Genomic DNA, 69,816 nt, shown 5'->3' on the forward strand with positions numbered 1-69,816 from the left:
TTCTTAGTCCTCCTTTATTAAAGTGTTTATATAAACGGTTTTTATTGTCTTTGACAGTAATAGACAGATTGAGCTCTACCAGCGCTTTGGCCCTTCTAACTTTGACCTGCACAGTCCCATAACATTCAGGACACAGCTCCAGACAAACTGACAGCATGCATGAGAAGGAAGCACAGAGTCCACCTCCTCTGTGGACAGCACAGAAGAGGTGGAACCTGGCAGCCTTCCATCCCCTGCCCTTCTGTGACTCTGTGCTGGAATTCCATTCAGCTGTTTACTCCCGTGTTATCCAAACCTTCCTGCAGCTCCTCATGCCGCTGTCTTGTCAGAGAAAGCACAATCACACGAAGGTTGAACTGTCTGCCTGCAGATGTTAACAGCTGACAGAATGCAGCATCCATGTGGGAGAACCTTGAGAAACCGCAGGATTTTGCCTACGGACACATCGTGGCATTTACATGGAGAAGAGCCCAGTCCTGCACCAGAAGAACAATAACCCCACACATCAGGGCAGACTGGGACCCTGCTGAGTGAGCAGTGCCCAGGAGGAGGAGGGCCTGGGCACCACGAGGGATGCCATACGAGCAGTGGTGCTGCTCACCAGGAACCAGGCCAGCTCCCTACAGAGCTGCCTTACGAGGAGCATGGCCACCAAGAAGATCTGAGTTATCACACTCAGCTCAGATCCTGTGAGATACCACACAGACAAGGGTCTAGAGCCAGCAAGAAAACAGGTACAGGTCTGGAAGTCCCTAGGACAGCCTGGTGTGGAGAGCAGCAAGGGCTGTGACAAGGCTGAGAGTCCCAACAGGACCCAGGGCTTTGTGTCCATGGCTCTGGCTGTTGTCTCTGCCACTGAGGCCTAGGAGGAGACAGCTTCTCGGTAAAGCACCAGGGCCTCATTGCCTCCTCGCCCCCACCCATGAACCAGGCAGGGCTCGTCCCATTCTCCTGCACTTGGCCATGCACATCCCCACCTCCTACTGCCCCAGAAAGAGCCCTGAGCAAGGTGTGACAGGAACAGGTCTCTCTTCCAGGGTTCCAGGGGTCAAGGCCTGACCCTTGTGTTTGATGAAATTCATCCAGCTTGCAAAAGTGACATCAGGGTCACCTTCACATTGCCTTTGTCTCCTTGTCCTCCCTGCCTCCAATGCTCTGCTCTAACGAGCTCCAAGGGAGGCTGTGTCAGTGCTGGCCCTCAGGGGGACACTGCAGGAAACTTGCCTCTGACTTGGACTTCTGGAGAGATGTCTTCAATTGTCTCTCAGTGCCTGAGGTTCGTGGGCTCCTCAGCAGAGCCCCCCGAGGGGGGATTCCAATGCCTTGGGCTGGGCGTCTGGTGCTGAGCTGGGCCGGGCTCCTGGGACAGAGAGAGCTCGTGGCAAGAGGGCCCTGGTGCAGAGAGACAGCTGTGCCCAGGAGCAGCTCCTGTGCACAGCGCAGCAGGGCTGGGGGCTCTGACCGCAGCTGGCACGGGGACAGGAGAGAAGGAGAGAGGGCTTGGAGGCTGTTGGCAGTGGGAGGATGCTGAGAGCTGCCTGCAGGAGAAATCTGCACAGCCCTTGACAAGGTACGTCTCTGGCTGCAGGGCCATGCAGCTGCACGTCCTGGAAGGGTCTCCTGCTGGGTCTTGTTCCTGGGAGGGCAGTGGGCAATGCAGTAGGCTTTGGGGGTCCTGCTGGATGGCACTGCGAGGTGAGGAAGTCTGGCAGAAGCCCCTCAAAGTGTCATAACCCAGCTGCCCCTGGACAGCCAAGATAGGAGTGGCCAAGACTCCTCCAGAAATTGCAGGGGATGCAGACTGGATATTGGGACACCCCAGCTTGTGGATATCTAGCTCTGTCTGTGGGGCATCCTCCTGGTCTGCAGGCTGCTCTCCAGCGGGATGCAGCTCTCTCGTGGCATCCTTGTGTTATGCAGGTGCCCCAAGGAGACGACACTTTTGTGTTAAGGCCATGTCCGTGCTGCTGGATGGCTGTCTGTGGGCAGATGGAGTGAGGCCTCTGCAGCCTTGGATAGGAGGGAAGAGCTGAGATCTTGCTCACAGCCCTCAGACAAGGTGAGGATTCTTCCCAGCTGCACCTGGACTGGGGCTTCTCTGCTCTGAGCTGTCTCCAGTTTCTTCTCAGGGAAACACCTGAGCGGGATGGTCCTTCAGCTCACAGAGGGGTGACACAGGGCAGCTGAGACTAGGAGTGTTCAGCAGTGGCATCTGCAGCTCTGTTCTGCATTGGGGTGCGTTGTTTGAAACAGCACTGCAAATTTCATTGACCTGATCAGTGGACTGAACTTGAGTTTCCCCCATGTTCCTGCTTCCCTCCTGCTGCACTGCAGGAAGGACTCCTCTGGAGCCCACAGCAGCCCCTGCTCCCAGTGCCACTCTCAGCCAGCACCAGCCGCAGCTCAAGCAGGAGAGCTGCAGAAAGGTTCTCCTGCAAAAAGAAAGGCTCAGGCTGGGGGATCCTCTAAGAGACAGAATAGGTTTTCATCAGAGAAATCTGATTGAACTTTCTTCTGCCTTTTCCTCTTTAACAGAAAAGGATGTGTAAAGACAGCAAATGCCGAACAGCAGCTCTGTGAGTGAGTTCCTCCTGCTGGCATTCGCAGACACGCGGGAGCTGCAGCTCCTGCACTTCGGGCTCTTCCTGGGCATCTACCTGGCTGCCCTCCTGGGCAACGGCCTCATCCTCACCGCCGTAGCCTGCGACCACCGCCTCCACACCCCCATGTACTTCTTCCTCCTCAACCTCGCCCTCCTCGACCTGGGCTGCATCTCCACCACTCTCCCCAAAGCCATGGCCAATGCCCTCTGGGACACCAGGGCCATCTCCTATCAAGGGTGTGTTTCACAGGTCTTCATTTTTGTCTTCTTCATTGGAGCAGAGTATTCCCTTCTCACCATCATGGCCTACGACCGCTACGTTGCCATCTGCAAGCCCCTGCACTACGGGAGCCTCGTGGGCAGCAGAGCTTGTGCCCAGATGGCAGCAGCTGCCTGGGGAAGTGGATTCCTCTATTCTGTCCTGCACACGGCCATTACCTTTTCCCTGCCCCTCTGCCAAGGCAATGCTGTGGACCAGTTCTTCTGTGAAATCCCCCAGATCCTCAAGCTCTCCTGCTCAGATGCCTACCTCAGGGAAGTTGGGGCACTTGTGTTTAGTGTTTCTTTAGGATTTGGTTGTTTTGTCTTCATTGTGGTGTCCTATGTGCAGATCTTCAGGGCAGTGCTGAAGATCCCCTCTGAGCAGGGCCGGCACAAAGCCTTTTCCACGTGCCTCCCTCACCTGGCCGTGGTCTCCCTCTTTCTCTGGACTGCTATGGTTGCCTACCTGAAGCCCCCCTCCATCTCTTCCCCATCCCCGGACCTGGTGCTAGCAGTTCTGTACTCGGTGGTGCCTCCAGCAGTGAACCCTCTCATCTACAGCATGAGGAACAAGGAGCTTAAGCAAGCACTGTGGAAATTAATGAGTAGATGTGTTTCAGAAGCAATACATTTCCATTCTACCTCTGCAGATGACTAGTAATGTCAAGGACTAGAAGAACAACGAATATTATATATATAATTATTTTTGTGTGTGTTTGTTTATTTATGAGTGTTTTCATTACAGAACTTTCTTTGTTTTAATACGTCTAAAGTTGCCCATTAAAATGATATGATTCATCTCATTCAATCTCAGAGATTCTGTATATGAGGAGCCAGGCCCTCTGTGAATTTAAATAAGGGAAAGGAGCCTGCACTGCCTTCCTTGTGTGACGTCCTTCCTGTGAGAGCTGCTCTGGCTCTGCAGGGGCAGTGCCATGTGCAGGGCTGCAGAGGAAAAGAGTCCCATCCCAGCAGCACGGCCAGGGAGCACCAGCGCTTGGGGCATGACAAGCTGCTCTCTTGCCACTGCCCCCCTCTGGTGCTGAGCCCTGCTGGTGGGGTCAGGCCCGGCTGCTCCTGTAGCTTGGTGCCAGTGCTGCTGTGGGGCTGTGCTGGGACTGCAGGCAGGGACAGGCAGTGGGCACGGCAGTGGCACAGCCGGCCTGCGCTGCAGCACTTCCCTCCTAAGGGGGGAGCTCCTCCAAGGTGGACTGACCACAGCTCAAGGGCTCAATCTGCTGTGAGCAGGCAGAGGAGAGATCTGCAGCCCCAGGGCACGCAGCAGCCCCAGCCAAGGAGTCTGGCGAGTGATTTGACTGCAAGGTCCCTCCTGCCCTAGCACCTCCCAGAACTGGCACGGCACTGGCTCCTGTGTGTCAGAGAGGCTGGGAGCCCAGAAGCAGTGCCACGGGCTTGAAGTGTCACAACCAGATCACTTCTACCTGGGCAGATTCTGGGCCAAAAAGGGGGTGTTATGTAGGTATGGTATTAGGAGCTCAGTGGTGCCTCAGAAGCTCCAAGTCCAGTAGGAAGCTAATGGCTGTTAAGTGGCCTGTGAGGTGACTTTTTTCTGAAGCAGCTGACAGGTCATCCTTGGACTCCTGGCTGGGATCTGTGCCTTTAGGCTCACATCTGCTGGTCTCCATGACAGGCCACCAGATGCATCTGCTCTGCACACAGTTTGTGAGATCCTCTCTTCCTAAGTATTGGGTAAGCCCCATAGAGGAAGGGGTCTTGGATTGGGGTTGTCATGTCAGAGGTTTCAGCTTTTGCCTGAACTCATCCTTCAGGGCTGCTTTTGTGGTGGTGCAGAGCTGCTGGGCACATTGTGCAGGGTGCTCCTACAGCCTTTGTGTCCTTCTCCGTGCTGGCTTGGGAGCTGCTTCTTTCTCAGGAGCAGAGTAGCCAACAGAGGTGAGACAGATACTCTGAGTTCATGAAAGCCATCAGAAAGCTGCCCCTGAGAAGATGACTGATAAGGGGAAGTCAGGAGAAGCCTGGCCAGGAGAGATGTGAGATCTGGGGGAGGGAAGAGGAGCTTGGCCAGCCGAAGCTAATGATTTTGGAGAGGTAAGAATGCTCAGGTAATGTCGATCCCACCATAACGCAGACTTAAAGCAGTCATATGAGGCCCTTGTCTAACCTGTAACATTACTACCTAAATCTAAATGCCACTCCACACCCTGACAGGAATCCACTGCTCTAATTTTTGACCACAATATCCCTTGAAGCCAAAATTAGTCATAACACCATTTCCATTACCTTTACTCTCTTGCTCACCCTGATCCCTGCCCTTAACACTAGCATTTAAATGCTCTAATAAAATCTAGTATCCTTGCAGACCTAAACAAAATGCTAAACCAAGGAGCTTGCACATACCCTAACCACAGACCTGACACCCCAAGCCCAACACCAAACCCTCCCACTCAATTGTTGCTTAAGCTCTCACCCAGAAATGTTCACCGCAGTCCCTAATGCCATACATGAACAACTAACATCCAAACCCTAGTTCCTGTGCATTAACCTCCTCAACTTCAAGCCCTCTCCTAGCCCTTAACTTTAGGTTATTGTTCCCTTGAAGCAAGGCAGGAAACATGAGGTTGCTGTGCAGTCCCATGGCATTCAGAGATGGATGTGAGGGGCCATGGATCCGATCAGCTTTTGGGCCACAAGGAGGAGATGGGTGGGAATGCTCTGACGACCTCAGCTGTGCCTCAGGCTCTCCTGCCCCAGCAGGAGGAATGTGACTGGGGCAGTGACGGGGAGGTCACTTCTGTCTCTGCAGCTGATAGGGCAGCAGCAGGAACGTGTCACGCAAAGGGACTGTGAGGTCCCTTGTGTCTGGAGGTGGCAGGTCAGCCTTGGCTTCTCCCTGGGATGTGCACTTTGGGGCTGACATCTGCCAGTGGCCCTGCTAGGCCAGCAGAAGGCCCCTGCTTGGCATGCTGCCTGTGGGATCCCCTCTGCCTCCATCCCCAGGAGGACCCAGACAGAAAGAAGGCCCGCACAGGGGTTGTCCTGTCCCTTCTGCTTGAGTCCAGGACTGGACAGCAGGAGGCACAAGGCTTGGCTGCTTCTAGCCAAGAAGGTGCAAGGCCAGCAGCAGGCCCAGGCCTTGGGAGATGCTGGTGAGTATCTATGATCAGACCCAAGCTTTGTGTTTCAAGGAACAGCTGGTGAGGGTTGACAAGACTTTGGTGAAATGATGGAAAGTTCTGCATGAGAGCAAGGTGGTGGACAGAGATGGGTGTCTGCAGACTTCAAGGAAATAGGGCAAAGTGTGGAACAGCATAGGAAAGCCTGCAGAGGAGAAGACAGAGGGTGCTGGCAAGAATGGAAGGCCCCAACAGCCCTGACGTTTTTGTCCCTTTGGCTAGAGCTTCTGAGGAGACGAGATAGAGTCATTGCAATGGGGCCTCACTGCTTCCTTGATACCCTGTGCAGGGGTGGGGAGGTGTGCTAATGAAGTTCTTCTCGTGGCATCACACTGCCCACCACATCATACAGACCCCAAGAAGAGCCCTGAGCCAGACGGGGGGGTGCAGGATCTCCCCTCCCAGGGGCTGGGGTCAGGCCTTGGCCCTTCTGCTTCACCAAAACCAACCAAGACTTCTCTCAGCACAGCGCTTTGCCTGTCTGGAATCATGGCCTCCAATGATCTGCCCTAACAAGTCCCTGGGGAGGCTTTGTTAGGAACAGCCCTCAGTGGGGCCCATTAATACTCCAAGTCACTTCAACTTTTCCTTCTGACTTTACTTTCTCAAGCAGTTGCATCATTCTCCTCTCAGTACCCAGGTTTCATTGACTCAGCACTAAAATACACCGTGGAACTCATTAAAACACATAATCTCCTAAGGAGCCATATCTCTCCCATAGTTTTCTTCATGTCTTCAAGACTTGTTCAGCTAATTGGAGAGCTTTCATGGTGTAGTTAAGGAGGAAGATTTCAAAGAGCATCTAGTAGAAATCTTTCCTCATTTTAAAGGCTGAATTTTGTTGCATTTCAGTTTGGAGCATCATTTTCCTATAGATATTGGACTAGGGTTTCTCCTTTGGAGACCTGCTTAGGTAGGAAGAGCACGTTTTTTCCTATTTAAAAACAAGCAACAGGAAATCATGCTGCAATTTAAAAAAAAAAAAATAACGTTCAAGTTCCTCATTTTGTTGCCTCCAGTGACGTTTACATTCCCGTAAGGATGACTGTACATGATCTATTTTACACTGAGTAATAGGAAATTTAAAATAATTGTGTTAATACTAATCCATTTCATACTAATTCAATGAGAAATTCTCATGATTCTCAGATGAGTTTCTTGCTAAGGAAACCATTAGACAGACTGCTGAGAGATGGGCGAGCTGGAACTCACTGAAACTCAAAGCAGCAACTGGGTGGATGAGAGCGGTCTGAATGATCAAAGAGTAAGGGGAGGGCAAAGCAGGAGACCCATTGGAAGTGCATAGGTCCAGACAGGCAGCTGGAAAGGGGACATTCAGCAGGGTCTGTGTAATCAAGTCAGGTTTTCTTCCTGGAAGATGAGGGAACACACCATGATAGACAAAGTGCTGTCAACACAAGTACAGGTGGAAACCAGTATTTCTTCTCCTGCGATAAATATAGACCATGGAAATTCACATGTCTTCATCACAGAAATTATACTTCATGTGAGACATTAAACAGAAGGGATTGAATCATTTGAGCTGATGAGTAGTTGCTTTATTAGTTAAGTACTAAAAAAATTACTGGGTATTGAGACAGGGCTTTGCTGTCTGACCATAAGCAACCAGGGAAAACCTCCTGTGGCCCCGTTGTGTTTGAGGCACTTCAATGGACCGGCAGATGTCAGAAAAGACCTGCAGGAGTCCGGAGCCCTTTGGGAAAATCAGGTGGAGCCAGGTGGAGTTCCCAGGGCAACTCTGCTGCCAGCAGTGGTCTTTGTCCCTGTAACTGCAGCCCAGCCCAGCACACGAAACCCTTTCAAAGGCAAACCCATCTACAGTGCATTCTTGGCACTGACCTAGATTTGAAATGGCCTTTGGAAACCCATGATACTTTCCCTTTTTCCTATGACACACTTATGACTATGACTTCCCTTATTCCTACTAGATACATGAACACTCGTTTAAATTCCTTGGTAATCTTTAGCAAACTCAGGCTGAAAAACTCAAGTATAGCACGCTTCAAATGGCTGAGGCAGAGCCCATCAGCTTGCCCCACTTTGGGGAATCATCCCCTTCCAACTAGGAATATGAAAGTGAAAAATGTGAAATGACCCGTCAGGTCAATGCGCAGAGTAAGGGAAAGTCACACATATTGTGCTGGAGTGTCAGAAGGCAAAAAGCATTGCACTGTGCCTCAGAGTAATCAAGGAGACCTAATCCAGTTCATCCGTGAGACAAAGCAGAGTGAAGGAAGTTGAGTTGTGTCCTAACATGAAGAAGGATGTACATCACTGGTGAAGGAACTCTCTTTTTGTGCCATCACCAATGCAAATTACACAAGAACTACATCAAATAAAGGTAACCTGTCCCACCCTGGCCCTGTCACACCACGGGGCAGCGGAGGGACCTTTTTCAGTTTCAGCCTCTTCTTCAGAGAGGCTTTGCCCTCTCCCTGCGCACCACGGGGCAGAGCCTGGCCCTGGACGCTGCGTGAGCGCCGTGCAGGTCGTGGCAGGCTGCGGTGAGGGGACGAATGCCCTGGGCCCCCTTCGTGCTCTGCCCAGGCCAGCAAGGGCCCCGAGCAGCCTCGTGTCCCCTGCCCCTGCAGCTCTGGGCTCCCTTCCCCAGCCCTGGCTCTGCAGCACCAAGCCCTGCTGGGAGCCCTCCCCTGCATGCTGCCACCGCTCCCTGACGCTGCTGGTGCCCTCTGCCGGGCACTGCCCAGCCCAGCCCAGCCCCTGCCCACCTCTCCCCACCTCCCGGACCTCTCCCCAGCCCAGCAGCCCAGGCTGGGCTGGCCCCAGGCCAGTGCCCACCGCAGGCTGCTGCAGGGCTCTGGGCACGGCCAGCACAGCCCCAGCCCCTCGCAAGGCACCGCAGCTGCTGGCACAAAGGCGGCTCTGGGCCTCCCCAGCAGCCCCCGGGCTGGGGCCAGCCATGGCTCAGGAGATGGAGGGCCGTGAAGCTGCAGGAGCCCTACTCTCCTGCCTGGGACATCCCCAGCACAGAGTGCCTGTGCCCCGCAGGGCCAGCCCCGCTCCCCAGGCCAGCACAAGAGGCCTGGCCCAGGCACAGAGCAGCTCCAGATTCCTCTCCAGGATGCCATTCGCCATCAGACCCAGCACCACGGGGACAATCCCAGGCCAGTCAAGGCCAGTTACTGTTTGCTGGGCCATAGGCAAGCAAGAAGGCAGCTCCCAGTGCAGCCCTTGGTCCTTCACTGATCACTCTGGGGTTCTGATCCATTGTGAGGCCCAGAAAAGCAAGAGGTCTGTTCAGGAAGCAGATCCTTGGGTGTATTCCTGAAACCAGGTTTGCAAGAGGCGTGCAGAGACATTGAAGACATGCCAATGTAGGGATAACAGGACTGTCACCAACATACATGAGATCTCAGGGCTTATCCAAATACTAGAAGCACAATGTGGAAGCCAGAAGAGAGCAGCAGTGAAAAGGCCTCGTCCTGCTGCTGGCCATGGCCATGGCTCCAGGGAAGCAGCAGCCCCGACCCGAAGGCAGCAGAGAGGCAGAGCCCAGCGGGCAGTGAGGGGCAGCCGCGAGGGCCAGCGGGGCTGCTCCTCCCTGTGGCAGCTGGGCTCTGGGCCCTGAGCCCCTCCTGCGTGCTGGGGCTGCTCCCCCAGCTCCAGAAAAGATGGGAAGGGATGGATGCTGAGACCAGTTAATTTCTTCTCGATTCTTTTTTGTCTTTATCTAAACTGGAAGCCCACTTCCATAAGTACATGAGATAGTTGGTTCAAAAATAAAATAGAATGATAAAAACATAGGATTTTAAATAGATCACAGGATATTAAATAGATCATTTCTGAATGAAAATCGCAAGGTTCATAAAATAGTATAAAAGTAAAGTAAGACTGTCCTAACACTTTTTCAGTAAAGAAAAAAAAAAAAAGAAAGAAAAATAAAGTGTTCTGTTAGGACCTTGTGCCCATTATTATTGATGAAGAAGCATGTATCCAAAGAGTTTCCTCAATGCATCCTTGAGCTCCTTGTTTCTCGTGCTGTAGATGAGGGGATTCATGGCAGCAGGAACCACAGAGTACAGAACTGCCACAACCAGGTCCAGGGATGGGGAGGAGATGGAGGGGGGCTTCAGGTAGGCAAACACGGCAGTGCTGACAAACAGGGAGATCACGGCCAGGTGAGGGAGGCACGTGGAAAAGGCTTTGTGCCGGCCCTGCTCAGAGGGGATCCTCAGCACAGCCCTGAAGATCTGCACATAGGACAGCACAATGAAAACAAAACAGCCAAATACTAAACAGACACTAACTACAATAAGCCCAGCCTCCCTGAGTAATGACTCTGAGCAGGAGAGCTTGAGGATCTGGGGGATTTCACAGAAGAACTGGTCCACAGCATTGCCTTGGCAGAGGGGCAGGGAAAATGTAGTGGCCGTGTGCAGGACAGCATGGAGAAAGCCACTGCCCCAGGCAGCTGCTGCCGTCTGGGCACAAGCTCTGCTGCCCACGAGGCTCCCGTAGTGCAGGGGCTTGCAGATGGCAATGTAGCTGTCGTAGGACATGACAGTAAGAGTAAAATATTCTGCTGATATAAAGAAGAGAAAGAAAAAGACCTGTGCAGCACACCCTTGATAGGAGATGGCCCTGGTGTCCCAGAGGGTATTGGCCATGGATTTGGGGAGAGTGGTGGAGATGCAGCCCAGGTCGAGGAGGGCGAGGTTGAGGAGGAAGAAGTCCATGGGGGTGTGGAGGCGGTGGTCGCAGGCTACGGCGGTGAGGATGAGGCCGTTGCCCAGGAGGGCAGCCAGGTAGATGCCCAGGAAGAGCCCGAAGTGCAGGAGCTGCAGCTCCCGCGTGTCTGCGAATGCCAGCAGGAGGAACTCGGTGATGGAGCTTCTGTTGGACATCTGCTGTTTAGAGGCATTGGGTTCTGCTCAAAGAATAGGAAGACATTCATAATGTACAACCGACTTAGCAGAGGAAAACTCCTACCATTTCTCATTTAAACCTCCCCAAATGATTCTCCACATCCAGGCAGGCATATGGCAGGTCCCTTTCCTGAGTTCTACTTGGTCCTGCCTTAGGGTGTCCCTGGGAGCAGGAGACTTTGCTGTGGGCAATGGAAGAGTCAGTCCTGTCCTACAGCCAGACATAAAGAGGAATTTGGTGTTATCTCAGCTTTACTTTACTCCTAATACCAAAGACATTTGCCCCAGTTTGGCTAACATTCAAACCAACTGCTCAGGAGTGCTGTTGGGATTTTTTTGTTGTTGTTGTATTTTTTATTCTAGCTGCCCCAAGACACCTGAAGGCTGCTTTTAAGTCAGAAGTCCAGGCATCTCTCCTGCACTTCAAGTAAGACCCTCTGGATACTCAGAGACAAAGGGACTGTACAACCCAGAGTCCTTTAGAGTGTTAAGGCCCTAAGTCCATCAGTCCTGCTATCAGCTGCCCTCTGCGGGCATTTCTTTGATCTACAAGACAGTTGCACTCAGAAGTGCAACTCAAAAAAACCTGGACGCTGCTGAGAGCAGAGGAATCCAGGCTCCAAGTGCCCATCTCCAGACCCCTCACCCTGTCCCTGTACTTCCCTTACCGCAAGCACCCCGACGGCTCACTCCATGGGCAGGTGAAACCCCATCCCCAGGCAGCCTGGGAGCAAGAGCAGCAGCAGCACGGCCAGGTGGAGAAGTCAGAAGGAATGGCAGCGTCTACCTCATATTGGAGAAAGAGAGAGATCTGTCCTGTCAGATGCTATCCGCCATGAGATGTGTTGGCTTCATAAAAACTCTTTGGAAATCCCATTTACATGTTCCTGCTGCCAGAGACTCACGGTGCCAAGGGCCTGCAGATCTGTCCTGCCACACGCTGCCCTCTGTTGCTGCGCTCCTCACTGCCTCCAAGCCCCCTCTCCTTCTCTCCTGTCCCCGTGCCAGCTGCGGTCAGAGCCCCCAGCCCTGCTGCGCTGTGCACAGGAGCTGCTCCTGGGCACAGCTGTCTCTCTGCACCAGGGCCCTCTTGCCACGAGCTCTCTCTGTCCCACGAGCCCGGCCCAGCTCAGCACCAGATGCCCAGCCCAAGGCATTGGAATCCCCCCTCGGGGGGCTTTGCTGAGGAGCCCACAAACCTCAGGCACTGAGAGACAATTGAAGACATCTTTCAACAAGTCCAAGTCAGAGGCAAGTTTCCTGCAGTGTCCCCCTGAGGGCCAGCACTGACACAGCCTCCCTTGGAGCTCGTTAGAGGAGAGCATTGGAGGCAGTGAGGACAAGCAGACAAAGGCAGTGTGATGGTGACCCTGATGTGTAGGAAAACTGGATGTGTTTCACCAAGCACAAGGGCCAGGCCATGACCCCGAGACCCTGGGAAGGGAGATCCTTTCCCTTCACACACTGCTCAGGGCTTTTCCTGGGGCAGGAGGAGATGGGGATGTGCATGGCCAAGTGCAGGAGAATGGTACGAGCCCTGCCTGGTTCATGGGTGGGGGCGAGGAGGCAATGAGGCCCTGGTGCTTTACCGATAAGCTGTCTCCTCCTAGGCCTCAGTGGCAGAGACAACAGCCAGAGCCATGGACACAAAGCCCTGGGTCCTGTTGGGACTCTCAGCCTTGCAACAGCCTTTGCTCCTCTCCACACCAGACTGTCCTAGGGACTCCCAGACATGCACCTCTTTCCCTGCTGGCTGTAGACCCTTGTCCATGCGGTGTCACACCGGATCTGAGCTGAGTCTAACTCAGATCTCCTTGGTGGCCATGGTCCTCCTAAGGCAGCTCTGTAGGAAGCTGGCCTGGTTCCTGGTGAGCAGGCACCACTGCTCGTGTGGCATCCCTCATGGGAGATGTTCATGAGTCTATGGAGCTAGATGGGTTCCCCCTCATGGTACTGAGGGAGCTGGCAGAAGTGCTCACCAAGCCGCTTTCCATCACTTATCAGCAGTCCTGCCTATCAGGGGTGTTCCCAGTCAAGTGGTGACAAGGAAATATGATGCCCACCTACAAAATGGCTGGAAGGAGGATCTGGGGAACTACAGGCCTGTCAGTCTGACCAGTGACGGGGAAGTTCATGGAGCACATTATCTTGAGTACCATCATGCAACACTTAGAAGACAACCAGGTGATCAGGCGCAGTCAGGAGGGCTTTATCAAAGTCAGGTCCTACTGGACAAGTCTAAACTCCTTCTATGTCAAAGTGATGCACTCAGTGGATGACGTAATCGCCATGGATGTGGTTTATCTAGACCTCAGTAAGGATTCTGAAACTGTTTCCTACAGCGTTCTCCCAGAGGAACTGGCTGCTTGAGGCTTGGACAGGTATCTGCTTCCTTGGATTAAAAAGTGTCTGGGTGGCTGGGCCCAAAGAGCTGTGGGACATGGAGCTAAATGGAGTTAGAGGCCGTTCTCTAGTGGTCACCCCCAGGGCTCAGTTCTGGGGCCAGTTCCCTTGAATATTTTCATCAGTGATCTGGACAAGGGGATTAAGTGCACCCTCAGTAAGTTTGCAGAAAACACCAGGTTAGAAGCGAGTGTTGGTCTGCCCGACGGTAGGTGGGCTCTGCAGAGGGTCCTAGATAGGCTGGACTCATGGGCCAAGGCCAAATCTATGAAGTTCAACAAGGCCAAGTGCTGGGTCCTGCACTTGGGGCACGACAACCCCATGCAATGCTGGGGAATGGCACGTGGAATGCTGCCCATGGGAAAGGGACTTGGGGGTATTGGTGGAGAGTCGGCTGAATAGGAGCCAGCAGGGTGCTCAGGTGGCCAAGCAGGCCAACAGCATCCGGGCTTGTACCAGGAATGGTGTGGTCAGCAGGAGTAGGGAAGTGATTGTGCCTCTCTACTCGGCCCTGGTGAGGCCACACGTCAGGTATTGTGTTTAGCTGTGGGGCCCCCAGCATGAGAAGGACACGGATCTATTTGAATGAATCCAGAGGAGGGCCACGAGGATGATCAAGGGGCTGGAGCACCTCTCCTCTGAAGACAGGCTGTGGGATTTGGTGTTGTTCAGCCTAGAGAAAAGAAGGCTCTGGGGAGACCTTATGGCAGCCTTCTAATACCTAAAGGGGGCTGTAGGAAAGCTGGGGAGGGACTCTTCATCAACTAGCGTAGTGATAGGACTAGGGGAAATGGCTTTACGTTGAAAGAGGGTAGGTTTAGATTAGATATTAGGCAGAAGTTCTTTACTCAGAGGGTGGTGAGGCACTGGAACAGGCTGCCCAGAGATGTCGTGGATCCCCCCTCACTGGAAGTTTTGAAGGCCACCTCGGATGGGGCTTTCAGCAACCTGGTCTAGTGGAAGGTGTCTCTGCCCACGGCAGAGGGGTTGGTATTTTAGGATCTTTAAGGTCCTTTCCTACCCAAACTACTCTCTGATTCGCTGATTCTGTAAATCCAAAACACAGCACCACACCAGCTCCTAGGAAGAAAAAGTAAGTCTATCCCAGCTAAAACTCGGACTATATCCACCCCTTCTCCATACCATTGTTCCTATGTCATGCTCAGGTCTGACACTTTCTAAATAACTATCACCACTTTTCCTCTCTTTTGATATACACACAGAGATATCTTGCCCTTAGTCTATTTGTGTCCTGGTTTTGGTTAGGATTCAGTTAATTTTCATCCTAGTATCATAGAATCGTAGAATGGCTTGGGTTGGAAGGGACATTACAGATCATCTAACTGAACTCCCCCCAGATTCCAGCCACTAGATCGGGTTGGCCAAGGCCTCATCCAGCCTGGCCTTGAACACTTCCAGGGATGGGGCATCCACAACTTCTCTGGGCAACCTGTTCCAGTACCTCACTACCCTTATAGTGAAGATTTTTCTCCTGATGTCTAGTCTAAATCTCCCCTCTTTTAGTTTAGACGACATCCTCCTGTCATTATCTACCCGAGTAGTAAAGAGTCCTTCTCCATTTTTTTTAGAAGACCCCTTTAAGGATTGAAAAGCTGCAAGGAGGTCTCCCTGGAGCCTTCTCTTCTCCAGGCTGAACAAACCTAACTCCTTCAGCCTGTCTCCACAGGCGAGGTGCTCCAGCCCTCTGATCATCTTTGTAGCCCTCCTCTAGATTTCCTGTAAGAGGTCCACATCCTTCTTGTGCTGGTGGCCCCAAACCTGGACACAGTACTCCAGGTGAGGCCTCACAAGGGCAGAGCAAAGGGGGACAATCACCTGTTGCAACCTCTCTTGCATCCATTACAGCCCTCAGCTTGGTGTCATCTGCACACTTGCTGAGGGTGCACTCTACCCCACTGTCCCTGACATTGGTAAAGATATTAAACAGTACTTAGCTCAGGATAGACCCCTGAGGGACACCACTCATCACCAGCCTCCACTTGGACATAGAGCCGTTGACCATCACTCTCTGAGTGTGACCTTCAAGCCCACTCCTTATCCACTCATTGGTGCACCCATCAAACGCGTATCCCTCCAATTTGGAGACCAGGATGTCATGTGAGACCGTGTCAAAGGACCAGGAATTTTAATCCCTAAACCTAAATACTACTACAACACTCTGAAAGGAATCCATTTTCTCTCTTGCTAACCCTAATGTCTTCCCTTAACACTAACATTAAAATCTTCTATTTAACCCTAGACATCTTGGCAGACCTAAAACACCCGTACACCGCACAGCTTATCCATACCTTAACTGCAGACCTGACACCACAAGCAGAACACCAAACACTCCCACTAAAACTTTGCTTAATCTCTAACCCAGAAAGTGAAAAACACGTACCGAGGGGGCTAGAGAGAGGTCAGCTCTGCCTCAGGATCTCCTGCCCCAGCAGGAGGAATGGGACTGGGGCAGTGACTGGGAGGTCACTTCTGTCTCTGCAGCTGATAGGGCAGCAGCAGGAACGTGTCACGCAAAGGGACTGTGAGGTCCCTTGTGTCTGGAGGTGGCAGGTCACCCTTGGCTTCTCCCTGGGATGTGCACTTTGGGGCTGACATCTGCCAGGGGACCTGCTAGGCCAGCAGAAGGCCCCTGCTTGGCATGCTGACCCTGGGATCCCCTCTGCCTCCAACCCCAGGAGGACCCAGACAGAAAGAAGGCCTGCAGAGGGGTTGTCCTGTCCCTTCTGCTTGAGTCCAGGACTGGACAGCAGGAGGCACAAGGCTTGGCTGTGTCTAGCCAAGAAGCTGCAAGGCCAGCAGCAGGCCCAGGCCTTGGGAGATGCTGGTGAGGTGACTTCTGTCTGCTTGGCTGACAGGCCGCAAGGAGCCTGATGGGTTGGGATGCCTGCTTCAGGAGTGGTTTCCACCCTGATGGAGCTTTCTTTGGTAGAAGGAAAGAGCAGGAGAGAAGAAAGTGCCACAAAGTTCACCTTGGAAGGTTGGCACTGGCCACAGGGAGGAAGAAATGTCCCTCAAAGTGTCGTGCTGTGGTGCTAGAGGTCACTCAAAGATCAGACCCTAGCTTTGTGTTTCAAGGAACAGCTGGTGAGGGTTGATGAGACATTGCTGAAATGATGGAAATGCCGGGATGAGAGCAAGGTGGTGAACAGAGATGGGTGTCTGCAGATTTCAAGGAAATAGGGCAAAAGAAAGCCTGCAGAGGAGAAGGCAGAGGGTGCTGGCAGGAATGGAAGGCCCCAACAGCCCTGACGTTTTTGTCCCTTTGGCTAGAGCTTCTGAGGAGATGAGATAGAGTCATTGCAATGGAGCCTCACTGCTTCCTTGATACCCTGTGCAGGGGTGGGGAGGTGTCCTAATGAAGTTCTTGTCGTGGCATCACACTGCCCACCACATCATACAGACCCCAAGAAGAGCCCTGAGCCAGACGTGGGGGTGCAGGATCTCCCCTCCCAGTGGCTGGGGTCAGGCCTTGGCCCTTCTGCTTCACCAAAACCAACCAAGACTTCTCTCAGCACAGCGCTTTGCCTGTCTGGAATCATGGCCTCCAATGATCTGCCCTAACAAGTCCCTGGGGAGGCTTTGTTAGGAACAGCCCTCAGTGGGGCCCATTAATACTCCAAGTCACTTCAACTTTTCCTTCTGACTTTACTTTCTCAAGCAGTTGCATCATTCTCCTCTCAGTACCCAGGTTTCATTGACTCAGCACTAAAATACACCGTGGAACTCATTAAAACACATAATCTCCTAAGGAGCCATATCTCTCCCATAGTTTTCTTCATGTCTTCAAGACTTGTTCAGCTAATTGGAGAGCTTTCATGGTGTAGTTAAGGAGGAAGATTTCAAAGAGCATCTAATAGAAATCTTTCCTCATTTTAAAGGCTGAACTATGTTGCATTTCAGTTTGGAGCATCATTTTCCTATAGATATTGGTCAAGGGATACAGCGCTGCTTAGGCTGGAAGAGCAGGGTTTTTCCTATTTAAAAGCAAGCAGCAGGAAATCGTGCTGCAATTTTCAAAAAAAAAAAAAAAAAGTTCAAGTTCCTCATTGTTTTGCCTCCAGTGAAGTTTACCTTCCAAAAGGATGACTGTACATGATCTGTTTTGCACTGATTAATAGGAAATTTAGAATAATTGTGTTAATATTAATCCATATCATAGTAATTCAATGATAAATGATGAGTTTCTTGCTAAGGAAACCATTAGACAGACTGCTGAGAGATGGGCGAGCTGGAACTCACTGAAACTCAAAGCAGCAACTGGGTTGGTGAGAGCGGTCTGAATGATCAAAGAGTAAGGGGAGGGCAAAGCAGGAGAACCATGGGAAGTGCATAGGTCCAGACAGGCAGCTGGAAAGGGGACATTCAGCATGTTCTGTGTAATGAAGACGGGTTTTTTGCCTTGAAGATGAGGGAGCACACCATGATAGACAAAACGATGACAAGGCAAGTACAGGTGAACTTCAGAATTTCTTCTCCTGCGTTGATTATAGATCATGGAAATTCACATTTCTTCATGACAGAAATTACACTTCACGTGAGACTCTCAACAGAAGGGATTGAATCATTTGAGCTGATGGGTATCACAGTATCACACAGTATCACAGATTTCTAGGTTGGAAGAGACCTCAAGATCATCGAGTCCAACCTCCGACCTAACAGTAAGTACTCCACTAAACCATATTGCTACGCTCTACATCTAAACGTCTTTTAAAGACCTCCAGGGATGGTGACTCCACCACCTCCCTGGGCAGCCCGTTCCAATGCTTAATAACCCTTTCGGTAAAGAAGTACTTCCTAACATCCAACCTAAAACTCCCCTGTCGCAGCTTTCGCCCATTCCCCCTTGTCCTGTCACCAGGCACGTGGGAGAACAGACCAACCCCCACCTCTTTACAGCCTCCTTTAAGGAGTGATAAGGTCGCCCCTGAGCCTCCTCTTCTCCAGGCTGAACAAGCCCAGCTCCTTCAGCCGCTCCTCGTAAGTCTTGTTCTTCAGACCCCTCACCAGCTTCGTCGCCCTTCTCTGGACTCGCTCGAGCACGTCCATGTCCTTCCTGTAGCGAGGGGCCCAAAACTGAACACAGTACTCGAGGTGCGGCCTCACCAGAGCCGAGTACAGGGGCACAATCACTTCCCTAGACCTGCTGGCCACACTGCTTCTTATACAGGCCAGGATGCTGTTGGCCTTCTTGGCCACCTGGGCACACTGCTGGCTCATATTCAGCCGACTATCAACCAATACTCCCAGGTCCTTCTCGGCCAGGCAGCTTTCCAGCCACTCATCTCCCAGCCTGTAGCTCTGCTTGGGGTTGTTGCACCCCAGGTGCAGGACCCGGCACTTGGCCTTGTTGAACTTCATACAGTTGACCTCAGCCCATCGCTCCAGCCTATCCAGATCCTCCTGCAGAGCCTTCCTGCCCTCGAGCAGATCGACACACGCACTTAGCTTGGTGTCATCTGCAAACTTCCTGAGGGTGCACTGGACGCCCTCATCCAGATCATTGATAAAGATATTAAAGAGGACCGGCCCCAGTACCGAGCCCTGGGGGACACCACTAGTGACCGGCCTCCAACCAGATTTCACTCCATTCACCACAACTCTCTGGGCCCGGCTATCCAGCCAGTTTCTAACCCAGCGAAGCGTACGCCAGTCCAAGCCACGAGCAGCCAGTTTCTTGAGGAGAATGTTGTGGGAAACGGTGTCAAAAGCCTTACTGAGGTCAAGGTAAACCACATCCACAGCCTTTCCCTCATCCACCAATCGCGTCACTTGGTCATAGAAGGAGATCAGGTTCGTCAAGCAGGACCTGCCTTTCATAAACCCATGCTGACTGGGCCTGATCGCCTGCTTGCCCTGCAAGTGCCGCGTCATGACCCTCAAGATAATCTGCTCCATGAGCTTTCCTGGCACTGAGGTCAAACTGACAGGCCTATAGTTCCCCGGGTCTGCCCTGCGGCCCTTCTTATAGATGGGTGTCACATTTGCTAGCCGCCAGTCAACTGGGACCTCCCCCGATAGCCAGGACTGCCGATAAATGATGGAAAGCGGCTTGGCCAGCTCCTCCGCCAGTTCTTTCAGTACCCTCGGGTGCATCCCATCCGGCCCCATCGACTTGTGCACATCCAAGCTCCGTAGCAGGTCGCCAACCATTTCCTCATGGATAGCGAAGGCCACGTCCTGCTCCCCATCCCCTTCCACCAGCTCAAGGCACTGGGTATCCAGAGAACAACCGGTATTGCCGCTAAAGACTGAGGCAAAGGCGGCATTAAGCACCTCAGCCTTTTCCTCATCCTTAGTAACTAGGTTTCCCCTCGCATCCAGTAAAGGATGGAGATTCTCCTTAGTCCTCCGTTTCGCGTTGATATATTTGTAAAAGGATTTTTTGTTGTCTTTAACGGCAGTAGCCAGGTTGAGCTCCAGATGAGCTTTGGCCTTTCTAATTTTCTCCCTGCACAGCCTCGCTACATCCTTGTAGTCCTCCTCTGTGGCCCGCCCTTTTTTCCAAAGATTATAAACCCTCTTTTTTCTGCTAAGCACAAGCCGCAACTCTCTGTTGAGCCAGGCCGGTCTTCTTCCACGCCAGATCGTCTTTGGACACGTGGGGACGGACCGCTCCTGTGCCATCACGATTTCCTTCTTGAGGAGCGCCCAGCCTTCCTGGACTCCTCTGCCCTTCAGAACCGCCTCCCAAGGGACTCGGCCAACCAGCGTCCTGAGCAGCTCAAAGTCAGCCCTCCGGAAGTCCAATACAGCAGTTTTACTGGTCCCCTTCCTGGCCTCGCCAAGAATAGAGAACTCTACCATTTCGTGGTCACTCTACCCAAGACAGTTTCCGACCACCACATCTCCCACCAGTCCTTCTCTGTTTGTGAAGAGAAGGTCTAGCGGGGCACCACCCCTGGTAGGTTCGCTGACCAGCTGCGTCAGGAAGCTATCTCCCACGCTCTCCAGAAACCTCCTAGACTGTTTTCTCTGTGCCGTGTTGTGTTTCCAGGATATGTCCGGGAAGTTGAAGTCCCCCACGAGGACAAGCACCGACGATTTTGCAACTTCTGTCAGTTGCCTATAAAACTCCTCATCCGTCTCCTCATCCTGGTTCGGCGGTCTATAACAGACCCCGACCAGGATGCTAGCCTTGCCGGCCTTCCCGCGGATCCTAACCCACAGGGATTCAACCTTATCATTCCCAGCCTGGAGTTCCACAACATCAACATCAAAAGATTCTCTAATGTAGAGAGCCACGCCACCACCCCCTCTGGGCTGCCTGTCCCTCCTGAAGAGCCGATAGCCAGGCATTGCAGCACTCCAGTCGTGGGAGCGGTCCCACCACGTCTCCGTGATGGCAACCAAGTCGTAGCCTGCCTGCTGCACGATGGCTTCCAGCTCCTCCTGTTTGTTACCCATGCTGCGTGCATTAGTGTAGATGCACTTCAGCTGGGCCATCGCCTTCTTCCCCGGCCTAGCCATTGTTTCCCCCGGCACAGCTCCAACAAGCCTTGTTTGAGCCCCGTCCCCCTTCTTACCTAGTTTAAAGCGCTCTCTATGAGTCCCGTCAGCTCCTGGCCTAGGATCCGTTTTCCCCTTGGAGATAGGGACCCGTCTGGGGCCATCAGGCCGGGTGCCGAGTAAAGCTCCCCATGGTGAAAAAACCCAAAATTTCTGTGCTTGCACCAGCCTCTGAGCCACCTATTAACCACGCGAGCTTTCCATGTCCTCTCCGTGCCTCTCCCTTCCCCCGTAGGGATGGACGAAAACACCACCTGCACTCCCGCTCCCTCCACCAATCGTCCCAGCCCCCTATAGTCCTGTTTGATAGCCTTGAGGCTTCTCTTTTCAACATCGTCACTGCCAGCCTGGACTATCAAAAGCGGGTAATAGTCAGAGGGGCGAACCAGGTTTGGAAGCTTCCTGGTAATGTCTCTGACCCTGGCCCCAGGGAGGCAGCAGACTTCCCTATGTGTGGGGTCAGGCCAACAAATAGGGCCCTCCGTTCCCCTGAGGAGGGAGTCGCCCACAACAATCACCCTTCTTTCTTTCTTGGTGGAGGCAGTCCTGAGGCGTGGAGTCAACTTCCTCACCTCAGGCATCCTCCTGGGTAGGCTTCCTACCTCATCCTCACCCACCGGTCTCTCCAGCTCCAGGGCCTCAAACATATTGTTCAAGGGCACCTGGGAAGGCGGCACCGGAAGGGGAGGGCATCTCCTGCGAGGACGAGCAGGGACCTGTCTCCATTCCTCCTCAACTCGCAGGTCCCCTCCCTCTGCCAAATGGCGACAGGGCAGGGGGTCCACCCCACTTTGGAGCGTCTCACCCTGGTCCCTCTCCCTCCGGTCCTGCAGGGAGTCGCTCCACCAGTCTATCTCCCACTCGCACTCCCTGATATCCCTCAACCTCTGCACCTCCTCCTTGAGCTCCGCCACCATGCGGACCAGGTCGTCCACCTGCTCACACCTCACGCAAGCAGTCTCTCTGCCTCCCGCCGATGGCAGCAAGAGGCTCAGACACTCCCTGCATCCGGAGACCTGAACTGCCGCATGTTTGGGCGGGCAGTTGGTCTGGGTGTGTACTGACTTCCTAGAGAAAGCACCGTGCCTGGTGGAGACCATTGCAGCCCAGCTGACGGGAGAGTGCCGTTGGAGGAGTTGTCCCTATGGGCGGGTGTGAGCGCTCCGCCCTTCCTGCCCGCCCTGCCCGCGCTAACTGCCTCGCTAACTGCCGCGTCACTCCCCCCGTGTCACTCCCTGTTCGCCGCGCTCCTGGTCGCTCGCGCTCCCTAAGGGCTGCCTTTGAACGGCCGGGGGGAGGAGCTGTCGCTGACGCTGCTGGCTCCACCTATGCCTCGTCAGCCTCCCTCACGAGGGCTGCCGGTGCCTGGCGGCTCCCTCACGTAGGCTCGATGCCCGAAAAATAGCCCTGCCTGTCCCGATCCCGCGCTCCGTTGCAGCACGCGTCTGCCCCGGAGCCGGTCGCCTTGGCAAGTGAGTGGTGCTGAGCTGGGCCGGGCTCGTGGGACAGAGAGAGCTCGTGGCAAGAGGGCCCTGGTGCAGAGAGACAGCTGTGCCCAGGAGCAGCTCCTGTGCACAGCACACCAGGGCTGGGGGCTCTGACTGCAGCTGGCACGGGGACAGGAGAGAAGGAGAGAGGGCTTGGAGGCAGTTGGCAGTGGGAGGATGCTGAGAGCTGCCTGCAGGAGAAACCTGCACAGCCCTTGACAAGGTACGTCTCTGGCTGCAGGGCCATGCAGCTGCACGTCCTGGAAGGGTCTCCTGCTGGGTCTTGTTTCTGGGAGGGCAGTGGGCAATGCAGTAGGCTTTGGGAGTCCTGCTGGATGGCACTGCGAGGTGAGGAAGTCTGGCAGAAGCCCCTCGGAGTGCCCTAAACCAGGTGCCCCCGGTCAGCCCAGAACACCCTGCCCTGGCTGGCCAGGCCGGGCTCTCTGCCAGCTGCCCCGGAGCTCCTGCAGCCATGGAAAGAAGAGAAGCTCCCAAGCTCCGTCTGGCTTGCTGTGGCCCTTCTCCCTCAGCAGAATTCTCCTGTTTCTTCTCAGGGAAACACCTGAATGGGATGAGAGTGCAGCTCAGAGAGGGGTGACACAAGGCAGCTGAGAACAGGACTGGTGGACAGAAGTGCTCTTCTCGGTCTGCACTAATGGACACTCCCATAAAATATCAGCAGGAGTGTACAGGAAATGTGAGGGCATTCAACCATCCAATACCTATCCTAAGCATTACAGGGCCTACTGGGAGAAAATACAGCAAACAAAATCCCTACAGCTAAGCTCTGCGTTCAGATGACTTGTTTGCAAGAACTGACAAGTCGAAAGGACTTGAGTTACCCCCATGTTCCTGTTTCCCTCCTGCTGCACAGCAGGAAGGACTCCTCTGGAGCCCACAGAAGCCCCTGCTCCCAGGGCCACTCTCAGCCAGCACCAGCCGCAGCTCAAGCAGGAGAGCTGAAGAAAGGTTCTCCTGCAAAGAGACAGGCTTGGGCTGGAGGGTGCTCTAAGGCTTGTAATAAGTCTCCCTCAGAGAAGTGTATATTAACTTTGTTCTCCCTTATCCTTTTCAACAGACAACTGCATTCAAAGTCAGCAAATGCAAAACAGTAGCTCTGTGAGAGAATTCCTCCTGCTGGCATTCGCAGACATGCGCGAGCTGCAGCTCCTGCACTTCGGGCTCTTCCTGGGCATCTACCTGGCTGCCCTCCTGGGCAACGGCCTCATCCTCACCGCCGTAGCCTGTGACCACCGCCTCCACACCCCCATGGACTTCTTCCTCCTCAACCTCGCCCTCCTTGACCTGGGCTGCATCTCCACCACTCTGCCCAAAGCCATGGCCAATGCCCTCTGGGACACCAGGGCCATCTCCTATCAAGGGTGTGCTGCACAGTTCTTCTTTTTAGTCTTCTTCATTGGAGGGGAGTATTCCCTTCTCACTGTCATGTCCTACGACCGCTACGTTGCCATCTGCAAGCCCCTGCACTACGGGAGCCTCGTGGGCAGCAGAGCTTGTGCCCAGACGGCAGCAGCTGCCTGGGGCAGTGGCTTTCTCAATGCTGTCCTGCACACGGCCACTACCTTTTCCCTGCCTTTCTGCCAAGGCAATGCTGTGGACCAGTTCTTCTGTGATCTTCCTCAGATTCTCAAGCTCTCTTGCTCAGAGGCATTCCTCAGGGAGGTTGGGATTATTGTAGTTAGTGTCTGTTTAGCTTTTGGCTGTTTTGTTTTCATTGTGCTGTCCTATGTGCAGATTTTCAGGACAGTGCTGAGGATGCCCTCTAATCAGGGCCGGCACAAAGCCTTTTGCACATGCCTTCCTCACCTGGCCGTGGTCTCCCTATTTATCAGTACTGGCATGTTCGCCTACCTGAAGCCCTCCATCTCCTCCCCATCCCTGGACCTGGTGGTGGCAGTTCTGTACTCGGTGGTTCCTCCTGCCATGAATCCCCTCATCTACAGCATGAGGAACAAGGAGCTCAAGGATGCATTGAGGAAACTCTTTGGATACATGCTTCTTCAACAGTAATAATGGGCAAAGTCCCAGAACACAGAACAGAACGCTTTTCTTATTTTTTTTTTTCTGTATAAGTGTTAGAACAGCCTTACTTTACTTTTGTACAATTTTCTGAGCCTTGTGATTTTCATTCAGTAATGATCTACTTAGTATCCTATGTGTTTATCATTCTATTTTATTTTTGAACCAAGTATCTCATGTACTTATGGAAGTGGGCTTCCCGTTTAGATAAAGACAAAAAAGCGTTGAGCAGAAATTCATTGGTCCCAGCTTCCATCCCTTCCCATCTTTTCTGGAGCTGGGGGAGCAGCCCCAGCACGCAGGAGGGGCTCAGGGCCCAGAGCCCAGCTGCCACAGGGAGGAGCAGCCCCGCTGGGACTCACGGCTGCCCCTCACTGCCCGCTGGGCTCTGCCTCTCTGCTGCCTTTGGGTCGGGGCTGCTGCTTCCCTGGAGCCATGGCCATGGCCAGCAGCAGGACGTGGCCTTTTCACTGCTGCTCTCTTCTGGCTTCCAAATTGTTCTCTTATGCTCTTGTATTTGACTAAACGTTTAGATTTCATGTGCCTTGTTGATAGGTTTGTTGTCTGTACGGTGGCATCTCTTTCTTTGCACAGCTCTTCCAAAGCTGGTGTTAGGAATATACCCAAGGAGCTGCTTCCTGAACAGACCTCTTGCTTTTCTGGGCCTCACAATGGATCAGAACCCCAGAGTGATCAGTGAAGGACCAAGGGCTGCACTGGGAGCTGCCTTCTTGCTTGCCTATGGCCCAGCAAACAGTAACTGGCCTTGACTGGCCTGGGATTGTCCCCGTGGTGCTGGGTCTGATGGCGAATGGCATCCTGGAGAGGAATCTGGAGCTGCTCTGTGCCTGGGCCAGGCCTCTTGTGCTGGCCTGGGGAGCGGGGCTGGCCCTGCGGGGCACAGGCACTCTGTGCTGGGGATGTCCCAGGCAGGAGAGTAGGGCTCCTGCAGCTTCACGGCCCTCCATCTCCTGAGCCGTGGCTGGCCCCAGCGCGGGGGCTGCTGGGGAGGCCCAGAGCCGCCTTTGTGCCAGTAGCTGCGGTGCCTTGCGAGGGGCTGGGGCTGTGCTGGCCGTGCCCAGAGCCCTGCAGCAGACTGCGGTGGGCACTGGCCTGGGGCCAGCCCAGCCTGCGCTGCTGGGCTGGGGAGAGGTCCGGGAGGTGGGGAGAGGTGGGCAGGGGCTGGGCTGGGCTGGGCAGTGCCCGGCAGAGGGCACCAGCAGCGTCAGGGAGCGGTGGCAGCATGCAGGGGAGGGCTCCCAGCAGGGCTTGGTGCTGCAGAGCCAGGGCTGGGGAAGGGAGCCCCGAGCTGCAGGGGCAGGGGACACGAGGGCGCTCGGGGCCCTTGCTGGCCTGGGCAGAGCACGAAGGGGGCCCAGGGCATTCGTCCCCTCACCGCAGCCTGCCACGACCTGCACGGCGCTCACGGAGCATCCAGGGCTAGGCTCTGCCCCGTGGTTCACAGGGAGAGGGCAAAGCCTCTCTGAAGAAGAGGCTGAAACTGAAAAAGGTCCCTCCGCTGCCCCGTGGTGTGACAGGGCCAGGGTGGGACAGCTTACCTTTATTTGATGTAGTTCTTGTGTAATTTGCATTGGTGATGGCACAAAAAGACAGCTCCTTCACCAGTGATGTACATCCTTCTTCATGTTAGGCCACAACTCAACGTCCTTCACTCTGCTTTATCTCACAGATGAACTGGATTAGGTCTCCTTGATTACTCTGAGGCACAATGCAGTGCTTTTTGCCTTCTGACACTCCAGCACAATATGTGTGACTTTCCCTTACTCTGCGCATTGACCTGACGGGTCATTTCACATTTTTCACTTTCAAAACCCTAGTTGGATGGGGACCATTTCCAAAGTGGGACAAGCTGATGGGTTCTGGCTCAGCCATTTGAAGCGTGCTATATTTGAGTTTTTCAGCCTGAGTTTGCTAGAGATGACCCAGGAAGGGAAATGGATGTTCAAGTGTCTCGTAGGAATAAGGGAGAGTATCATGGGTTTCCAAGGGCCATTTCAAATCTAGATCAGTCCCAGAAACCCACAGAAGAAGGGGATTGTCTTTGAAGGGGTTTCCTGTGCTGGTCTGGGCTGCAGTTACAGGGACAAAGACCACTGCTGGCAGTGGAGGTGCCCTGGGAACTCCACCTGGCTCCACCTGATTTTCCCAAAGGAGTCTGGTCTCCTGAAGGTCTTTTCTGACACCTGGTGGTCCAGGGAAGTGCCTCAAACACAACGGGGCCACAGGAGGTTTCCCCTGGTTATGCTTATGGTCACACAGCAAAGCTCTGCCTCAATGCCCAGTAATTTTTTTAGTACTTAACTAATAAAGCATCTACTCATCAGATCAAATGATTCAATCCCTTCCATTCAATGTCTCACGTGAATGATAATTTCTATCATGAAGAAATGTGAATTTTCAGGATGAATATTCATCGCAGGAGAAGAAATACTGGTGTTCACCTGTACTTCCATTTTCATCGCTTTGTCTATCATGGTTTGCTCCCTCATCTTCCAGGCACAAAACCTGACTTGATTACACAGACCCTGCTGAATGTCCCCTTTCCAGCTGCCTGTCTGGACCTATACACTTCCCATGGTTCTCCTGGTTTGCCCTCCCCTTACTCTTGGATCATTCAGACCGCTCTCACCAACCCAGTTGCTGCTTTGAGTTTCAGTCAGTTCCAGCTCGCCCATCTCTCAGCAGTCGGTCTAACGGTTTCCTTAGCAAGAAACTCTTCATTTCTCATTGTATTAGTATGATATGGATTAATATTAACACTACAATTTTAAATTTCCTATTAATCAGTGTAAACTACATCTTTTACAGTCATCCTTTTGGGAAGGTACACATCACTGGAGGAAAAAAAATGAGGAACATAATTTTTTTTTTTTTTTTAATTGCAGCATGATTTCCTGCTGTTTGTTTTTAAATAGGAATAACCCTGCTCTTCCTATATAAGCAGGGCTTCAAAGAAACAACCCTAGACCAATATCTATGGGAAAATGATGCTCTAAACTGAAATGCAACAAAATTCAGCCTTTAAAATGAGGAAAGATTTCTATTAGATGCTCTTTGAAATCCTCCTCCTTAACTACACCATGAAAGCTCTCCAATTAGCTGAACAACTTTGAAGACTTGAAGAAAACTTTGGGAGAGATATGGCTGCTTAGGACTTTCTGCATTTTAATGAGTTCCATGGTGTATTTTAGTGCTGACTCTACTAAGCTTGGGTACTGAGAGAAGAATGATGCAACTGCTTGAGAAAATAAAGTCAGAAGGAAAAGTTGAAGTGACTTGGATTATTAGAGGGCCCCACTGAGGGCTGTTCCTAACAAAGCCTCCCCAGGGACTTGTTAGGGCACATAACTGGAGGCCATGATTGCAGACAGGCAAAGCGCTGTGCTGAGAAAAGTCTTGGTTGGTTTTGGTGAAGCAGAAGGGCCAAGGCCTGACCCCAGCCACTGGGAGGGGAGATCCTGCACACCCCCGTCTGGCTCAGGGCTCTTCTTGGGGTCTGTATGATGTGGTGGGCAGTGTGATGCCACGGGAAGAACTTCATTAGGACACCTCCCCACCCCTGCACAGGGTATCAAGGAAGCAGTGAGGCTCCATTGCAATGACTCTATCTCGTCTCGTCAGAAGCTCTAGCCAAAGGGACAGAAACGTCAGGGCTGTTGGGGCCTTCCATTCCTGCCAGCACCCTCTGCCTTCTCCTCTGCAGGCTTTCCTATGCTGTCCCACACTTTGCCCTATTTCCTTGAAGTCTGCAGACACCCATCTCTGTCCAACACCTTGCTCTCATCCAGGACTTTCCATCACTTTCCCCATGTCTCATCAACCCTCATCAGCTGTTCCTTGATGAACAAAAAGCGTGGGTCTGGTCATAGGCTCTCTTTCGGTGACCTCTGTCACCACAGCACGACCCTTTGAGGGACATTTCTTCCTCTTCATGGCCAGTGCCACACTTCCAAGGTGCACTTTGTGGCAGTTTTTTCTCTCCTGCTCTTTCCAACTACCAAAGAAAGCTCCATCAGGGTGGAAACCGCTCCTGAAGCAGGCATCCCAACCCATCTGGTTCCTTGCGGCCTGTCAGCCAAGCAGACAGAAGTCACCTCAGCAGCATCTCCCAAGGCCTGGGCCTGCTGCTGGCCTTGCAGCTTCTTGGCTAGACACAGCCAAGCCTTGTGCCTCCTGCTGTCCAGTCCTGGTCTCAAGCAGAAGGGACAGGACAACCCCTGTGCGGGCCTTCTTTCTGTCTGGGTCGTCCTGGGGATGGAGGCAGAGGGGATCCCACAGGCAGCATGCCAAGCAGGGGCCTTCTGCTGGCCTAGCAGGGCCACTGGCAGATGTCAGCCCCAAAGTGCACATCCCAGGGAGAAGCCAAGGCTGACCTGCCACCTCCAGACACAAGGGACCTCACAGTCCCTTTGCGTGACACGTTCCTGCTGCTGCCCTATCAGCTGCAGAGACAGAAGTGACCTCCCAGTCACTGCCCCAGTCACATTCCTCCTGCTGGGGCAGGAGATCCTGAGGCAGAGCTGAGGTCGTCAGAGCATTCCCACCCATCTCCTCCTTGTGGCCCACAAGCTGATCAGATCCATGGCCCCTCACATCCATCTCTGAATGCCATGGGACTGCACGGCAACATTACGGTTCCTGCCCTGCCCCAAGGGGACAAGCACCTTGAGTTAAGGGTTAAAAAGTGTCTGAAGGTTCGGAGGTTAATGCACAGGAACAAGTGCTTTCTCTGTTTGGTGTTCAGGTTTTCATTAGGGACCTTGGCTCAGTTTTCTGGGTTACAATTTAATCAAATATTTCATGGGCAGGTTTGGTGTTCTGCTTACGGTGTCAAGGTCTGTGGTTAGGGTATGACCAAGCTTTGTGGTTTAGGATTTTGTTTAGGTCTGCCAAGAAGTCTAGGGTCAAATAAAGCATTTAAATCTAGTGTTAAGGGGAGGGATCAAGGTAAGGAAAAGTGTAAGGGTAAGGGAAAGAATTTTGGCTTCTAGGGTTTCTTTGAGGTCAAGCATTAGAGTAGTAGATTGCTCTCATGGTGTGGAGTAACATTTAGGTTTAGGAATTAAGTTTATTGGTTGAAGCCGGTGAAGGGCCTCATGTGACTGTTTTAGGTCACGGTTACAGCAGCATCAGCATAACCTGAACCTTCTTACCTCTACAAAATCCTTAATTTCTGCTGGCCAAGCCCTTATTCCCTCCTCCAAATCTCGCATTTCTCTTGTCCTGGGTTTCTCCTGATCTCCCCATATCAGTCATCTTCTTAGGGGCATGTTGATGATGGCTTGCATGATCTCAGCGTATCCATCACACCTCTGTTGGCTACTCTATTTCTGAGAAAAGTGGCACTTAAGACACGATGGAAAAGGACACAAAAGTCCATCAGAGCACCCTGCACAATGTGCCCAGCAGCTCTGCACCTGCAGAAATGTGCTGTTCCTGCCTACAAGTTTTCTTTCCAGAATGGCTCCTAGGGATCCAGGGTAACTTTTCCCAGGCCCTCACTTCCCCAGGCCACACCACTCTTGCCCGCAGGCCCCACGTGTCTCTGCAACCCTCCCCTCTTCCCCTGCAGTAGTGGCACCTCACCGCAGCAGGTTGGTGCATCTCCAGGCTCAGGGGTGTTTCCTGAGGGCCTGCCCCGTGTGGGGAGTGGCGGGGAGGAAGAGAGCAAGGTCAGCTCCTGGGGCCTGGCTGAGCACAGCCCAGCCATCCCGCACCGCGGGCAGGCCCCTTCTCCCAGGCTGAGGCACACACGCAAGGTGGACACTCCTCCATCAGCCCAGCTTCGCGCAGGGCCCTTCAGCCCTGCCCCTGTCCTGGGACTCGCCTCCTCCTCCTCCACCCACAGACATACATTGCTTTCCATTTGGGGACCCAGGCAGGACTTTAAGGATCTGCTAAAGCCCTGAATTTCCATGTTTTTCATAGTCTTCACACAAGTCTTCCTCCTGCCATCCCCACTGCCTAGCCCTGCCTTCCAGGTGGAACTCAGTAACGTGGTGCTCAGCAATAAATAATGGGGTCATCTTTCCAAGGGAGGGTAGAATTTCTCAGGGGAAGGCTGCAGAGCTGATGAAGTATTGCATCTTCATCAAGGCTTTAAATAAGGTCTCCCCAGTTATTATGCAGTCTTATGGGCCTTTACCTGCTGGCTCTTCACAGCCTCCCCTGGCATTGCAGAGCCCTCCTTAGCCCCTGGACACCTCAGATTCGCTTTTCCCCCTAAAAGACTCTTCCTCGGATGGTCACTCATTTTAAGAGGTCCTAATCACTACCCACTGAGCACATTGTCCCTGGAGATCCCCTGACATCTCCTGGCAGCTCCAGATTCCTCTCCAGGCTGGAATCTGCCATCAGCCCCACTGCAGGGGATGCAGTCCCATGCAGATGAGTCCAAGACCAGTTGTTGTCTGCTTGGGGAAGTGCCACCACAAATTGAGCTCTTGGTCCATCACTTTGTTCCTTCACAGACCGCCCTGGGACTTTCAGCCTGTGTCCTTCCCTCCATGAAGAAGCCCAGGAAACAGAAGAGCAGGGAGCAACCCCTTGGCTCTATTCCTGATAGCACATTTGGAAGAGGTGTCCAGGTTTCTTAGCAGCCCCTCTTGTTACTGTGGTGCTAGCAGGGAGGCCGGCTGTGACCCAGGGCTGCACAGTGCCTGCTGCTGCCTGCAGCCACAGGGATGTCACTGCAGAGAGAACAGTATCGTCACCAACATACATGAGATCTGAGGGCTTATCCAAATAAAAGAGCACAGGAGAACACACTGGAGGCCAGAAGACAGCAGCAGCAAAAAGGCCATGTCCTGCTGCTGGCCATGGCCATGGCTCCAGGGAAGCAGCAGGGGCCCTGAGCCCCTCCTACATGCTGGGGCTGTTCCCCAAGATGCAGAGGAGATGGGAAGAGATGGCAGCTGAGACCAGTGTAGTTCTGATGTTTTATTTTATTGTGTTTATCTACATGGCAAGCCTGCTTCTTTAGGTAATTAGATGATTGGGTCACTGTAAATGAAAAAAATAATCTGGGAGCAGGTAAAGGATAACATTATTTAAACCAAAACAAATAATTAGCAGAAGATATTTATAGAGGCATATAATAACAAAATTTTTCCTCACAGTTTCTGAAATCATAAAGGAACTCAAAGTCATTACTGATTCTGAAAAAGCATGTATCCAAAGAGTTTCCTTACTGCATCCTTGAGCTCCTGGTTCCTCATGCCGTAGATGAGGGGGTTCACTGCTGGAGGCACCACCGAGTACAGAACTGCCACCATAAGGTCCAAAGATGGAGAGGAGATGGAGGGGGGCTTCAGGTAGGCAAACATGGCAGTGCTGATAAACAGGGAGACCACAGCCAGGTGAGGGAGGCATGTGGAAAAGGCTTTGTGCCTGCCCTGCTCAGAGGGCATCCTCAGCACTGCCCTGAAGATCTGAATATAGGAGAAAACAATGAAAACAAAACAGCCAAAGGCTAAAGAAACACTACACACAAGTGCCCCAACTTCCCTGAGGTAGGCATCTGAGCAGGAGAGCTTGAGGATCTGGGGGATTTCACAGAAGAACTGGTCCACAGCATTGCCTTGGCAGAGGGGCAGGGAAAATGTAGTGGCCGTGTGCAGGACAGCATTGAGAAAGCCACTGCCCCAGGCAGCTGCTGCCATCTGGGCACAAGCTCTGCTGCCCACGAGGCTCCCGTAGTGCAGGGGCTTGCAGATGGCAACGTAGCGGTCGTAGGACATGACCGTGAGAACATAAAATTCTGACACAATCAAGAAGACAAACAGAAAGACCTGTGCAGCACAGCCTTGATAAGAGATGGCCTTGGTGTCCCAGAGGGCATTGGCCATGGCTTTGGGGAGGGTGGTGGAGATGGAGCCCAGGTCGAGGAGGGCGAGGTTGAGGAGGAAGAAGTACATGGGGGTGTGGAGGCGGTAGTCGCAGGCTACGGCGGTGAGGATGAGGCCGTTGCCCAGGAGGGCAGCCAGGTAGATGCCCAGGAAGAGCCTGAAGTGCAGGAGCTGCAGCTCCCGCGTGTCTGCGAATGCCAGCAGGAGGAACTCGCTCACAGAGCTGCTGTTGGCCATCTCCTGAATTTCGGCGCAGTTGTCTGTTGAAAATGAGAAGGCAGAAAAATGTTAAAACAGACTTCTCTGAGGAAAACCTATTGCAAGCCTTAGAGCACCCCCCACCCAAGCCTCTCTCTTTGCAGGAGAACCTTTCTGCAGCTCTCCTGCTTGAGCTGCAGCTGGTGCTGGCTGAGAGTGGCACTGGGAGCAGGGGCTGCTGTGGGCTCCAGAGGAGTCCTTCCTGCTGTGCAGCAAGAGGGAGGCAGGAACATGGGGGAAACTCAAGTTCAGTCTACTGGTCAGACCAGAAGATTTGCAGTGTTGCTTCAAGGAAAGTATCCAACGACTGTGTAGAACAAGGGGCATTTATTTGCTTTATGTTCTGGTAGCTACACCTGTAATGTTTAGGGAGAACCATCTATTTGGTGTTCCCATGAGAAGAAACTACCGAAAGCTGAGAGCAGAGAAGCCCCACACCAAGTGCAGCTGGACAGGATCCTCACCTTGTCTTGCATGAGCAGGATCTCAGCTTTTCCCTCTTTGCCAGGGCTGCAGAGGCCTCACTCCAGCTGCCCACAGACAGCCATCCAGCAGCACGGACATGGCCTTAGCACAGAGGTGTCTCCTCCTTGGGGCATCTGGATAACACAAGGATGCCAGGAGAGAGCTGCATCCTGCTGGAGAGCAGCCTCCAGCCCAGAAGAACACCCCACAGACAGACATGAATATCTGCAAGCCGGCCTGTTCCAATATCCCATCTGCATCCCCTGCAGTGTCTGGAGGAGGATTGGTCACTCCAATCTTGGCTAACCATGGGTAGCTGGGTTATGACACCCCAAGGGGCTTCTGCCAGACTTCCTCACCTCGCAGTGCCATCCAGCAGGACTCCCAAAGCCTACTGCATTGCCCACTGCCCTCCCAGAAACAAGACCCAGCAGGAGACCCTTCCAGGACGTGCAGCTGCATGGCCCTGCAGCCAGAGACGTACCTTGTCAAGGGCTGTGCAGATTTCTTCTGCAGGCAGCTCTCAGCATCCTGCCACTGCCAACTGCCTCCAAGCCCTCTCTCCTTCTCTCCTGTCCCCGTGCCAGCTGCGGTCAGAGCCCCCAGCCCTGCTGCGCTGTGCACAGGAGCTGCTCCTGGGCACAGCTGTCTCTCTGCACCAGGGCCCTCTTGCCACGAGCTCTCTCTGTCCCACGAGCCCGGCCCAGCTCAGCACCAGACGCCCAGCCCAAGGCATTGGAATCCCCCCTCGGGGGGCTTTGGGGAGGAGCCCACGAACCTCAGGCACTGAGAGACAATTGAAGACATCTCTCAACAAGTCCAAGTCAGAGGCAAGTTTCCTGCAGTGTCCCCCTGAGGGCCAGCACTGACACAGCCTCCCTTGGAGCTCGTTAGAGAAGAGCATTGGAGGCAGGGAGGACAAGGAGACAAAGGCAATGTGAAGGTGACCCTGGTGTGTAGGAAAACTGGATGTGTGTCACCAAGCACAAGGGCCAGGCCTTGACCCCCAGCCCCTGGGAAGGGAGATCCTTTCCCTTCACACACTGCTCAGGGCTCTTCGTGGGGCAGGAGGAGATGGGGATGTGCATGGCCAAGTGCAGGAGAATGGTACGAGCCCTGCCTGGTTCATGGCTGGGGGCGAGGAGGCAATGAGGCCCTGGTGCTTTACCGATAAGCTGTCTCCTCCTAGGCCTCAGTGGCAGAGACAACAGCCAGAGCCATGGACACAAAGACCCGGGTTCTGCTGGGACTCTCAGCCTTGTCACAGCCCTTGCTGCTCTCCACAACGGGCTGTCCTAGGCACTCTCAAAGCTGCACATCTTTCCCCGATGGATGTAGACATCTCTCCCTGTGGTGTCACAGCAGATCTGAGCTGAGTCTGATACCTCAGATCTTCTTGTTGGCCATGCTCCTCGTAAGGCAGCTCTGTAGGAAGCTGGCCTGGTTCCTGAGGAGCAGCACCACTGCTCGTATGGCATCCGTCGTGGTGCCCAGGCCCTCCTCCTCCTGGGCACTGCTCACTCAGCAGGGTCCCAGTCTGCCCTGATGTGTGGGGTTCCTCTTCCTCCATTGCACAACCTCATTCTTCCTGCGACTCTCAAGAGGTTTCTCTAGGCAAATTCATGCAGTTTCTCAATTTGCCCCTAGACAGACGCTCCATTCTGTCAGCTGTTAATGTCTGTGTGCAGATGACTCACTGAAATTGTGCTATCTCTGACAAGACAGCAGCGTCAGGAGCTGCAGGAAAGTTTGGATAATACAGGAGTAACCAGCTGAATGGAATTTCAGCACAGAGTCACAGAAGGGCAGGGGATGGAGGGCTGCAAGGTTCCACCTCTTCTGTGTTTCCTTCTCAGGCATGCTCTCATTTTGCCTGGAGCGGTGTCCTAAATGTTGTGAGGCTGTGCAAGGCAAAGTTAGAAGGGCTAAAGCTCTACTCTAGCTCAGTCTGGCTATTAGTTTCTAAGACAATAAAAAAGTTTTTATTAATAAATAAGAAAATGAAAAGGAAGATTAAGAAGTGTCTTCAACCTTTATTGGACGTGGGAGGAAGCCTAGTGAGAGTGATGAGGAAAAGGCTGAGTTACTTAATGACTTCTTTGCCTCAGTCTTTATCAGCTGGACCATTTGTTCCCCTGGTACTCAGCCCCCAGAGCTGGTAGATAAGGACACCGAGAGGGCAATGGGGGGACACTTTTGCCCACTTCTTCACTCTCCCTTTCTACTTCACCTCCTCCTTCTCCTCCAGGATAGTTACACTAGCTCTTCAAAGCTTTGAATATCCTTGGGATGGTCAAACCAGCATGTTCCTATTGTGATGTCTCCTGTTTAACATTAACCAACTTATTAATAATGCCCTCCAGACATCTGCCCCTAGGCAGGAGAGCTAAGACTTGCAGGGATTGTGGGAGGATATGAGCAGGCACCTTGATCAGTGGGCACCTCCAGTGCTTTGAAACTTTATTCCTGAACAAGTGCAGAATTCTAGAAAAAATGGCGAAATGCTTGAAAGAGGTTTGTCATCAGCCTGGCAATTCCAAAGAGACACAAATCACTGCAATGTGCAACTTGGCCTGTGCTTACTGAGCTGCAGTCAGTGCCACTCCAACCCTTGTGACAGGCCCCACAGCCGCTGCAACTCCTCTTAATGGCCTTGCAGCCACAGCAACTCCTACAATGGGCCGTGCAACCACTCCAAACCCCTGCAACAGGCCATGCAGCCTGAACAAGTCCTGTGATGGGCCCTGCAGCCCCAGCAACTCCTGCAACAGGCCCTGCAGCCACTCCAACGGCTGTGATGGGCTTCAGGGCTGGGCCAGAGAACCAACCTGTGCCACTATTGATTGCTCCTATATGTGAGAGAAAACAATGTATGTGAAAGTCAGGGTTTTTAAAAAGGAAAGAAACTCCTACCCAGACAAGAAAGGAGGAAGATGACATGGAATGTTATGGTAAAGCTTGACCATCGTGGAAGCAGGAGGGCAAAGAGAAAGAGATCATAACAACATCAGTAACCACAGCATCTCTATTCCAGGGTGAGCTAGGAGATTTGTGGAAAGATTTCAGCCATCAACTAAGTGAGCGCATTGCCACCTGGCTGCTGGGAGAAAGGGGCCAATAGCCTGGAATTAGAGGGCAGGGATGCAAAGCAGCTGGGATCCCCCTCTAGGGAAGGGGTGACTGACAAACAATTGGAAAATGGGCAGAAGGAACATACTCCTGTCAGGTGTGAAGGAAAGGTATCCCCTGAAGGAAGATCTTGTATGTCAACCAGGCAAGCGGACGACAATGGAGTTGGGTATCTGGTGCCCGATGGAATTACTCATGCTGGAGGTGATATATAAAAACCTAGCCAATGAACAACTATCCAAAGATCCTGATGAAGTAAAGTGTACATGACCCATGTGGTGGAAGTTTGTATAGAGTGCACCATCCTCATATGCCAAGTCATTGGCAGAAATGACCTGGAAAGGCCAAGAGAAACCCAGAGTGGATGAATCAGCTAGCCAACACTGGCAGTATGAAGGAAGTCTCTCTTCTTCCTTATGGCCGGCATTTTAGCTGTGGATAAACTTTCTCAAGAGGTCCAGGAAGAACAAGAGAATGCATCTTTCTCCCTACCTGTAGAAACCAATACGTAAGCTGCCAGGAGTAAGTAAAAGAAAGTTGCTCAAGAAAGAGAAATGAGTGGGTACACACCATGTGCCAACACGTGGTTCTGCCATGGAGAGGACATGAGAAAATGGGATGGAAAATCTACCTCCATTGCACGGATCCATGAATTGCAAGGAAATGCAATCACAAAAAGGGGTCCTTCTGAGAAAATTGCTGCTCCAGTTTCTATCAGGCAGTCCTCCAGACAGAGTAGTCACAGAATCATAGAATGGTTTGTGTTGGAAGGGACCTCAAAGATCTTCAAGTTTCAAACCCCCTGTCATAGGCAGGGTCACCACCCACTAGATCCGGTTGCTCAGGGCCTCATCTAACCTGATGAATGAATACTATGAGCAGGACTAGAGGCACCTGGCCTCCAGCCGCAGGGAGGGTAGGGACAATCGGGTTTATTGGACTTTGAGGATTCCATGGCCTAGCACATGAGACCCACAGAAGATACAAGGCTGTAGTGGACACCGGTGCACAGCATACCCTAAAAACCTGCTCCACTGTGGTACACCATAGGCTGTCGGCCTGCTTCACCATGGACCTCACCACAGGCCGCAGGGGACTTCTGCTCTGGCTCCTGGAGCACCTCTCCCCCTCCTTCTTCACTGGCCTTGGTGTCTGCAAGGCTGTTTCTCACTCCCCTTTCTCTCCCAGATGCTATTCCACAGCAGTTTTTCCCCTTTCTTAAATATGCTCTCACAGAGGCGCAAACAACATCACTTATTGGCTCAGGTCTGGCCAGTGTCGGGGCCCTTATCTGACATGGGGCAGCTTCTGGATTCTTCTCGCAGAAGCGACCCCTGTGGCTCCCCCGCTACCAAAACCTTGCCACGTAAACCCACTACAGGCCCAGAACAATGACAATCCTTTGAACAAATTCAATGGAAGATAGTTCCTGCTGTAGCTCTGGGGCCAGTCTGAGCAGGACAGGATGTAAAACTTGTGCTCTACACAGCACCTATGGAGAATCACCCTGCCTGGAGCCTCTGGCACAAAGTACCAGGGGAGATGTGAGGTTGACCCCTAGGGTTGTGGAGTCAGGGACAGTGAGGATGCAAGGCCCACTATACTTTGCCTGAAAAGTGATGTTGGCAACATATGAAGGGGTTGGGGCTGCTATGGAATTGGTTCATACTGAAGCACAGCTCCTCTTGGCACTCTGACGGCTGGCACTGGGTTGGAAGTTCCAAGGGAGGGTCCCTTCTACACATCATGCACCTTCTGCTCCACAGAGTGAGCGGGTTGCACTGATTACACAGCAGGCTCCGACAGGAAACCCCAGTCTTGGAGTCTTGGAAGTGATCATGGACTGTCCAGAGGTCAGGGACTTGGAAATGTCGCCAGAGGAGGAGGTGACTAATGTAGAAGAGGTCTCTCTGATAAACTCCCGGAAGATCCCAGAATATCCTGTTCACTGATGGGTCTGCTCAAATAGTGGAAAAGCCATCCCTCTAAAATGTCTGTTGAGTTCAGTCAGTCCATGAATTTGGGCTCCATCTGTCATCACAGTCCTTCACAACAAAAGAGGCGGTGTGTGGTGTTGCATTGTTGTATGCTGAGGCCAGCTCTGGTTCCATCAACGCTGCCCTTCTCGGGTGCTGTCACCACTGCCCCTTACCTGGTTTTCCTTCTCTGGGCCCTTCTGCTTGGTGAAACACATCCGGTTTTCCTACACATCACTGTCACATTCACATTTCCTTTGTCTCCTTGTCCTCACTGCCTCCAGTGTTCTGCTCCAACGAGCTCCAACAAAGGCTATGTCAGTGCTGGCCCAGGAGAAGCAGGGCACCACGAGGGATGCCATACGAGCAGTGGTGCTGCTCACCAGGAACCAGGCCAAGTTCCACCAGGGCTGCCTTACGAGGAGCAAGGCCACCAAGAAGATCTGAGGTATCAGACTCAGCTCAGATCCTGTGAGATACCACACGGACAAGGGACTAGAGCCAGCAGAGAAAGAGGTACAAGTGTGGGAGTCCCTAGGACAGCCTGGTGTGGAGAGGAGCAAGGGATGTAGGAAGGCTGAAAGTCCCAACGGGACCCAGGTCTTTGTGTCCATGGCTCTGGCTGTTGTCTCTGCCACTGAGGCCTACGAGGAGACAGCTTCTCGGTAAAGCACCAGGGCCACATTGTCTCCTCGCCCCACCCATGAACCAGGCAGGGCTCGTACCATTCTCCTGCACTTGGCCATGCACATCCCCATCTCCTCCTGCCCCAGGAAGAGCCCTGAGCAGTGTGTGAAGGGAAAGGATCTCCCTTCCCAGTGGCTGGGGGTCAAGGCCTGGCCCTTGTGCTTGGTGACACACATCCAGTTTTCCTACACATCAGGGTCACCTTCACATTGCCTTTGTCTCCTTGTCCTCACTGCCTCCAATGCTCTGCTCTAACGAGCTCCAAGGGAGGCTGTGTCAGTGCTGGCCCTCAGGGGGACACTGCAGGAAACTTGCCTCTGACTTGGACTTGTTGAGAGATGTCTTCAATTGTCTCTCAGTGCCTGAGGTTCGTGGGATCATCACCAGAGCCCCCCGAGGGGGGATTCCAATGCCTTGGGCTGGGCGTCTGGTGCTGAGCTGGGCCGGGCTCGTGGGACAGAGAGAGCTCGTGGCAAGAGGGCCCTGGTGCAGAGAGACAGCTCTGCCCAGGAGCAGCTCCTGTGCACAGCGCAGCAGGGCTGGGGGCTCTGACCGCAGCTGGCACGGGGACAGGAGAGAAGGAGAGAGGGCTTGGAGGCAGTGAGGAGCGCAGCAACAGAGGGCAGCGTGTGGCAGGACAGATCTGCAGGCTCTTGGCACTGTGAGGCTCTGGCAGCAGGAACATGTAAATGGGATTTCCAAAGAGTTTTTCTGAAGCCAACACATCTCATAGCAGATAGCATCTGACAGGATAGACCGCTCTGTTTCTCCAATATGAGGTAGATGCTGCCATTCCTACTGGCTTCTCCACCTGGCCGTGCTGCTGCTGCTCTTGTTCCCAGGCTGCCTGGGGATGGGGGTTTCACATGCCCATGGAGTGAGCCCTCGGGGTGCTTGGGGGAAGGGGAGTATGGGGACAGGGTGAGGGGTCTGGAGATGGGCACTTGGAGCCCTGCTTCAGCAGTGTCCTGGTTCTTTTCAGGTGAACATGTAGTTATTCTGCTGCTCATAGACATGCCAGCAGAAGAGACCAGCCTTTTTTGACAGACTGGCTGTCCCCTCGGAAGGGCAGTCTGCACTAAAGGGACAGTCCTTTGTATCTGAGGATCGACAAGGTTTCACTTGCAATACAGAAGGAATGAAGATATATATATATATATATAAAAGAAATTCTCACAGCCCTGCTATGCAGTTGGGTGAATTTGGAAGAGCAATGTGGCTAATCACTTGATATCAGGAGTGAATTTAATCAGGGATTACCACATGTTCCCCTTTCCTTATTGTTATAGGTGAGGACTGATTACTACATCGACCACAGCAAAGTCCCCTTATTGCAGGGACACCCTCAGTCAGTCTCAGTTAAAACTCATGAAAGGGACCTGACCGATGTCTGCTTGAGAGGACAAAACAGAATTAGTAATTCTCAGGTAATTCAGTACTATCTTACTGCGCTTTTGCTCCATGGGAAGGACCCCATGCCCAGAAGCAGGAAATGCCCAACAGCAGCTCTGTGAGCGAGTTCCTTCTGATGGCATTCGCAGACACGCACGAGCTGCAGCTCCTGCACTTCGGGCTCTTCCTGGGCATCTACCTGGCTGCCCTCCTGGGCAACGGCCTCATCCTCACCGCCGTAGCCTGCGACCACCGCCTCCACACCCCCATGTACTTCTTCCTCCTCAGCCTCGCCCTCCTCGACCTGGGCTGCATCTCCACCACTCTGTCCAAAGCCATGGCCAATGCCCTCTGGGACACCAGGGCCATCACCTATCAAGGATGTGCTGCACAGGTCTTCTTTGCTGTCTTCTTGGTTGGAGCAGAGTATTCCCTTATCACCGTCATGGCCTACGACCGCTATGTTGCCATCTGCAAGCCCCTGCACTACGGGAGCCTCGTGGGCAGCAGAGCTTGTGCCCAGATGGCAGCAGCTGCCTGGGTTGTCCTATGTGCAGATCTTCAGAGCCGTGCTGAGGATGCCCTCTGAGCAGGGCCGGCACAAAGCCTTTTCCACGTGCCTCCCTCACCTGGCCGTGCTCTCCCTGTTTGTCAGCACTGTCCTGTTTGCCTACCTGAAGCCCCCCTTCATCTCTTCCCCATCCTTTGACCTGGTGGTGGCAGTTTTATATGTGGTAGTACCTCCTGCAGTGAACCCCCTCATCTACAGCATGAGGAACCAGGACCTGAAAGCCACACTGAAGAAACTGATTCTAGTGGTAATATTTACTTAGCAATGATTTGGCTATCTCACTTTTCAAGTTTTATTCAAGTTAATCTGAGACAATTTTTAAACTTTTTGTGTAGTATTGTTTGCAATTCTGTTTGCAGTTAAATGTTTTCTTTCATTCTTCTTTTCCAAATGACCAATCCTCTGTTTGACCGAGATGTTTTCTGTAAACATTTTTATTCTTAAATGATACCTGCCCTCCATTGTGGCATCTCGGTACTAAAAGTGAAGTTGCTCAGGGCTCAGGGCTCCTCTTCCCAAACTGGAGTTCAGAAGGCGCTCAGGGAATGCCAGGCTCAAGGCCTCACTCTTGTGCTTGGGTGCCACCTGGACACAGGGGCACGAGGGCACGGGGTGGGGGGGTGAGGGAGCCAGGGCTGGACTGAGTCGTCACTGGCGGATTCCCAGTGCCCCTGGAGGCCCTGACTGGTCAAGAAGCAGCTTCCTGGGATTGAAACGTGACAGGGCTGGCGGCATCAGGGAGGTATCGGGAGCCACCAGGATACCCTAAGGGTTCTCCTGGGATGCCGTGTGCCTTGTGTTGGGTGGGCAGCGAGTGGGTCTTCACAGTAAAGCTAAGCCACAGGATGCACGGGCTGATGGGAGCTCTGCAATGCCAGGACACACAGCGAGGCCACAGCACAAAGGTCTCAGAGACCTTCAGTGAACAAGCGGAAAGGGCCAAGACTGGGTGACCAGGCAAGGGCAGGGGGGTGGGGAGAGGTGGGCAGGGGCTGGGCTGGGCTGGGCAGTGCCCGGCAGAGGGCACCAGCAGCATCAGGGAGCGGTGGCAGCATGCAGGGGAGGGCTCCCAGCAGGGCTTGGTGCTGCAGAGCCAGGGCTGGGGAAGGGAGCCCAGAGCTGCAGGGGCAGGGGACACGAGGCCGCTCGGGGCCCTTGCTGGCCTGGGCAGAGCAGGAAGGGGGCCCAGGGCATTCGTCCCCTCACCGCAGCCTGCCACGACCTGCATGGCGCTCACGCAGCGTCCAGGGCCAGGCTGTGCCCCGTGGTGCGCAGGGAGAGGGCAAAGCCTCTCTGAAGAAGAGGCTGAAAGTGAAAAAGGTCCCTCCGCTGCCCCGTGGTGTGACAGGGCCAGGGTGGGACAGCTTACCTTTATTTGATGTAGTTCTTGTGTAATTTGCATTGGTGATGGCACAAAAAGACAGCTCCTTCAGCAGTGATGTACATCCTTCTTTATGTTAGGACACAACTCAATGTCCTTCACTCTGCTTTATCTCACAGATGAACTGGATTAGGTCTCCTTGATTACTCTGAGGCACAGTGCAGTGCTTTTTGCCTTCTGACACTGCAGCACAATATGTGTGACTTTCCCTTACTCTGCGCATTGACCTGACGGGTCATGTCACATTTTTCACTTTCATATCCCTAGTTAGAAGGGGATGATTCCCCAAAGTGGGGCAGGTTGATGGGTTCTGGCTCAGCCATTTGAAGTGTGCTATACTTGAGTGTTTCAGCCTGAGTTTGCTAGAGATGACCCAGGAAGGTAGGCGGATGTTGAAGTGTCTCATAGGAATAAGAGAGAGCATCTCAGGTTCCCAATGGCAATTTCAAATCTAGGTCAATCCCAGGAACCCACTGAAGAAGGGGTTTGTCTTTGAAGGGGTTTCCTGTGCTGGGCTGGGCTGCAGTTACAGGGACAAAGACCACTGCTGGCAGTAGAGGTGCCCTGGGAATTCCACCTGGCTCCACCTCATTTTCCCAAAGGGCTCTGGTCTCCTGCAGGTCTTTTCTGACATCGGACGGTCCAGGGAAGTGCCTCAAACACAACGGGGCCACAGGAGGATTTCCCTGGTTATGCTTATGGTCAGACAGCAAAGTTCTGCCTCAATACCCTGTAATTTTTTTACTACTTAACTAATAAAGCAACTACTCTTCAGCTCAAATGATTCAACCCCTTCCATTAAATGTCTCACATGAATGATAATTTCTATCATGATGAAATGTTAATTTTCAGAATGTGTATTCATTACAGGAGAAGAAATACCGGTGTTCACTTGTACTTGCATTGTCATCGCTTTGTCTATCATGGTGTGCTCCCTCATCTTCCAGGCTCAAAACCTGACTTGATTACACAGACCCTGCTGAATGTCCCCTTTCCAGCTGCCTGTCTGGACCTATGCACTTCCCATGGGTCTCCTGGCTTGCCCTCCCCTTACTCTTGGATCATTCTGACCGCTCTCACCAACCCAGTTGCTGCTTTGAGTTTCAGTGAGTTCCAGCTCGCCCATCTCTCAGCAGTCTGTCTACTGGTTTCCTTAGCAAGAAACTCATCATTTATCATTGAATTAGTAAGATATGAATTAATACTAACACTATGATTTTAAATTTCCTATTAATCAGTGTAAAATAGACCACGTACCATCATCCTTTTGGGAAGGTAAACATCACTGGAGGTAACAAAATGAAGAACTTGAACTTCGTTTTTTTTTTTTTTTTTTAAATTGCAACATGATTTCCTGTTTTTTTTTTTTTTTTTTTTTTTTTAAATAGAAAAAACCCTACTCTTCCTACCTAAGCAGGGCTTCGAAGGAGTAACCCTAGACCACTATCTATAGGAAAATGATGCTCCAAAATGAAATGCAACAAAATTCAGTGAGGCTGTGTGCAGACCTGAGCAGAAAAAAAGCCAATTTCATGGCACTGGGGCACCTGAAGGGTCCAGCCCCTGTGGCTGGGTCTGTTCTCTGCAGCAAAGGGCTGTCACCAAGCCCCAGGTCTGTGGTTGCTCCTGCAGCTCTGAGGACCACTCCAAGGGCATCACAGTAACGATGCTCAGGACCTAGGACGGTCAGCCCGCCCATGGATCGCAGCAGGAGGTTGGTAGGATTCCATAGTACACAGGGACACGGACACCTCGTTGCTCTGTCTTCATGAACGTCTTTATTACAAATTGCTACAAATCCCTACCTGTAAAGCAACTACATGTTGCAAGAAACTTCTAAGTTACCACTGGGAAAGCAAATATGGGCTTGTGATGCTTTCCCTAAATCTGCACCAATAAATACTATTTGAGGTGCTACAGGTACCACACTCATGAATCCGCTTGGTGGAGGGCACAAGGCAGGGCACCTTCCCCTTCTTTCTTTGGGGCCGGTCATGATAGCTCGTGAGTACCGTGAACATCATTGGGTAACCCTAAGGACATGCCTCCAGACTGTGTTTTTGGCTTGTTCCAAGGGTAAACAACTAAGCAAAAGGACACCAGAGGGCTGTTGGCATAACTGCCTTGAATAGAGAGAACGTCAAATAGTTGTCTACCTTGCCTGGTCTCGCACAGGACCCTTCTGTTGTGGGGTTGCTGAGAGCCGAAGCAGAGCAGGTGCCGACGGCTGCCACAACGGTGCACCGGCAGCAATAGCGCACTGACCTCCAAGTCCTCCAAGCTCAGGAGCTGTGTGATCCTGTGAGCAAAAAGTCAGGCAAAGGGGGCAGGAGACCTGCTTGGAAGATCAAGGAGATCCTGGAGTGACTGAAATGGAAGAAGGAAGCATACATACTGTGGAAAAGGGGACAAGCCACTTGGGAAGAATATAGGAACATTGTCCGAGGATGCAGGGAAGCGACAGGGAAGTCCAAGGCCCATTTGGAGTTAAATCTTGCAAGGGGTGTCAAGGACAACAAAAAGGGCTGTTTCAAACACATCAGTCACAGAAGGAAGAGGAAGGAAAATGTGGGCCCACTGCTTAATGAGGTGGGTGCCCTGGTGACAAAGGACAAGGGGAAGGCAGAATTACTGAATGCCTTCATTGCTTCAGCCTTCACTGCTAAGACCAGCCCTCCGGAATCTCTAACCTTAGGGACAAGGGAGGAACTCTGGAGAAACGAGGACTTTCCCTTGGTTGAAGAGGATCAGCTCAGAGATCTCTTAGGCAAACTTGACACCCACAAGTCCATGGACCCCGATGGGATACATCCATGAGTGCTGAGGGAGCTGGCGGATGTTACTGCTGGCCCACTCTCCATCATCTTCAAAAGGTCATGGAGAACAGGAGAGGTGCCTGAAGACTGGAAGAAAGCTCATGTCATGCTGCTCTTCAAAAAGGGCAAGAAGGAGGCCCCAGGCAACTACAGGCCGGTCTGCCTCACCTCCATCCCTGGAAAGGCGATGCAACAGCTCATCCTGGAGGTCATCTCCAGCATGTGGAGGACAAGAAGGTGATCGGGATCAGTCAGCATGGGTTCACCAAGGGAAACCGTGCTTCACCAACTTGATAGCCTTCTATGATGGACTGACTAGGTGAGTGGGTGAGGGAGAGCAGTGGATGTTGTGTACCTTGACTTCAGCAAGGCTTTCAGCACTGTCTCCCATAACATCCTCACAGGCCAGCTCCAGAAGAGTGGGATGGATGAGCGGTCAGCGAGGTGGATTGTGAGCTGGCTGGATGGCAGAGTTCAGAGGGTTGTGCTTAGTGGAGCCGAGTGTAGTTGGAGGCCTGTAGCCAGCAGTGTCCCCCAGGGATCTACACTGAGTCCAGTCATGCTCAACTTATTTGTCAATGACCTGGATGACGGAACAGAGTGTACCCTCAGCAAGTGTAAAGATGTGCTGTGTTTCAGGTCAAAGTGCTGTGCTTCGAGTCAAAGGTCTCCTCAGGCTCTCCTCAAAGCTCAACTCAAGCTCTCCTGCTCAGATGCCTACCTCAGAGAAGTTGGGGTACTTGGGGTGTTCAGTGTCTGTTTAGCATTTGGTTGCTTTGTTTTCATTGTGCTGTCCTACGTGCAGGTCTTCAGGGCTGTGCTGAGGATGCCCTCTGAGTAGGGATGGCACAAAGCCTTTTCCACGTGCCTCCCTCACCGGGCCGTGGTCTCCCTGCGTAGCATCACTGCCATGGTTGCCTCCCTGAAGCCTCCCTCCATCACCTCCCCATCCCTGGACCTGGCGGTTTCAGTTCTGTACTCAGTGTTGCCTCCAGCAGTGAAACCCTCATCTACAGCACGAGGAACAAGGAGCTACAGGAGGCACTGAGGATGTTATTCTAATATACACCATTTCCCCATCAATGAGGTACCTGCACATCTTCCTCACATATACCCGGGCAAGGCAGAAACACCTTTGTTCATGTATTTCAAAACTGTCTTTCAATCTTTGCAATATTATTCCAATTAAAGTATTTTTTCTTCATCTCACTTCTATCTCACTTCTTCTACCTCTTATTTATTTATTTTTAACCCAGAGACCTCATGTACAGGTGCTGATATGCTCTTGGTAATTAACGAAATAAAGGAACCAGCAGGTAGTCATTTTCTGTGACTCTTGTTTCTCATGATTTCTCTTCAGGTACAGCAGAGGTTGTGGGATTGAAGAGCCCAGCTGCAATGTGGAGGAAAAGCAGAGATTTGGCTGAGGGACTCCAAGTATTTTCTGTATTAGTCTGTACCAAAAAGTTCTCCTAGGCCTCTGAATTCAGTAAAAGAGATCAAGCATGAGAAGAGCACGTACTGAGAGGAGGGCCATGAAAAGACACCAGGACAAGGGCCAGTTTCTGCCCCTGCAGGGGACTGAGCCTGGGCAAGGCCCAGCTTGGGAAGCAGCCCTGTCGGACGTTCTTGGTGGGCAGTGAGCTGGGCAGGAGGCAGCCGTGTGCCCTGGCAGCACAGGAGGGAAGGCTGAGGGGCACCTCACCGCAGCCTGCCAGGAGCTGCAGGGACGTCAGGAAGAGCCCAGGGCCAGGCTCTGCCCCGTGGTGCACAGGGAGCCCTCCTCCTGCCACGCCGCGTGCGGTGGGTGCAGCAGAGGGGACCCCCAGCCAGCCCCTGCATGGGGCTCTGCCACCCGCCTCGCCCCGGCCCTCTCCAGCGCCCTCCTTGCTGCTCTCTGATGCACGCCAGCAATTCCCCGTGCGTGCCGGCCAGCACATCTGCTGAGGGCCAGTGCGGCTGCTGCACGGGCAGGGAGCTCAGCATGGCCCTTGCAGCCCCCTGCCCTGCGCCTGCCCCTCCCCTTGCCCTCGGCCCTGGCCTTGTCTCTGCTGGCAGGAGCGCTCTTGGCATGCGCTTCCTGGCCTCCCCTTGCCTGCGCACAGCTGCTGCCCACTCAGGCTGCTGGCACAAACGTGTCCTCACAAGCAGCACCACCCCTTGGGCTGCTTCTCCTGGCCTCCCCCAGCTACTGCCTTAGCTCCTTGTCTCTGCTGGGCCCCACCTTCCACACCCAAATGCGTCCCTTGGCTGTCAGCTCCCTCTCCCCTGCCCTGTGCGGTGACAGAGCCAGAGTGGGGCTCGTTACCTTTATTTGATATAGTTTTGTGTGTTTGCATTGGTGATGGCACAAAAAGACAGCTCCTTCAACAGTGATGTACATCCTTCTTCATGTTAGGACACAACTCAACGTCCTTCACTCTGCTTTATCTCACAGATGAACGGGATTAGGTCTCCTTGATTACTCTGAGGCACAATGCAGTGCTTTTTGCCTTCTGACACTCCAGCACAATATGTGTGACTTTCCCTTACTCTGCGCATTGACCTGATGGGTCATTTCACATTTTTCACTTTGAAAACCTCAGTTGGACGGGGACCATTTCCAAAGTGGGGCAAGCTGATGGGTTCTGCCTCAGCCATTTGAAGCGTGGTATACTTGAGTTTTGAAGCCTGAGTTTGCTAAAGATGACCCAGGAAGGTAAATGCATGTTCAAGTGTCTAGTAGGAAAAAGGGGTATCATGGGTTAAGTACTAATAAGAATATCATGGGTTTCCAATGGCCATTTCAAATCTAGGTCAATCCCAGGAACCCACTGAACTAAGGTGTTGTCTTTGAAGGGGTTTCCTGTGCTGGGCTGGGCTGCAGTTACAGGGACAAAGACCACTGCTGGCAGTAGAGGTGCCCTGGGAAATCCACCTGGCTCCACCTGATTTTCCCATAGGGCTCCGGTCTCCTGCAGGTCTTTTCTGACATCTGCCGGTCCAGGGAAGTGCCTCAAACACAACGGGGCCACAGGAGGATTTCCCTGGTTATGCTTATGGTCAGACAGCAAAGCTCTGCCTCAATAACCCGTAGTTTTTTTAGTACTTAACTAATAAAGCAACTACTCATCAGCTCAAATGATTCAATCCCCTCTGTTAAATGTCTCACATGAAGTATAATTTCTATCATGAAAAAATGTGAATTTCCATGATCTATATTCATCGCAGGAGAAGAAATACTGGTGTTCACCTGTACTTGCATTGTCATCGCTTTGTCTATCATGGTGTGCTCCCTCATCTTCCAGGCACAAAACCCATCTTGATTACACAGACCCTGCTGAATGTCCCCTTTCCAGCTGCCTGTCTGGACCTATGCACTTCCCATGGTTCTCCTGCTTTGCCCTCCCCTTACTCTTTGATCATTCAGACCGCTCTCATCCACCCAGTTGCTGCTTTGAGTTTCAGTGAGTTCCAGCTCGCCCATCTCTCAGCAGTCTGTCTAATGGTTTCCTTAGCAAGAAACTCATCGTTTCTCATTGAATTAGGATGATATGGATTAATATTAACACTATTATATTACATTTTCTATTACTCAGTGTAAAATATATCATGTACAGTCATCCTTTTGGGAAGGTAAACATCACTGCAGGCAACAAAATGAGGAACTTAAATTTTTTTTTTTTAATTGCAACATGATTTCCTATTCTTTGTTTTTAAACAGGAAAAACCCTGCTCTTCCTACCCTAGGCAGGGCTCCAAAGGAGAAACCCTAGACCAGTATCTATAGGAGGATGATGCTCCAAACTGAAATGCAACAAAATTCAGCCTATAAAATGAGGAAAGATTTCTATTAGATGCTCTTTGAAATCTTCCTCCTTAACTATACCATGAGAACTCTCCAATTAGCTGCACAAGTCTTGAAGACGTGAAGAAAACTGTGGGAGAGATATGCCTGCTTAAGACTTTCTCTCTTTTAATGAGTTCTGTGGTGTACTTTGGTGTACCTCAAGAGTCTGCTTTTCCTCCCTATGCAGGTCTCCAAAGGAGACACCCTGGATCAATATCAGTTAGAGAATAATGCTCCAAACTGAAATTCAACTCAACGCATCCTTTAAGATGAGAAAAGATTTTTTTCAGGTGCTTCTTGAAATCTTCCTCCTTAACTACACCATGACAGCTCTCCCATTAGCTCTACAAGTCTTGAAGAAAATTATGGGAGAGATATGTCTGCTTAGGACATTCTGCATTTTAATGAGTTCCATGGTGTATTTTGGTGCTGAGTCTATGAAGCTCAGGTACTGAGAGGAGAATGATGTAACCGCTTGAGAAGGTAAAGTCAGAAGGAAAAGTTGAAATGACTTGGAGTATTAATGGGCCCCACTGAGGGCTGTTCCGAACAAAGCCTCCCCAGGGACTTGTTAGGGCAGATAATTGGAGGCCATGATTGCAGCCTGGCAAAGCGCTGTGCTGGGAAAAGTCTTGGTTGGTTTTGGTGAAGCAGAAGGGCCAAGGCCTGACCCCAGCCACTGGGAGGGGAGATCCTGCACCCCCCCGTCTGGCTCAGGGCTCTTCTTGGGGTCTGTATGATGTGGTGGGCAGTGTGATGCCACGAGAAGAACTTCATTAGGACACCTCCCCACCCCTGCACAGGGTATCAAGGAAGCAGTGAGGCCCCGTTGCAATGACTCTATCTCGTCTCCTCAGAAGCTCTAGCCAAAGGGACAAAAACGTCAGGGCTGTTGGGGCCTTCCATTCCTGCCAGCACCCTCTGCCTTCTCCTCTGCAGGCTGTCCTATGCTGTGCCACACTTTGTCCTATTTCCTTGAAGTCTGCAGACGCCCATCTCTGTCCACCACCTTGCTCTCATCCAGGACTTTCCATCTTTTCACCAGCGTCTCATCAACCCTCACCAGCTGTTCCTTGAAACACAAAGCTAGGGTCTAATCTTTGAGTGACCTCTGGCACCACAATATTACTCTTTGAGGGACATTTCTTCCTCCTTGTGGCCAGTGCCACCCTTCCAAGGTGCACCTTGTGGCAGTTTTCCTCTCCTGCTCTTTCCTACTACCAAAGAAAGCTCCATCAGGGCAGAAAGCACTCCCAAAGCAGGCATCCCAACCCATCAGGCTCCTTGCGGCCTGTCAGCCAAGCAGACAGAAGTCACCTCAGCAGCATCTTCCAAGGCCTGGGCCTGCTGCTGGCCTTGCAGCTTCTTGGCTAGACACAGCCAAGCCTTGTGCCTCCTGCTGTGCAGTCCTGGCCTCAAGCAGAAGGGACAGGACAAGCCCTCTGCGGGCCTTCTTTCTGTCTGGGTCGTCCTGGGGATGGAGGCAGAGGGGATCCCACAGGCAGCATGCCAAGCAGGGGCCTTCTGCTGGCCTAGCAGGGCCACTGGCAGATGTCAGCCCCAAAGTGCACATCCCAGGGAGAAGCCAAGGCTGACCTGCCACCTCCAGACACAAGGCACCTCACAGTCCCTTTGCGTGACACGTTCCTGCTGCTGCCCTATCAGCTGCAGAGACAGAAGTGACCTCCCAGTCACTGCCCCAGTCACGTTCCTCCTGCTGGGGCAGGAGATCCTGAGGCAGAGCTGAGCTCATCAGAGCATTCCCATCTATCTCCTCCTTGTGGCCCACAAGCTGATCAGATCCATGGCCCCTCACATCCATCTCTGAATGCCATGGGAGTGCAGAGAAGTCTCACAATTACTGCCTTACCCCAGGGGGCCAAGCACCTTAAGTTAAGGGTTAGGAGAGGGGCTGAAGGTGAGGAGGTTAATGCACAGGAACAGGGCTTTATGTGTTAGATTTTCATGAATGGGATTAGGGACTAGGTCTCATATTTCTGGGTTAGAGATTAAAAAAGTTTTAGTGGGAGGGTTTGGTGTTGTGCTTGGTGTGTCAGGTGTGTGGTTAGGGTATGGACAAGCCTTGTGATTTAGGGTTTGTATGGTTCTTCCAAGAATCTAGGCTTAAATAGACCATTTAAATCTAGTGTTAAGGGTAGGGATCAGGGTAAGCAAGAGAGTAAGGGTAAGGGAAAGAGGCTATGGGCTGAGTTTTGGCTTCAGTGCATACTTTGAGGTCAGGCATAAGAGTAGTGGATTCCTGTCAGGGTGTGGAGTAGCATTTAAATTTAGGAACTAAGTTTACTGGTTGAAGCTGGTGAAGGGCCTCATATGACTATTTTAAGTCGCAGTTACAACAGCATCAGCAAAAACCTGAACCTTCTTACCTCTACAAAATCCTTAATTTCTGCTGGCCAAGCCCCTATTCCCTCCTCCAAATCTCACATCTCTCCTGCCCTGGGTTTCTCCTGACCTCTCCATATCAGTCATCTTCTTAGGGGCATGTTGATGATGGCTTTCATGAGCTCAGCGTATCCATCACGCCTCTGTTGGCTACTCTGTTTCTGAGAAAAGTGGCACTGAAGACACGATGGAAAAGGACACAAAAGTCCATCAGGGCACCCTGCACAATGTGCCCAGCAGCTCTGCACCTCCAGAAATGTGCTGTTCCTGCCTACAAGTTTTCTTTCCAGAATGGCTCCTATGGAGCCAGGGTAACTTTTCCCAGGCCCTCACTTCCCCAGGCCACACCACTCTTGCCCGCAGGCCCCACGTGTCTCTCCAACCCTCCCCTCTTCCCCTGCAGTAGTGGCACCTCGCCGCAGCAGGTTGGGGCATCTCCAGGCTCAGGGGTGTTTCCTGAGGGCCTGCCCCGTGTGGGGAGTGGCGCGGAGGAAGAGAGCAAGGTCAGCTCCTGGGGCCTGGCTGAGCACAGCCCAGCCATCCCGCACCGCGGGCAGGCCCCTTCTCCCAGGCTGAGGCACACACGCAAGGTGGACACTTCTCCATCAGCCCAGCTTCGCACAGGGCCCTTCAGCCCTGCCCCTGTCCTGGGACTCGCCTCCTCCTCCTCCACCCACAGACATACATTGCTTTCCATTTGGGGACCCAGGCAGGACTTTAAGGATCTGCTAAAGCCCTGAATTTCCATGTTTCTCATAGTCTTCACACAAGTCTTCCTCCTGCCATCCCCACTGCCTAGCCCTGCCTTCCAGGTGGAACTCAGTAACGTGGTGCTCAGCAATAAATAATGGGGTCATCTTTCCAAGAGAGGGTAGAAATTTCTCGGGGGCAGGCTGCAGAGCTGATGAAATATTGCATCTTCATCAAGGCTTTAAATAAGGCCTCGCCAATTATTATGCAGTCTTATGGGCCTTCACCTGCTGCCTCTTCACGGCCTCCCCTGGTGTTGCAGAGCCCTCCTTAGCCCCTGGACACCTCAGATTCGCTTTTCCCCCTAAAAGACTCTTCCTTGGATGGTCACTCATTTTAAGAGGTCCTAATCACTACCCATGGAGCACATTGTCCCTGCAGATCCCCTGACATTTGCTGCCAGCTCCAGATTCCTCTCCAGGCTGGAATCTGCCATCAGCCCCACTGCAGGGGGCGCGGTCCCATGCAGATGATTCCAAGACTGCATTTGCCCTGAGCAACCCCCCTTGCTACCGTGCTGCTAGTGTTATAAATTACTCTTTTAGCCAGAAAGAATTAGTTTATTGAGTAAGCGATCAGCAAGCAAAACAGCGCTTGGCGGCCGGGGAGTCCGTGCTCCTCCAAACGGCGCGCGCCCCCCCCCCCCCCCCCCCCCCCCCCGTCACAGTCCCCTTTTATCATCGAGTTCTTCCGGGGTTACGTAGCCCCCTTCCTGCTACTGCGGCTGCGCCGACTGTTGCTAGGGGGTCGTCTCCGGTCCCTCTGGTGGTCGCACATATAAAGGCCGTAGTCTTCCTCCGCTTGGTATGTGATGTTTTTGCCTCCTTAACCGGTCATGCTGTTTTGTCTTCAGATAGGACAGTGGGTTATCAAATTTTGCAGTTATAGTATTTACACAAAGTTCTCTCAACTATCCGCCCGAGACAGCAACAGGCAGGGAGCCTCCAGGTCCTTACAGCCACCTGGCGACTCCCTTTGTTCTTTCTTAATATAGCCATGGGAAATAATGAACAAACATGCTTCATACACCACAATCCCTCCTTTTTCTTTTAGTTAGTTATTTTGTTCATTAATTCCTGGTATGCCTGTCTGCTGAGCGTTAGAGGTTCAGCATCCTCACTCGTGGTTATGGGTTCGTATTTGGCACTGATATGCATCAAATGTGCTGCCTCCAAACGTTTTTTTTTACAATCACAATTACTCGATTAAGAATACATGGTCCAAAAGTTAGACTCAATATTAGTAACAACAAAGGTCCCGCTATTGTCGACAGTAAAGTTGTAAGCCAGGGTGAATAATTAAACCAAGATTCGTACCAATTCTGCTTAGCCTCATTTTCTTGCTTTCTTTTTTCTAATCCTTCTCTGAGCTTCCTCATTGTATCCCTCACTACTCCAGTGTGGTCTGCATATACACAGCATTCTTCTTTCAATGTGGCACATAATCCACCGTGTTGTAAAAACATCAGATCTAATCCTCTACGATTTTGCAAAACAACTTCTGATAGTGACCATACCGATTTTTCCAGGGCAGTGATTGACTGTTCAATTCGAGTTAAGTCCTCATCTACAGCCACACGTAGGGAGGTAAACTCCTGACTCTGTCTGACCAGAGAGGCAACTCCAGTGCCCACCCCGGTGCCTCCCAGAATTATCAACATTGCCAATGTTATAGCCGTGATTGGTTCTCTTTTTGTTAAATGTTTCTCTGCTACTGTGTGCCGTGTATATACGTACTCTTCAGAATGGTATAGAATTCTTGGTATAATTATCACCTGTATACAAAAATCTTGAGATACATTAAAGAGTTCAAGTGATAAACAAGGGGTAACACCTATCGATGAGCAGACCCATCTAGCATTGGTTGCGGGTATTAACCACCTTTCTCTACTTCCTGGTGTAACCTTCTCCGTAATACTGCATAGATGGAGCTTCTCACTAGGGATTGTACCTACACACCTGTCATTCCCAGTTACTTCCGTCAATGTTATTCCTACATCCCTTCCCCAATTGCATTGTGGAGGGTTGGGGTTACGTGAACGGGTGGCCTCTCCCAGATTTCCAATAGCGTCATAATATGGAGGCCTTATATCAAGACATAACCAGCAAGGTCTAGGTATGTTTGGATTTGTTTGATTCAATAAGTAATAAGTAGCATCCATGATTCTCCACATGTTATTCTCAGTCATCCCTTCACTTTTAATTTCATATTTTTGACCCACTGATTTATTAATGACCTTTAGTGGTTTTGGGCTATTAGAAGTTTGTATTCCAAAAGCTTGTGTAGGTTGAATTCTTAAAACACTCCCTGACAATTCTTGGTTTGGTCCCACCCACTGGGGGTTCTTATATATTATCCCTCCCCTATCAGCTCCAGATTCATGAAACCTGATTCCCCAATGTTGTCCTAGGGTCCATCTTTGATCCCCCGGTTGGGTTACATTGATGTATATGAATTTGCAATCTGACCTGGAGTACTGTGGACCCCCACCAGAGAGGGTGGTGTAATGCTGTAGTTCGCCCTTATGGTTACATCCTGGTGGCCCGTATCCCACCTTCAAATATCTGTCTGCTCCAGCTCCGGGATTCCAGTCTGTGGCGATAGTCTCACAATCCCAATAAGCACAAAAGTATTCATGTGGATAATTACAATACGGTCTTCCCAGGTTAGAACTTGGGCACATATAGAAGCTCAATTGACCAGAACACGTTTGCTATGTTTTTGCCCCATGTCACAAGGTCACACAGTAAAACCCTAAAGCTAGGGCCCCCAGCGATGGTTATTTGCTGCACAACATGGTAATCTTCCCATCTAATTAGGCTCCAAGTAAAAGTCTATGCGGGTGCGCAGACCCAGGAACAGTGAAAACAATTGCACCTATTATTATGTACACTATGTATCGCAAAAAGTGGCTAGGGCTCATTTTCCGGAGTTCTTTACCCGGCCACGCAGTTCCCCACCGTTTCACTCTCTGCCTCGCTTGTCAGTTCGGTTGCGGCAAACTACAAGGTGCAGGTTCTTCTTGGCAGCAGTAGTGTTCTTCAGGGGAGTTTCTCGGGTAGCCTCTCCACACTGTCATCTTCTTAGCACAGAAGAACGCTTAACCCCGAGAGCTGAGACATTGGTTTGTACAGGTGGGGAGGAAGATCAGTTCTCTTTATGTTGGTGGACCTCTTCCAAAAGTTTCTCCACAGCCGAGACGCAGGCCTGTAGGGAAGAGGATAGGCTTCCTTCCCACTGCTTTTGACTTGCCTATAGTGAGAACATTATTTTCTGTAGGAACAGAACATTCTCACAATTTCCACTTAGTGAAAGTAACACTAATGCCACCAGTATCTATCCAAATCTGTTTCTACTTCCCACAAGACATCATCTGAGTTCACATTAAGGCACCTTTTTCACACAGGCTGTTGTTCCATCTTAACAAATACTTAAAAGCATTCTTCAAAGTCAGGCTTACCTGTAAGCACTTGAGCTTCTGAGTTTGTCTTTTTTATTATTATTTTATTTTATTTTTAAGGGCTGGAAAGGGAGCTCAGAACCCATGTAAGTAATCTCACTGAAAACAGACAAGGTGAAGGAAGTACTCAAACTCCTCAACATCAAACAACTGTAGAACCCAGGAACACTTACCTGCCAGCTTCTGAGCTTGAGTCACTTCCCAACTACTTCACAGTGAAGTCGTACCACCAGGGTTTTACTACACTGAGAAGGCACCACCAACATAGCTAGCTCCTAGAATCACTAAAACTATTTCACAGAGATGGTAGAAAACATGAAGAAAAAGCAGCCTATGGGGAACACTGAGTCCATTGCACCACAATAGAAACACACCCTAAATAACACAAGCCTCCAACTCCCCTGGGGAGACAATTCCCCACCACTCCTCATGCTTCCTATAGAGCAAAGGTCAAATGATCCACACCTGGCAGATTTCACTTAACAAGGGTGGAGCCAAGAGACCTTGTGGAATAGGCTCATCTACTTGGCTTCAGTCTTTGAAGGTCAATCGCTCCTTATCACTAATAGAAATAGCCTGAGATGGGGCTTAGTGGTTAGAGTTGACCTAATGAATTAACTACAAATGGTGCACAAGGGTCACATTTCTCTTAGTCATTCTGTGAGGAAAATTAGTACAGAGCCTGTTAAAATCAATCAATCAATCAATCAATTTATAAATAAATAGAAGAAATAAAAGGCAAAAGAAAATGACCTTGAAGGGAAAATGGCTATCATAGATTTTCTTCTGTCTAGTCATGGCAGATAAAGAATATAGCAATCAGAATTACTTTTCTTGACATTAATGTTATTTAAATTTGCTTTTCTGAGATCTCTTCTTTCTGTAGGGCTTTTCAAAATCCAGCCCCGTGACCTGTGACTACAGTATTTACTTTGGCTGCGTATAAAATCTCACGTATAAATGCCGGGATCCGGATCCTCACTCACTATTCAGGTCAAGGGCTGGGCTGAAGGTTTGGGCTTTAATTTGGTTACATGCCTACATTGCTTTTTCCTGGCAGGTTATGGGAAGAAGATTGGCTGGACTGGGGGAGCTTATGTACATGTGGCTTTTAGGCTGCAGCCAAAGTGTTCCTCTAGATCTGGAAGTCTGAAGAGGGTTGCAGTCTCCAAGCTCAGATACAACCGTAGTCTGGCGCAACTGATTATTGTGTCCCTTGCCCTAGCTGTTCCTTCACCTCCTCTTCATAGACAAGGACACGCATCTCTTTCGTGCTCCTTCGTTAGGAAACAAACCAGGAGAGATTAAAGCCTCTTTCTTCAAGTCAGTAAGATACTGGGCTCCAAAGATGGTGAAGGGCCTAGAGGGGAAGACGTATGAGGAGCGGCTGAGGTCACTTGGCCTGGTCAGCCTGGAGAAGAGGAGGCTGAGGGGAGACCTCATCGCAGTCTACAGCTTCCTCACGGGGGGGTGTGGAGGGGCAGGCGCCAATCTATTCTCTTTAGTCACCAGTGATAAGACCCATGGGAATGGTGTCAAGCTGAGGCAGGGGAGGTTTAGGCTACACATCAGGAAGAGGTTCTTCACCGAGAGGATGGTCGCCCACTGGATCAGGCTCCCCAGGGAACTAGTTACTGCACCAAGCCTCTCAGAGTTTAAGAAACATTTCGACTGTGCACTTAGTCCCATGGTCTGAATTTTGGGGTAGACCTGTTTGGTGCCAGGAGCTGGACTTGATGATCCTTATGGGTCCCTTCCAACTCGGGATATTCTATGATTCTGTGATTATTTTTTTGTGACTTATTCCCATTGCAACAGCACAGATGTAGCTAACTGCTTCTGGAAGACAACTGAAATAGCTTCTTCAGTGCATGCTTGAGCTCCTGGTTCCTTATGCTGTAGATGAGGGGGTTCACTGCTGGAGGTACCACTGAGTACAGAAATGACACCACCAGGTCCAGGTGTGCGGAGTAGATGGAGGGGGGCTTCAGGTGGGCAAATGTGGCAGTGCTGATAGAGAGGGAGACCACGGCCAGGTGGGGGAGGCACATGGAAAAGGCTTTGTGCCGGCCCTGCTCAGAGGGCATCCTCAGCACGGCCCTGAAGATCTGCACATAGGACAGCACAATGAAAACAAAGCAAACAACACCTAAACAGAAGCTAAATGCAATGAACCCAACTTCCCTGAAGTAGTCTGAGTCTGAGCAGGAGAGCTTGAGGATCTGGGGGATCTCACAGAAGAACTGGTCCACAGCATTGCCTTGGCAGAGGGGCAGGGAAAATGTAGTGGCCGTGTGCAGGACAGCATGGAGAAAGCCACTGCCCCAGGCAGCTGCTGCCATCTGGGCACAAGCTCTGCTGCCCACGAGGCTCCCGTAGTGCAGGGGCTTGCAGATGGCAACGTAGCGGTCGTAGGACATGATGGTGAGAACATAAAATTCTGCTGTAATCAAGACGACAAATAGAAAGACCTGTGCAGCACATCCTTGATAGGAGATGGCCCTGGTGTCCCAGAGGGCATTGGCCATGGCTTTGGGCAGAGTGGTGGAGATGCAGCCCAGGTCGAGGAGGGCGAGGTTGAGGAGGAAGAAGTACATGGGTGTGTGGAGTTGGTGGTCGCAGGCTACGGCGGTGAGGATGAGGCCGTTGCCCAGGAGGGCAGCCAGGTAGATGCCCAGGAAGAGCCCGAAGTGCAGGAGCTGCAGCTCGCGCGTGTCTGCGAATGCCAGCAGGAGGAACTCGCTCACAGAGCTGCTGTTGGGCATTTTCTGACATTGGGCACAGCTGTCTGTTGAAAAGGAGAAGGCAGAAAAAGGTTAGAACAGACTTCTCTGGGGAGAAGCTGTTGCAGGTGTTAGAGCACTCTCATCCCAAGCCTCTCTCTTTGCAGGAGAACCTTTCTGCAGCTCCATGACTTGAGTCCCAGCTGATGCTCTCTGAGAGTGGCAGTGGGAGCAGGGACTGCTGTGGGCTCCAGAGGAGTCTTTCCTGCTGTGAAGCTGGCTGGAAGCAGGAACACGGGGGAAACTCGAGTTCAGTCCACTTATGAAATCCATAAACTTTGCAGTGTTGTTGCAGAGAACACATCCAACCACAGTGTAGAGCAAGGCAAATATTCTTATGCTCAGGACAACAATCACAATCTTGTGTTTCCCAATAAGTGGAGACTGCTTAAAGCAGAGAAGCCCCAGTCCCAGTGCATCTGGACAGAATTCTCACCTTATTTCTGGTGTCTCAGCAGGATCTCAGCTCCTCCCTCTTAAACAGGTGCAAACGCCTCCTTCCAGCTGCCAACTGACAGCCGTCCAGCACCACGGACATGGCCTAAGCATGGAGGTGTCTTCTCCTTGGGGCACCTGGATAACACAAGCATGCCACGAGAGAGCTGCATCCTGCTGGAGACCAGCCTGCAGACCAGAAGAACACCCCACAGACAGACATGAATATCCACAAGGTGAGGTATCCCAGTATCCCATCTGCATCCCCTGCAGTGCCTGAAGGAGGCTGGGCCACCCCGCTGTTGTCTGACCAGGGACACCTGGCTTAGGGCACTCCAAGGGGCTTCTGCCAGACTTCCTCACCTCGCAGTGCCATCCAGCAGGACTCCCAAAGCCTACTGCATTGCCCACTGCCCTCTCAGGAACAAGACCCAGCAGGAGACCCTTCCAGGACGTGCAGCTGCATGGCCCTGCAGCCAGAGACGTACCTTGTCAAGCGCTGTGCAGATTTCTCCTGCAGGCAGCTCTCAGCATCCTCCCACTGCCAACTGCCTCCAAGCCCTCTCTCCTTCTCTCCTCTGCCCGTGCCACCTGCGGTCAGAGCCCCCAGCCCTGCTGCGCTGTGCACAGGAGCTGCTCCTGGGCACAGCTGTCTCTCTGCACCAGGGCCCTCTTGCCACGAGCTCTCTCTGTCCCAGGAGCCCGGCCCAGCTCAGCACCAGACGCCCAGCCCAAGGCATTGGAATCCCCCCTCGGGGGGCTCTGGTGATGATCCCACGAAGCTCAGGCACTGAGAGACAATTGAAGACATCTCTCAACAAGTCCAAGTCAGAGGCAAGTTTCCTGCAGTGTCCCCCTGAGGGCCAGCACTGACACAGCCTCCCTTGGAGCTCGTTAGAGCAGAGCATTGGAGGCAGCAAGGACAAATAGAGAAAGACAATGTCAAGGCACACTGATGTGTAGAAAAGCAGGATGTGTTTCACCAAGCACAAGGGACAGGCCTTGACCCCCAGCCCCTGGGAAGGGAGATCCTTTCCCTTCACACACTGCTGAGGGCTCTTCCTGGGGCAGGAGGAGATGGGGATGTGCATGGCCAAGTGCAGGAGAATGGTACGAGCCCTGCCTGGTTCATGGCTGGGGTCGAGGAGGCAATGAGGCCCTGGTGCTTTACCGAGAAGCTGTCTCCTCCAAGGCCTCAGTGGCAGAGACAACAGCCAGAGGCATGGACAAAAAGACCTGGGTACTGTTGGGACTCTCAGCCTTGTCAGAGGCCTCTCTCCTCTCCACACCAGGCTTTCTGAGGGACAGATTCTTGTCAAAGACAAAAAAAAAAAAAAAAAAGAAAGAAAAATTGTTTATATAAATACTTTAATAATGGAGGATTAAGGAGAATCATCATCCTTTAATGGATGTGGGGGGAAACCTGGTGACAAGAGATGAGGTAAAGGCTGAGGCACTTAATGTCTTCTTTGCCTCAGGCTCTAGCAGCAAGACCAGTTGTTCCCCTGGACATTTCTTCCTCCTTCTTGCCAGTACCAACCTTCCAAGGGGCACTTTGTGGCAGTTTTTTCTCTCCTGCTCTTTCCTACTACCAAAGAAAGCTCCATCAGGGTGGAAACCACTCCTGAAGCAGGCATCCCAACCCATCAGGCTCCTTGCGGCCTGTCAGCCAAGCAGACAGAAGTCACCTCACCAGCATCTCCCAAGGCCTGGGCCTGCTGCTGGCCTTGCAGCTTCTTGGCTAGACACAGCCAAGCCTTGTGCCTCCTGCTGTCCAGTCGTGGACTCAAGCAGAAGGGACAGGACAACCCCTGTGCGGGCCTTCTTTCTGTCTGGGTCCTCCTGGGGATGGAGGCAGAGGGATCCCACAGGCAGCATGCCAAGCAGGGGCCTTCTGCTGGCCTAGCAGGGCCACTGGCAGATGTCAGCCCCAAAGTGCCGATCCCAGGGAGAAGCCAAGGGTGACCTGCCACCTCCAGACACAAGGGACCTCACAGTCCCTTTGCGTGACACGTTCCTGCTGCTGCCCTATCAGCTGCAGAGACAGAAGTGACCTCCCAGTCACTGCCCCAGTCACATTCCTCCTGCTGGGGCAGGAGATCCTGAGGCAGAGCTGACCTCTCTCTACTCCCCTGGGGACTTGGTTTTCAATTTCTCGGTTGGAGTTTAAGCAAAGTTATAGTGGCAGGGTTCCAAAGCAACTAGGGCTCACCTTTCTGGGTTAGAGAGTGAAGAAAACTTTACTGGGAAGTTTTGGTGTTCTTCTGTGGGTATCATGTCTGTGGTTAGGTAAGATATGTTACAGAGCATTTTAATACTAGTATTAAGGGAAGGTATCAGGTTGAAAAAGAGAGTAAACGTAAGGGAAAGGGGTATGGCCTGAGTTTTCCTTTAAGTGATACTTTGAGTTCAAGCATTAGAGAAATGCATTCCTGTCAGAGTGTTGGAGTAGCATTTAGGTTTAGGGATTAAAATTCCTGGTTCAAGTAAGGTAAGGGCCATACATGACTGTTTTAAATCAGTGTTACCACAGCATCAGCATTACATGAGCCCTCTTACCTCTACCGCATCGTAAGCTTCTGCTGGCCAAGCTCTTCTTCCCACCCCAAAATCTCACATCTTTCTTGTCCAGGCTGCTCCTGACCTCCCCATATCTTATTGGGATCAGCTTTCTGAGGACATTCATGATCGCAGAATATCTGTCTCACCTATTTTGTTTACTCTGTTCTTGAGAAGGAAGTGGTGTTCTTGCCAGGAGGGAAAAGGTCTTTAGGATCATCCTGTACAATGGGCCCATCAGCTCTGCACCTCCACACAATCACACTTCCTACCTATAACTTTTGTTTCCCAAATGGCTTCTATGGATCCAGGGTTACTTTTCCCAGCCCCTCACACATGCTTCAGTTTTGGATGTGCACGGATGGGATAAGGCAAATGACATGATTAGTAGATGAGGGAAAGGCTGTGGATGTGGTCTACCTTGACTTTAGTAAGGCTTTTGACACTGTTTCCCACAACATTCTCCTCAAGAAACTGGCTGCTCGGGGCTTGGACTGGCGTACGCTTCGTTGGGTTAAAAACTGGCTGGATAGCCAGGCTCAGAGAGTTGTGGTGAATGGAGTCAAATCTGGTTGGAGGCCGGTCACTAGTGGTGTCCCCCAGGGCTCGGTACTGGGGCCGGTCCTCTTTAATATCTTTATTGATGATCTGGATGAGGGCGTCCAGTGCACCCTCAGTAAGTTTGCAGATGACACCAAGTTAGGTGTGTGTGTCAATCTGCTCGAGGGTAGGAAGGCTCTACAGGAGGATCTGGATAGGCTGGACCGATGGGCTGAGGCCAACTACATGAAGTTCAACAGGGCCAAGTGCCGGGTCCTGCACCTGGGGCGCAACAACCCCAAGCAGCGCTAAAGGCTGGGGGATGAGTGGTTGGAAAGCTGCCTGGCGGAGAAGAACCTGGGAGTACTGGTTGATAGTCAGCTGAATATGAGCCAGCGGTGTGCTCAGGTAGCCAAGAAGGCCAACAGCATCCTGGCTTGTATAAGAAGCAGTGTGGCCAGCAGGTCTAAGGAAGTGATTGTCCCCCTGTACTCGGCTCTGGTGAGGCCGCACCTCGAGTACTGTGTTCAGTTTTGGGCCCCTCGCTACAAGAAGGACATGGAGGTGCTCGAGAGGGTCCAGAGAAGGGCGATGAATCTGGTGACTGGTCTGGAGAACAAGTCTTACGAGGAGCGGCTGAGGGAGCTGGGATTGTTCATCCTGGAGAAGAGGAGGCTCAGGGGTGACCTTATCGCTCTCTATAGATACCTTAAAGGAGGCTGTAGCGAGGTGGGGGTTGGTCTATTCTCCCACATGCCTGGTGACAGGATGAGGGGGAATGGGCTAAAGTTGCACCAGGGGAGGTTTATGTTGGATGTTAGGAAGAACTTCTTTACTGAAAGGGTTGTTAGGCATTGGAAAGGGCTGCCCAGGGAAGTGGTTGAGTCACCATCCCTGGAGGTCTTTAACAGACGATTAGATGTTGAGCTCAGTGATATGGTTTAGTGTAGGACTTGTTAGTGTTGGGTCAGAGGTTGGACTGCGTGATCTTGGAGGTCTCTTCCAGCCTAGATGATTCTGTAATTCTGATTCTGAAAATATGATAATCTTCACAGTAAAGTTAAGCCAAAGGATGCATGGGCTGATGGGAGCTCTGCAATGCCAGGACACACAGCGAGGCCACAGCACAAAGGTCTCAGAGGCCTTCAGTGAACAAGCGGAAATGACCAAGACTGGGTGACCAGATGTCCTGGTTCCAGTTAGGACAGAGATAATTTTCCTCCTAGTAGCTGGTAGGGTGCTATGTTTTGGATTAGGATGAGAAGAGCGCTGATAACACGCTGATGTTTTAATTGTTGCAGAGCAGTGTTTACACCAGGCCAAGGACTTTTCAGCTTCTCGCTCTGTCCTGCCAGCGAGCAGGCTGGGGGTGCAGCAGGAGCTGGGAGGGGACAGACCCAGGACAGCTGACCCAAACTGGCCACAGGGGTATTCCATACCATCTGACGTCATGCTAAACAATATATAGGGGTGGCTAGCCGGGCTGGGGGGGCCGGCTGCTCAGGGATAGGCTGGGCATCGGTCAGCAGGTGGTGAGCAATTGCATTGTGCATCACTTGTTTCTTACACATTATTATTATGAATACTATTATCATTATCACCATTATTATTGTTGTTATTATTATTTTCCTGTCTTAATAAACTGTCTTTATCTTGACTCACAGGCTTCACTTTCCCGTTTCTCTCCCCCATCCCAGAGAGGGAGGGGGGAGGGTGAGCGAACGGCTGTGTGGTGTTTAGCTGCCAGCCGGGTTAAACCACAACAACCAAGAAGTCTAGGGTTAAATAGACCATTTTAATGCTAGTGTTAACGGAAGGGATCAGGGTGAACAAGAGAGAAAATGGATTCCTTTCAGAGTGTTGTAGTAGCATTTAGGTTTAGGGATTCAAATTCCTGTTTCAAGTAAGGTAAGGGCCATACATGACTGTTTTAAGTCAGTGTTAAAGCAGCATCAGCATTACATGAACCATCTTACCTCTATGAAATCATAAGTTTCTGATGGCCAAGCTCTTCTTCCCACCCCAAAATCTCACATCTCTCTTGTCCAGGCTGCTCCTGACTTCCCCATATCTTATTGGGATCAGCTTTCTGATGACATTCTTGATCCCAGAGTATCTGTCTCACCTCTGTTAGCTACTCCATTCCTGAGAAGAATGTGGCATTGTAGTCAGGAGGGAAAAGGGCACAAAGGTCTTTAGGATCATCCTGCACAATGTGCCCATCAGCTCTGCACCTCCACAGAACTGCGTTTCCTACCTACAAGTTTTGTTTCCGAAATGGCTTCTATGGTGCAGGGTTCCTTTTCCCTGGCCCTCATGCATGGTTTTGTTTCGGATGTGCAGGGATGGGATAAGGAAAGCGAAGGCATGGATGGAACTGAGTTTAGCAAGGGATGCACAGAATAACAGGAAGAGATTCTACAGATACATCGCTCAGAAATAAAGGCCAAGGAGACTGTACCCCCTCTGATGGATGAGAAGGGTGAACTGGTAATGACAGGTATGGAGAAGGCTGAGGGACTCAGCAACGTCTTCTCCCCAGTCTTCACTGCCAGTCAGGCTTCCCAAGTCTTTCATTTCCCTGAACCCACAGATGGAGGCTGGAGGGCAAAGTTCCACCTGCTGTAAGTGAAGAGCAGGTTTTTGAATACCTCATGAAATTCAACAAGTACAAGTCTATGGGGCATGATGAGTTGCATCCCAGGGTCCTGAGGGAACTGGCTGATGTAGTTGCCCAGCCTCTCTCCATCATATTTGAAGAGTCCTGGCAGTCAGGTGAAGTTCCTGGTGACTGGGAAAAAGGAAAACATCACTCCCATTTGTAAAAAGGGTAGAAAGGAGGACCGAAGGAACTCCAGAACAATGAGCCTCGCCTCAGTGCTTGGCAAGATCATGGAAAAGATCCTCCTGGAATCAGTGTCAGGCACATGCAAGAGAAAGAGGTGAACCAAGACAACTAGCATGGCTTCACCGAAGGGTAAATGATGCCTGACCAATCTGGTGGCTTTCTGCAATGGAGTGACTGCATCAGACAACAAGGGAAGACCGACCGATGTCATCTACTTGGACTTCTGTAAGACCTTTGACACGGTCCCACATGACATCCTGGTCTCCAAATTGGAGAGCTACGCATTTGATGGGTGCACCACTGAGTGGATAAGGATTTGGCTTGATGGTCACACCCAGAGAGTGGTGGTCAATGGCTCTATGTCCAAGTGGAGGCTGGTGATGAGTGGGTCCCTCAGGGGTCTATCCTGAGACCGGTACTCTTTAATATCTTTATTAATGACAGGGACAGTGGGGTAGAGTGCACCCTCAGCAAGTGTGCAGATGGCACCAAGCTGAGAGGTGTAGTGGATGCAACAGAGGAAGGGATGCCATCCAAGGGGACCTGGACAGGTTTGAGAAATGGGCCCATGTGAACCTAAGGACGTTCAGCAAGTCCTAGTGCACGGTGCTGCACGTGGGCCCGGGAAATCCCAGACATGGGGATAGGCTGGGAGAAGAACTCATTGGGAGCAGCCCTGCAGAGGAGGACTTGGGGGTTCTGCTGTATGAAAAGCTCAACATGAGCCAGCAGTGAGCACATACAGCCCAGAAGGCCAAGTGCATCCTGGGCTGCATCAAGAGAGGAGTGGGCAGCAGGTGGAGGCAGGTGATTGTCCCCCTCTGCTCTGCACTTGTGAGGCCCCACTTGGAGTCCTGCGTCCAGGTCTGGAGCCCCCAGCACAAGAAGGGTGTGCGCTGTTAGAGTGGGTCCAAAGGGAGGCCACAAAGATGATCAAGGGGCTGGAGCACCTCTCCTATGAAGAAAGGCTGAGAGAGCTGGGGCTGTTCAGCCTAGCAGAGGAGAAGGCTCTGGGGTGATGTCATTGCAGAATTTCAATACTTAAAGTGGTCTTATAAAGTGGATGGAGAAGGACTCTTTACTCAGGTAGATAGTGATAGGACAGGGGGAAATGGTTTTAAATTAAAAGAAAGGGGAAATTCCTATTAGAGGTTACCAGGAAAGTTTTCACTCAGGGTAGTGAAGCACTGGAACAGGTTTTCCACAGAGGTATTGGATGCCCCATCCCTGCAGGTCTTCAAGAGCAAGTTAGATGAAGTCCTGAGCAACCATGTTCTACTGGGAGGTGTCACTGCCCATGGTAGGGGGGTTGGAACTAGATGATCTTTGAGGTCCTTTCCAGCCCAGGCCATTCTGTGATTCCATGACTCTATGACTGGTTAAAAATATTTTTAAAACTTGTTATGCAGAAGGATAGGAATAAGATTATTTCTATCAATATAAAATTTTGCTAAAATATTAATAAAAATATACTTAAAGAAATCATTCTCTCAGTTTCCCATATAACCAGGTAGTCCTGTTAGGATTATTTCTAATATTACATTTTGATAATAAGTATAATGACAAAAACGATATGATAATAATCACAATTATGAAGTCATTACTGATGATGAAGAAGCATGTACAGAAATAGATTCCTTAATGTATGCTTGAGCTCCTGGTTCCTCATGTTGTAGATGAGGGGGTTCACTGCTGGAGGCACCACCGAGTACAGAAATGACAAGAGCAGGTCCATGGATGGGGAAGAGATGGAGGGGGGCTTCAGGCAGGCAAACAGGACGGTGCTGACAAACAGGGAGAGCACGGCCAGGTGAGGGAGGCACGTGGAAAAGGCTTTGTGCTGGCCCTGCTCAGAGGGGATCTTCCGCACGGCCCTGAAGATCTGCACATAGGACAGCACAATGAAAACAAAGCAACCAATACCTACACAGAAGCTGACAGCAGTAAGCCCAACTTTGTTGAGGTAGGCATCTGAGCAGGAGAGCTTGAGGATCTGGGGGATTTCACAGAAGAACTGGTCCACAGCATTGCCTTGGCAGAGGGGCAGGGAAAAGGTAGTGGCCGTGTGCAGGACAGCACTGAGAAAGCCACTGCCCCAGGCAGCTGCTGCCATCTGGGCACAAGCTCTGCTGCCCACGAGGCTCCCGTAGTGCAGGGGCTTGCAGATGGCAGCGTAGCGGTCGTAGGACATGACAGTAAGAGTATAATATTCTGCTGATATGAAGAAGAGAAAGAAAAAGTCCTGTGCAGCACACCCTTGATAGGAGATGGCCCTGGTGTCCCAGAGGGCATTGGCCATGGCTTTGGGGAGAGTGGTGGAGATGCAGCCCAGGTCGAGGAGGGCGAGGTTGAGGAGGAAGAAGTACATGGGGGTGTGGAGGCGGTGGTCGCAGGCTACGGCGGTGAGGATGAGGCCGTTGCCCAGGAGGGCAGCCAGGTAGATGCCCAGGAAGAGCCCGAAGTGCAGGAGCTGCAGCTCCCGCGTGTCTGCGAATGCTAGCAGGAGGAACTCGCTCACAGAGCTGATGTTGGGCATTTGCTGGTTCTGGGCATGGGGTCCTGCCAAAGGAACAGAAATACAGCAATAACATACCAGAGTTATCTGAGAAAATCATTCCCATTTCTCAATTAAGGTCCTCAAAGCACTTGCCCAATTGTACGCAGACAGTTGGCAGATCCCTTTCCTGCGTTGGATTCAGCTGCTCTGTGCTGGCATCTCTTCGACTGCAGGACAATTGCACTAAGGAGGTTCTCCTGAGAAGAGCTTGAACACTGCTGAGGGCAGAGGAATCCAAGCTCCAAGTGCCCATCTCCAGACCCCTCACCCTGTGCCCATACTCCCCTTCCCCCAAGCACCCCGAGGGCTCACTCCATGGGCAGGTGAAACCCCCATCCCCAGGCAGCCTGGGAACAAGAGCAGCAGCAGCACGGCCAGGTGGAGAAGCCAGGAGGAATGGCAGCGTGCTGCTGCCAGGGGAGGCAAGGCCAGGGAGGGACAGACGGACACTCAGCACACCCTCCTGTGCTGCCTCTGCCTGCAAAGGAGGCAGCTCCTGCTCATTGCAAATGATCTGTGCTCACCTCAACCCGGCAGAGACCTCCCAAAGGCAGGGCACTGGGCATCGGAAGGTTTGCAGCTCCTAAAGATCAGCTAGGATAAAGCCTGAGAGGACCTCAATGTGGTGTTGGTGCAGTCCATGAGATGAGGTTTGGGAAGGTACTTTGCAAATTTCATCACTGACCTACTGATTTCTCAGTGCAATGGTCTAGGAGTCTCAGTCTCCTGTACAATCCTGACAATCCATTACCATGAAACCTGCCTCCCCTCCACTGCAGGAATCTGAAAGCACAGACTGAAGAAAAAGCCTTACCCTTCAGATAAACCAAGCCTTGATCTTCCTCTTGAAATGCCCCCTCACAATGCCATTCTCTAAAGCACTGCAGAAATGGAGAGACCCATCCCAACAGCCGCTATCAGCCATCGGATGTGCCAGCTGTAGAAGACCCCTCTGGCAACCCCACCTGCATGGCCCTGCTGCCAGAGACTCACAGTGCCAAGAGCCTGCAGATCTGTCCTGCCACACGCTGCCCTCTGTTGCTGCGCTCCTCACTGCCTCCAAGCCCTCTCTCCTTCTCTCCTGTCCCCGTGCCAGCTGCGGTCAGAGCCCCCAGCCCTGCTGCGCTGTGCACAGGAGCTGCTCCTGGGCACAGCTGTCTCTCTGCAGCGCTGCCCGCTTGCCACGAGCTCCCCTTGGGCCCAGGAGCCCGGCCCAGCTCAGCAGCACAGCACCCGACCATGGCATCGCTTGCTCTGTGCCATTGGGCTCCCTCGAGGTGTCCCCAAGGCCTCAGGTCTGACAGCTCCCAAAGGCAGCAGGGTCTCTGCTGGGCTGTGGTGTCTGAAGCAGGCTGACATCATCGCCAACTGCTCCTCTTTGTAGATGTCAGAGACTGATTTTTACAAGTGTGATTTGTGCTGTTGGACTGTGGTTGTCAAACATGTTGTGCTTTAACCCGTCAGGCACCTCAGCACCACACAGATGTTAGCTGACACCCACCCCCAGAAGATAATGGGTTGAATTAATGAAGAAATTGAAAGAAATTGAAGAGATAATAATAACAGTAACAATACTACTAATAAATAATAATAATTTTTATTTTTATTTTTATTATTTTTATAAAGCAAGTGATGCACAATGCAATTGGTCATCACCCACTGACCGATGCACAACCTTTCCCCAAGCAGGGGTCCCCATGAACCTGACCAGCCTGCATTAGGATCTCCTGTGCAGGTCCCTTGACTTTACTTTGGTTTAGGGCAATACAAGCTTTCAGAAGGATTAGGACTATTTTCTTCCCTTTCTCAAATACTTCTTGAGCTGTGTTGCCCCATGTGATGACGACATCAATGTACTGGAGGTGTTCAGGAGCTTCCCCCTCTTCCAGGCCAGTCTGGATCAGCCCATGGCAAATGGTAGGGCTGTGTTTCTACCCCTGGCGCAGTCCATTCCAGGTGGACAGGACGCCCCTCCAAGTGCAAGCAAAGTGTGGCCTTCACACTGCTGCCAAAGGGATGCAGAAAAATGCATTAGCAATATTAACTGTGGCAGAGCGCTTGGCTGCCTTTGACTCCAGTTCGTACTGAGTGAAGTTCTAGCATGCCCAGCACAGCAGCACTCAGCGGTGGTGTGACTTCATTCAGGCACAGAAGTCCACCGTTCTCTTCCACTCACCATTAGAATTTTGCACTGTCCATACGGGACTCCTAAAGGGTGAGCAAGTGTTGCTGATCACCCCTTGGCTCTGCAGTCACTGAACCAGCTCATGCATGGGAATCAGGGAGTCTCTGTGAGTGCAATACTGCCCCAGGTGCGCTGTTGTGGTAGCGATTGGCACCTGCTGCTCATTGGCCATCAGCACCTGCACAGCAGAAGGGTCCTGTGAGAGAGTGGGCAAGGTAGACAGCAATTTAAAGGTAGACCTTTGGATCTTTGAAGTGCCCTCTCCTGAAGTAGTCTATGCCAAGGAAGCAGAGAGCTCCTGGGCCAGTCTCAATGCGGAGCATTTACCACTCTTTCCCATTAAACTCACTTCAGCCTCCAATAGAGTTAACTGTTGGGATCCCCCTGTAATTCCAGAAATACTGGAGCAGCAATTTTCTCAGAAGAACCCCTTTTTGCCAATGTTTTTCCTTGCCCTTCAAGTATCCTCGCCTCTAGGGTCAAGGTCAATTTTTCCATCCCATTTTCTCATGGCCTTTCCGTGGTCACACAGTCAAAACCAC

The 69,816-nt window shown here is 51.8% G+C and overlaps 5 protein-coding genes and 1 long non-coding RNA gene across 6 annotated transcripts; 2 read left to right on the top strand and 4 right to left on the bottom strand.

The window, feature by feature from the left end:
* Nucleotides 1–2,558: 2,558 nt before the first annotated feature.
* On the top strand, nt 2,559–3,521 carry LOC310890587 (olfactory receptor 14C36-like; the record flags this gene model as incomplete). The annotated part of the gene is made up of 1 exon (XM_083852905.1): nt 2,559–3,521. The coding sequence occupies one exon, from the start codon at nt 2,559–2,561 to the stop codon at nt 3,519–3,521; it is 963 nt and encodes a 320-aa protein (XP_083709031.1).
* A 5,582-nt stretch (nt 3,522–9,103) lies between these two features.
* LOC310890604 (olfactory receptor 14A16-like) lies at nt 9,104–32,487 on the bottom strand (the record flags this gene model as incomplete). The annotated part of the gene is made up of 2 exons (XM_083852918.1): nt 9,104–10,610; nt 32,194–32,487. 2 exons carry the CDS (start codon nt 32,485–32,487, stop codon nt 9,972–9,974), a joined length of 933 nt encoding a protein of 310 aa, XP_083709044.1. The 3' UTR covers nt 9,104–9,971.
* Nucleotides 23,359–24,373, top strand: LOC310890510 (olfactory receptor 14A16-like; the record flags this gene model as incomplete). Its single annotated transcript, XM_083852844.1, has 1 exon — nt 23,359–24,373. The coding sequence occupies exon 1, from the start codon at nt 23,444–23,446 to the stop codon at nt 24,371–24,373; it is 930 nt and encodes a 309-aa protein (XP_083708970.1). The 5' UTR covers nt 23,359–23,443.
* Nucleotides 32,488–53,893: 21,406 nt separating the features above from the next.
* On the bottom strand, nt 53,894–55,678 carry LOC310890502. Its single transcript, XR_014577267.1, has 2 exons — nt 55,541–55,678; nt 53,894–55,159 (listed from the first exon to the last, which is right to left on the bottom strand). It is a non-coding gene; the product is annotated as an uncharacterized lncRNA (long non-coding RNA).
* A 1,441-nt stretch (nt 55,679–57,119) lies between these two features.
* Nucleotides 57,120–57,964, bottom strand: LOC310890506 (olfactory receptor 14C36-like; the record flags this gene model as incomplete). Its single annotated transcript, XM_083852841.1, has 1 exon — nt 57,120–57,964. One exon carries the CDS (start codon nt 57,962–57,964, stop codon nt 57,197–57,199), a length of 768 nt encoding a protein of 255 aa, XP_083708967.1. The 3' UTR covers nt 57,120–57,196.
* A 7,634-nt stretch (nt 57,965–65,598) lies between these two features.
* LOC310890673 (olfactory receptor 14C36-like) lies at nt 65,599–68,739 on the bottom strand. Its single transcript, XM_083852984.1, has one exon. It carries the CDS (start codon nt 67,066–67,068, stop codon nt 66,133–66,135), a length of 936 nt encoding a protein of 311 aa, XP_083709110.1. The 5' UTR covers nt 67,069–68,739; the 3' UTR covers nt 65,599–66,132.
* Nucleotides 68,740–69,816: the final 1,077 nt, after the last annotated feature.

The sequence above is a fragment of the Anser anser genome (genome assembly GCF_964211835.1).
Source record: "Anser anser genome assembly, contig: HAP1_SCAFFOLD_32, whole genome shotgun sequence".
Classification (NCBI taxonomy): Eukaryota; Metazoa; Chordata; class Aves; order Anseriformes; family Anatidae; genus Anser; species Anser anser.

Coding starts and splice junctions, on each gene's coding strand:
- LOC310890673 (XM_083852984.1), bottom strand. CDS start 67,068: ATGCCCAACATCAGCTCTGTGAGCGAGTTCCTCCTGCTAGCATTCGCA.